The sequence below is a fragment of the Lathyrus oleraceus genome, chromosome 3 (assembly GCF_024323335.1).
Source record: "Lathyrus oleraceus cultivar Zhongwan6 chromosome 3, CAAS_Psat_ZW6_1.0, whole genome shotgun sequence".
NCBI classification, from domain to species: domain Eukaryota; kingdom Viridiplantae; phylum Streptophyta; class Magnoliopsida; order Fabales; family Fabaceae; genus Lathyrus; species Lathyrus oleraceus.
The window spans coordinates 248,775,806-248,847,894 of record NC_066581.1 but is presented as its reverse complement, the minus strand read 5'-3'; the positions used below and the strand labels follow the sequence as shown (position 1 = coordinate 248,847,894).

Sequence of the window (72,089 nt, the reverse complement as noted above, 5' to 3'; positions counted from 1 at the left end):
TCATGTGCCTCCCCATCGGGAATATTAGGAGGAAGTGGACCCAAAACACGTGGAGCATTAAGATCATAGGTCCAGTTCCTTTCATCACGTACATCAGTACGTCTACTGCATGGTAAAGCAACAGATGGGATAGCTACCCCATGAACCATCAACTCATAACCACCTTCTCTCCTTGCTCGGCACAATTTCATGTCTTTCAGAAATTTTAAATTAATTGTGCGAGGAGGTAGTGGTTCAAGTGTAGCTATCTCATCGTTCAGGCCAAGAGCCCGAGCAATATACGTAACAAGCCCTCCAAAAACAATCGGTCCTGTTTTGTTAGTAAATAAAGTCATATGAGCAAGCATAAACGGGACCGGATTGATGTGGGTTCTAGTGAGGCATCCTTGCAAAAATAGGAGTTCACGAGCATTTACCTTGTTTGGACTTTCCCGGCCAAAAATAGTACATGCCAAAAGAAGTCTAAAAACTCTTATGGCCGGGTTGTGAATGGTCGACGCAAGTATCCCTTCGAAAGAATTAATTGAAGAACTTGAAAGCCTTTGCCAGAAGGTAAATACCTCGGCCGACCACTCCGCATCCAAAGGTGCCTCACAAATTGCACCTTCCCTATGAGGGATTCCTAACAAACCTGCTAGATTGTCGGTACTGAATTCATACTCAATTCCGAACAGTCTAAAAATAACAGTACCAACAGTGCTAGCAGTGTTAGGACTGACAGTGTATATTAAAGAACTCAAAAACTCAGTTGTCAGTCGCTCATAGGTAGGTTCCTGATTAGTGAAAATATTATGCAAGCCTAGAAATTCTAATAAATTAAAAACACTATGATAAATACCCAAAGCATACAGACAGTTATCGTCGACGTACCTAGTCGAGAGAATTTCTCGACTTTGAAGCCTCTGAATAATTTTCCGTTGCCTTTCGCCCGGTCTTCCATCACGAAGAAGAAATCCGTTGGACTCCATTGTTGAATGCTCCTTAGGTAGTGAAAATGGTAGAAAAAGTGGTTTATGAGGGGATGATAAAGTTTTGATTTTTTTGGTTTTTTGATGGATGAAAATGGAAATGGATGTTGGATATGTTTTATGGATGGTGGGTATTTTGGAAATGAGGGAGCTTTAATGGGGTTCAAGGAGGATTTGGAAGGTTGGAAAAATGGGTTTTTGGTGAAGAAAGGGATGAAAATGGTGGAAATGGGGATTCAGCCCCGTACTTGTTGTTGGTACGGTGTGGCGCCCGCCACAGGGCCTATGGCGCCCGCCACAAGGCCAATTCCTGGGCCTTGTGGTTTTGGATCCTCCTTTTGGGCCTTCTTGCACCTTTGTCTTCCGGGGGGTCTGAATAGCGTTTTCTTCTTCTTTTCAAGGCTTGAGGCTTGCATATTTTTTGTAAAGACAAAAATGAAAATATTTTTGTCTTATATTTTTTTTTCTTTGCACGACAAAAAAATAAAATAATTAAAGAAACAAAAGAAAAAGAAAAAGTTAACATTAGTGCATAATATGTATATATATAAGAAATTCAGAGTGCATGAAAATATAAAAGCTGCAGTAAAGTAAAATATGTCTGGAAATGCGATAAATAAAATACTAGGGTAATGTTGTCAGGGTAGAATGAGTCATGTGGTAGGCGTCTTTTCCTGGCTTGATCCACGAAACTCAGCTATCTCCCTCCGAAGCTCTTCAATCTCCTGATGTAGAGCATCGGTCTCTGAGGCATGAGTGAGATCAGAAACCTGCATCTGTAACTCTAAGTCTGCCACTTCCTGCTTGAGCAGGGCAGTCTCCTTACGGAGCTCATAAATCTGTGTTTGTAGGTCAGGTGGCTGCAGAGACAAATTGTTAGACATAACAGTGATCTGGGGAGTAAGAGGTGTAGGAGTGTACTCAGCGGCGGGAGGCGATTTCGGCTCTTCGACAGTCTCTCCATAACCCTCTAGAGCATAACTCCAATTTTCAGGATCATGGACACTGGTCATCAGCTGATCTGGTAATGTGAAATAGTGTATCGCTTCGCCGTCGATCAGCAGTCTAAACATGTTGGGCTCAAAAGAAGCCCTCCTCATCAGTCCTCTATCAAGACAAAAATCAATATCCAGGGTGGTGTAGAAGCAGAAGGTCCTGAGGTGCAATAACTTGCGAGACAGACCCAATGCAGTAGCAATCTGTGTAACAATCCCACCGACATGGATGATGCCTACGGATGATCTGGCAACACTAGCCAAGCCTTTTAACAGAAAGTTGCCACAAGCAACAGGGCGAGACTGAGTCGCACAAAACAGTAGGAAAATCTCCTCTTCACTTAGCAGTGTCTCTGTATCTGGAAAACCTAGGAAAGAATGTGCTAGAATCATCTGGAAGTACCTCAATGCAGGGTTGTGGATTACCTGAGAAAACTGGGTAGAAGGATCTTGGCTCCCTCCGCCGGATATTTTAGTCCAAAACTTTTCCACTTCTCTGCTCATAAAATACCCCATCGGTGTATCTGGAATAGCATCAGGAGTAGTCTGGAAACCTAGCAGATCACCAAACTCCTTGTGAGAGAATGAGTAGTCAATCCCGAACAACCTGAAAACAGCGAGTCCATCGGGTCCAGCCCAGGGGTCATAATGAAACGAGCTGAGGAACTCAAGAGTCAAGTTCCTATAAGTGTTGTTCCTGTAGTCAAACTGTTCCCACTGGAGTTGATGGCATAAAAATCTGACGCTTGGCTCTATCCCCAAGGCATCCATGCAGTCATGGTCAGGGTACCTGGTAGGAGCCATAGGGCGTCTCATGTGAACATAGTAACGCTCTCTCTGTGCATCATCTCTAAAGGCCACGTGCATGTCATCAGGGTTCTGCATTCTGTACAAGGTTAGCAAACAAGTCCTGAAAGCACATAAAACATTCAATCGTTAGTCCTGACATAATAATAATAATATAAACAAAATAAAGTAAAAGTAAAAAAATAAAAAGTACAAAAAATAAGAAAAACCATGGGTTGCCTCCCATGCAGCGCTTGTTTAACGTCATTAGCTCGACGACCGATATTTAAACATCATTGGAAGGATATGGTGGATCACTCAGAGTATGGCAGGTGTATGTTGTCGGGATGTCACCTCCTTCGTAGGGCTTCAACCTCTGTCCATTGACGATGAACGGTTTACATGTCTGGTTCTTGATTTCAATAGCACCGGATCTCAGGATCTTAGATACTTCGAAAGGGCCAGTCCATCTCGAACGGAGTTTACCTGGAAAAAGTCGTAACCTAGAATCGAACAGGAGAACAGGATCGCCTATTTTGAAGTCTCTTCTTATGATTCTTTTGTCATGCTAAGCTTTTGTTCTTTCTTTGTATATGATGGCATTTTCGTAGGCAGATTGTCTGAGCTCTTCTAATTTGTGGATGTCAAGGATACGTTTCTCACCAGCTGTCAAGTAATCCAAATTCAAAGTTTTGATGGCCCAATAGGCCTTATGTTCCAATTCAAAAGGTAAGTGACATGATTTTCCATAGACCAGTTGATAAGGGGTTGTTCCTATAGGAGTTTTGAAAGCGGTTCTATAGGCCCATAATGCTTCTTGAAGTTTCTGTGACCAATCCTTTCTAGATATAGAGACAGTCTTCTCGAGGATTTGTTTTATCTCCCTATTAGATACTTCCACTTGTCCATTGGTCTGTGGGTGGTATGGTGTTGCTACTCTATGCTTAACTCCATACTTGCTTAAAAGTTTATCAAATATTCTCGATATGAAGTGCGATCCTCCATCGCTTATGACTAAACGGGGTGTTCCAAACCTGGGAAATATATAATTTTTGAATAATTTGATGACTACTCTGGTGTCGTTTGTGGGTGCGGCGATAGCTTCAATCCATTTAGACACGTAGTCAACAGCTACTAAGATGTACTGATTTCCAAAAGATGGTGGGAACGGTCCCATAAAGTCTATACCCCATACGTCGAAGAGTTCTACTTCTTGGATATTTCTTAACGGCATTTCATTACGTCTTGAAATATCTCCTGTGCGTTGGCATCTATCACACTTGACAATGAAAGCATGGACATCACGCCACATAGTAGGCCAGAATAGGCCAGCTTGAAGAATCTTGGCGTAGGTCTTAGATGTGCTTGCATGTCCACCATAGGGTGCAGAGTGACAATGCTCAATTATATTATTTACCTCTTCTTCTGGAACACAACGGCGGAAAATGCCATCTTTACCTCTCTTGAAAAGAAATGGTTCGTCCCAATAGAAGTTTCTCACATCACTATAGAACTTCTTCTTCCGGTGGTAGTTTAGATCAGGGGGCATGATGTCAGCGGCTAGATAATTAACAAAGTCTGCATACCAAGGTACATCACTTATGGCTAAGGATTTTTGAAAATACTCATGAGGGTCTGGGTTATCTTCTTCAATGGTTTCTAGTTGGGCTATCAGTCTATCATAGGCAAAATCGTCATTTATGGGAACTGGATCAGATTTCAGGTATTCTAGCCTAGATAGGTGATCAGCTACCACATTATCAGTGCCTTTCTTATCACGGATATCCAAATCAAACTCTTGCAGTAGTAGAATCCATCGAAGTAACCTAGGCTTGGCATCCTTTTTGCTTAGTAAGTAACGAATGGCAGCATGGTCGGTATAAACTATAATCTTGGCTCCTACTAGATAAGATCTAAATTTGTCTATTGCAAAAACTACAGCTAGGAGCTCTTTTTCGGTTGTTGCGTAATTGAGCTGTGCAGCGTCTAGGGTTCTACTGGCATAATAAATCACATGTAACTTCTTATCTTTTCTCTGACCTAGAACGGCTCCAACAGCGTAATCACTGGCGTCACACATTATCTCAAACGGTTCTGACCAATCAGGGGGTTTCATTATAGGTGCTGAAGTCAGAGCTTCCTTCAGAAGATTAAATGCTTCAGTACATTTTTCATCGAAGATAAATTCAGCATCTTTCATTAAAAGACCAGTTAAGGGCTTTGTTATTTTGGAGAAATCTTTGATGAAACGTCGGTAAAATCCGGCATGTCCAAGAAAACTTCTTATCTCCCTGATAGTCTTCGGCGGTTTTAGATTCTCTATGACTTCTATTTTTGCTTTATCTACCTCTATACCTTTTTCGGAAACTATATGTCCTAAAACAATCCCTTCGGTGACCATGAAATGACATTTTTCCCAATTTAGCACAAGGTTTACTTCCACACATCTCTCCAGGATTTTCTCAAGGTTGACAAGACAATTTTTGAAATCTGATCCACAAACTGAGAAATCGTCCATAAATACTTCCATAATTCCATCTAAATAATCAGCAAAGATAGACATCATGCAGCGTTGGAAAGTTGCAGGAGCATTACAAAGTCCAAAAGGCATTCTTCTATAGGCAAAAGTTCCAACTGGGCATGTAAAGGTAGTTTTTTCTTGATCTTCGGGGTGAATAGGTATTTGGAAGAATCCTGAATATCCATCTAAATAACAAAAGTAAGAGTGTCTGGCTAGGCGCTCCAACATTTGATCTATGAATGGTAATGGGAAATGGTCCTTCCTAGTTGCTTTATTTAATTTTCTATAATCTATGCACATACGCCAACCTCCATCGGTTCTTTTTGCTACAGGTTCGCCCTTCTCGTTTTGCACGACTGTGATGCCTCCCTTTTTGGGTACTACATGCACAGGACTTACCCATTTACTGTCCGAGATCTGATATATTATACCTGCCTCTAGTAACTTAAGAACTTCAGTCTTAACTACCGCACTCATTATAGGATTTATTCTACGTTGGTGTTCTCTGGAAGGTTTTGAATCTTCTTCAAGCAAAATCCGATGCATGCATACGGATGGGCTTATTCCTTTTAGATCAGAGATCTTATATCCTAAGGCTGAGGGGTACCTACGTAAAACTTCTAATAATTGATCGGTTTCTTTTTGGTTTAAGGTAGCACTGACTATAACTGGACGATTCATATCTTCATCCAGAAATTCATATCTCAGGTTTTTAGGCAGTTCCTTAAGTTTTACGGTCGGTTTCATAGGGCAAGGCATAGGATCTGGGGTAAGAGATAAACATTCGTGAAGGTTATCATCAATGTAGGGTGTTTTATAATTGTCATCTTCCAAAATAAGGGTTGATGGCAATTTTATAGATTTATTTTCTTCTTCTTGTTCTAATTCCCTAATGCATTCTTCGATGATATCTAAGGCATAACAAGAATCTCCTATCACAGGTGCCATAAGAAATTTTGACAATATAAATTCTATCTTCTCTTCACCTACCTCAAAAGTTAGTTTTCCTTTTTTAACATCTATTACGGCTCCAGCAGTCGATAAGAACGGTCTACCTAGGAGGATTGGTATGTCGTCATCTTCTTTAATGTCCATGACAACAAAATCAGTAGGTATAAACAACTGACCCACCCTAACAGGGACGTCTTCAAGTATGCCTATAGGGTATTTAACGGATCTATCGGCTAATTGAAGCGACATCTTAGTAGGTTGTAATTCTCCTAAGTTTAATCTCTCACAAACTGCTAAAGGCATTAAGCTCACACTAGCTCCTAAGTCTAGAAAAGCTTTTTCGATGACATGATTCCCTAAAATACAAGGAATGGAAAAATTTCCGGGATCTTTATCTTTCTTTGCTAACCTATCTTCGGAAATAGAATTACATTCCACGGGTTTCGGATCTTCAAGTCTACGTTTATTCGTAACTATGTCTTTGAGAAACTTAGCATAAGAAGGTATTTGGGTGATGGCTTCTGTAAAGGGGATTTCTACGTGAAGTTTTTCTATAACCTTAACGAATTTTTGATATTGATTATCGATTTGGGTTTTCTTTAATCTTTGAGGGTATGGTATTGGTGGTTTGTATGGCGGTGGTGGTACATAGGTTTTATTTTTAGGTTCTTCTCCTTTTTCTTGACTTTCCGGGGTTTCAGGCTTCTCTGGTTCCTTTTCCTCACTCCTCTTAGAAGTTTCAGGCTCACTTAATCTAGGGTTTAAAGGCTCCTTATAAGCGGTTCCACTTCGTAGAGTAATGGCATTAGCTTGCCCTTTCGGGTTTTGTTGAGGTTGTCCAGGGAACTGTCCTCCAGGGGTAGTCTGTGGGGCTTGGTTTAACGCTACCTGAGAGATCTGGGTTTCAAGCATCTTATTATGAGTAATGATTTGATCAACCTTGGTTCCTAACTGGGTAATTAGTTCGTTAACATGGACGCTTTGGTTCATGAACTCTTTGTTTTTCTGTTTTTGAGCAACGATGAAATCTTTTACAATTTCTTCAAAGCTCGGGTTTGGCGGTACAGGTTGCATAGGTTGATTTGTTCTAGGGGCTTGGTAACCTTGTTGTCTCGGAGGTGCGGTATTTTGAATAGGGTTATTATTTTTGTAGGAGAAGTTTGGGTGATTCCTCCATCCAGGGTTATATGTGTTAGAAAATGGGTTCCCTTGGGTATAGTTCACTTGCTCAGTGTTGGTTTCATTTAACAGATTGCATTCGGCGGATTGGTGTCCTTGCGTTCCACATATCTCACAATTCGGCGAAACTGCGGCTACAGTATTCGGAGTTGTACACATATGTTCGACTCTAAGGGCCAACGCGTCCATTTTAGCCTGCATCATGTCTATAGAGCTTAGCTCATGTATTCCTCCTTGGGCTTCCTTCTTTTCCACTGTCGCTCGTTCTACTCCCCATGATTGATGGTTTTGGGCCATATCCTCGATAAGGGCACTAGCTTCAGGGTAAGGTTTATTCATCAGTGCGCCACCAGCGGCAGCGTCGATGGTCATCTTAGTGTTATAATGAAGTCCATTATAGAAGGTTTGGATGATTAGCCAATTCTCTAAGCCATGGTGTGGGCATGCTCTTAATAGTTCTTTATATCTCTCCCAGGCTTCGAACAACGACTCTCCTTGGAGTTGGGTAAATCTAGTTATAAGGTTTCGAAGAAGAGCGGTCTTACTTGGGGGAAAATATCTAGCAAGAAAAACTTTCCTAAGGTCATCCCAAGTTGTTATTGAATTGGGTGGAAGGGAATCTAACCATGATAGAGCTTTATCTCTGAGGGAAAAGGGAAATAATCTTAAGCGTATCGCCTCAGGAGAAGCTCCATTGGTTTTAAAGGTGTCTGCTAACTGAAGAAAGTTTTTTAAATGTTGGTTTGGGTTATCAGTAGCGAGACCTGAGAATTGTCTCTGTTGCACTAATTGCAGCAGGGATGGTTTAAGTTCAAAATTATTGGCTGGGATAACGGGGTTTACTATACTGGAACTAGGTTCCTCGTTTGATGGTTGGGCGAAGTCCTTAAGAGGTCTTCGGTTTTGTTCTTCGGCCATAGCTATCCTATTCCTATGGAAAAATAAACGTGCGCGAGCGTAACGTTCAGGTTCAGCTAGAGGGTCTACTAAACTTCCGGCACTGCGAGTCTTTCGCATTGACCGGTGGGTAACAACCTTAGTCTAAACGGTATAACTACAAGGTAATGAAATTTGACGAAATTGGTCCCCGGCAACGGCGCCAAAAACTTGATGCGTGTTTTTCGCAAGTGTACGAATCACGTCAAAGTAATATAAAAGATTATCGAATCCACAGAGACCAAGTGTCAATCTATCAAACCTGTTGTTATGGTGTGTATCTAAGGCAACTATTTTTAAGGGTTTTAATAAGGGTGCAATGGTAAATAAAATTATAATTTTAAATAATAAATAAGGACAGGCTCGAATGTAATTCACGCAATCAATGATAATCCAGTACTTGTTAGTGGAACTACTTATGGGCAATGTTTTCTCCTTTGAAAAGAACTAATTTAACAGGAACTGTCGCTTTCGCGTATTCAGAACCGAGTTGTACTCTCTAATCAACCCCTCCTATTGTCACGGATAAAAAGGTGCGTACTGCGTTAGAGTAGTAAACCTATTTTTAAGAAATATAGTATCTTAACTAAGTTGAAAAGTATTTTAACCTGGACTTCTTAGCAAAAAGAGGTTCTTACGAACCAGAGTTTAAACTTCCTAACGCGTCCGAAAATCGTTTTAAAATCTCTTTTCTTTTTAATCTAAAATCTCCTAATAAACTAGACAAAGCGCTTTTGGCTGTTTTTGAAATAGTTAAAAACAATTACTTGAATTGAAAGATAAAATAGCCCTTAGGTGTTTCCACGAACAATTATACTGATTACTGGTTTAATTACGATCCTTACATTCTAACCTTTATAGAATTAGTTAGACATGATAAAGTAAATATTCTTTTTATAGTTTTTCATAAAAGTAATTTAAAGCGAGTGCGGATAATAAACAAAGTAAAGTGCGAGTGCAGGAAATAAACAACGTAAATGTGCGAGTGCAGGAAATAAACAACGTAAATGTGCGAGTGCAGGAAATAAACAACGTAAATGTGCGAGTGCAGGAAATAAACAACGTAAATGTGCGAGTGCAGGAAATAAATAAAAGTAAAATACGAACTTGAATTAAAATGGCGGCAGGATTAACTTCCTCCAGAGTGCTCCAAAAACTCGAACCACAGACAGATTACAGACTCGATCACTCGATTGCAGAGGCACCCCGATGTGGAATGGCAACTGCTTTATAACTGATATATGCCTAGAGAATTCTAATTCTGGATGAAGAAAAACGAAAATCTAAGGTCCTATTTATAGTAAAAACTGAAAGCATGAAATGACAGGGACGCCCCTCCACTAAAAAGTGGAGGTTACTGATTTTGGCCTTGTGGCACCCGCCACAGGCCTATGGCGCCCGCCATGGTCCCTACAGGGGATGATGGAGTGGGGATCGTGGGTCTTGACGGTTGAGGAGTGGTCTTGAGACGTGGCCACGTCATGGCTAACCCCATGGCGCCCGCCACGGTGGGTGCCGTAAGTGCAAAACGCTGAATTTCTAGGTTTTCGCCCGTTTTCACTCCTTTTTCGCTCCTTTTCCCGATTCAAGCTCCGATTATTATAAAAACCTGAAAACATAAGAAAACAAAGAAATAACAAAGCAAAACAACAATAAAAGCTAAGAATGCATGCGAAATCGGAGTCAGAAATACGGTGAATTTTAGTGTGATCAGAGTGGTCTCGCACGACCACCTGCCTACATACCTCGTCTGGCACGAGGATCAGGGCGATGTAGTTCCCCTGAAAGGGAAAGAAATAACATGCAAACTAGTAGGGAGTCGGGAACTCGAGCCTACAAGTCATCAAGCAAGCCGGAAGAGACGCTGAGACGTCAGAAGAAACGGCACTCGCAGACTAACAGGGAGTCGGGAACTCGAGCCTGATAGCTGCAAAACACACGCAAAAAAGAAAAAGGTTGCCCGGAGTGGTCTCGCACGACCACCTGCCTACATACCTTGTCTGGAACAAGGATCAGGGCGATGTAGTTCCCCTGAAAGGGACTGAATTGCTAACCAGAAACCGGGGAAAGACACACTACTAGGGAGCTGGACTCGAGCCTAGTGTTGTCATGCATCGTTACCCTAAGTTCGGTTTTCTATCCTACTTGCATAAGCCAACTATTCCTATCCAGGAAAGAAGCCAGCACACAAGCATACAAAATAATTCAAGCATACATCAAATGAGAACAAGCATCTCAAACAGATATCCACACAGCACGCACTATAACCAAACAAGTGGCTCGCACAATAGGTTTGACTGCCGAAGCGAGTCGTCTGTACGGGCTGGGTTTGCTCTTAACCTTGCCATTACGAGGCTAAGGTGAAGCAGATGAGAGGTGAAGTGAGGATCAGACCTCACAGCTCTTATCCCTGACCAGGGAGAGCTTCTGACAAATGAGCATGGGTCCAGAATGGGGGAACCCTTCTATACTCAGAGACTCTGACACAATGTGCACTGCACAAGATCTTGGGCTTGTGATCTCAATGCTACAACCATGTAATGGGAGCAAGGAGAAGACTCAACTGAATAGTGGGGGATAGATTGCTTATCCCTAACTTCCACCAATTGCCTTATTTAAAGGACTTTCACCTGCTTGGCACAAAATTAAACAATCACAATCATCGCCTCTTAAGGAGGACTTCAGACATTTATTTGCCCGGCCCGGTAACAGCCGGGTCTCCAGACTACATGAAGTTAGGAAGTTATACCTCAATGCAAGTTGCTTAAGCAAAGCAAAGCAAAAGTTCACAAGGAACTGAGCAACTAAAAGTACCTGGAAACAGTCAAACACAGTTAGTATTCAGACAGACAAAACTAAACAGCAAGTATCAACCAATTAATCTATACAGATCAATGCACAACAAAGCAAGCTCAAAGTTCAAGCCCAAACTTCACAACCTACAAAACAATGTTATGTTAGTGTACAAACATCAAACAACATCAATTGCATTTAACTTGATTCATTCTCCATGTGCATTATGCTTTTGATCCTGAAAAATCAAGCAAACATTAGCAACAAGACCACTAGGCTAAGCCTAGGGTCCAAAGGCAAGAAAAATTCCTAAACAGCAAGGTATTCACCAACCAAAGTCAAATTAATGTCAAACAAGAGCAAACACCATTGGTCTCATGTTTATATCATTCATCATGTTCATGTTATGCACAAAACAATCCAAACTAGTTCAAATGAAGCACCAAACATGCAAACAGAACTATTGCATTCAAATCCATATCAAAACAAATCTAAAAAATCTCAAATAAATTATACCTAAACAGGACCTAATCCAGGTATGGCACACCAAATTTCAGCTTAATTGGGCAAAGGGAACCATGTCAATGAAAATCAACAAAAACAGACACAATTATATGCTCCAAATCACAACATCAACACATGCTTCCACTTCAAAAATTCATAACTCAATGAAAACAGTAAAGAAATGAGTGAGACCAAAACAGGGATGTCACACAATGTGTCTATTACAAGCATATCAAATTTCATGACAATCCAATACCATATGAGCATTTCTCAATCAATCTACCAACCTATGTCATACAAGCTTGCACATTTGACTAACAGAAATGAAAAATCACAATCAATTTGAAAATGCAATGTAAAATTCCACAAAAATTCACCTAGCATCTTGACATGTTAATCAACATTCATGCAAAATTTCACATCATTTCAACAAGTATAGATCACTCAATTAAATCCAGTAAGTTGACACAATGAGGTGTGACACAAATTGTCACACCTAAGTTCCAAAATTCATAACTCAATGATCAGGTATCAAAAACTCATGAAATTTACATGGAAATAAACTTCATCCAGTCAACAATCATCACAAAAATTGTCAAGAATTTATTTTACATTATGAGCATTTCATGAACCAAATGATAAAATGTATCAAATGTGAACACATGTGAAACAAACCTAAGTCCATCCAAAAATATACCATGCACAACTTTGACCAATAGGTCAAACAAATTCTACACTCAACAACAAAGTCACCACAAAAATTTCCACATTTTTCTGAATTTCTGTGATTTTTTATGAATTTTTAATGTGTTTATAATTTTTTATGAATTATTTAAATTAAATGAAATTAGTAATGGCAGATTCGTAAATAAAAGGCGCGGGGGAGGGAAACACGATTTTCAAATATTCAAACAGAAAAATGGATCAAACCAAGCTTCTTCATCGTTTTCACTCAAATATTTTCCAGAAAATCCAGAATTCGAAGAACAACAAATCATCATGGAAATTGGCAAATGGATATCCGTTCTAACCGTCTAAGCAAGCACAATCCAAATATCATCTTGATTTTGCCTAAAAGTTCCTAAAACATGCGAATCGATCGATCTAGGGTTTTGGATCGAAACTTCAAACTTAGATTTCTCCTCCTATGGTTCATCATTCACAAATCTAAGAGTATCACTATAATCTACACAGCCTGAACTTCCAAACGCATATGAACTTGAAGCAAATCATGATGATCGAATTTCGAACATACCTGCTATGGCAGTAGTGAAACGGGACGAATTGGCACATGAAAGCTCCAAACAGATGTAGAATGATCTTCCAGAAGTTGAATGCAATGCTCCAATTCAATCGAAGTTGCTCCTAATGCGCAGAAATCAAATTCACCATTGGAGGAGCTTGAAGGTGCAGTCGCGTTTGGCAAGGCTTGGGAGGTTCTTGAGCACAAACAGATGAAGCTTAAGATGCTACAAGATCAATGCAAAAAGAATTTTGCAAATTGATCAAAGATTGGTGAAGTTTTATGGATTTTGGTTTTTGAGAGTTCTTGAGGGTTTGAGAGAATTTGGAAAGGTTTCAGATCTAGATTTTGGTGAAAATGAAATTCTGTTATGCTTAGAGAGTGATTAAGAATATATATGTGTGTTTAAACCAAGCTTAATCATCATCATTAGCCAAATTGGAATTGTTAAGTGAAAGTGTAATTTCCAAAGTGAGGGCAAAATGGGAATTTCCAATGCCAGCTCAATGCCACCTGTTTGACAGCTTACACACCTTCCAAATGCCATGTGTGAGCTGTCTCCACTTGTCTCATACTCATTGGATAAGCCAATCTCAATTTCACTATGTATTTGCATTTGTCCAATTTTGCAACTTCCATTTTTCAAGCCAATTCTCAAATTATGAAGCCTAGCCATGAAATGATGATTCCAACATATTTCAAATGCCATTCATGAGGTGTAGCAAAAATCCCCACTCAAAAAAATTCCAATTATTTTGAAAGTTGGACAATTTTGCCCTTGGTCCAATTTAACTGTCCAGTTGAAAATTGACTTTTTGCATTGACCATTTTTGGAAAAATCCAATTATGCACCATGAAAGTACATGTCAAATGGAGTTTGTGCATATAAAGAACTTGCAATTTGGACAAACCACGTGGAAGTTATGGCCTCCTGATTATGGGTCATTTCTGAAATTCACTGAGCCCTAATTTTCCAACCATACATGGGATTTTCAAGTTCTTGGACTTTTTGGAAAGGTGAGAACAAGATCTACAACTTTCATGTTGAACAATTTTTTATTTGAAGCTTCCTTGGACACGTGGCCTTGAGGTCCAAAACTTTCCATTTTTGGAAACTTCAATTACAAGTCACTTTCTATTTTTGGCAGTTTTTGTCCTGACTTGATTTTCTCCATTCTTAAGCTTTGAGATGTCAAATAACACTTGTTCCAACATGAATGAAGTGTATCCAACTCATTTCCACCTCCAAATTCATCAGATCATGTACAGTTGACCACAGTTGAATTTTCAACTGATAGATGAATCTGGCAATGCATAGATCAATCTGAGCCCCAATCTTCAACTGAAATGACTCAAGGGTGAAACCCTAGCCTCAATTAACACAATATAATCATATAATGAACCCCATAACCATCATAAACCCCATCTCCTGACTATGCCCTGACTGGCCCAATGCAACTGATTAGGGTTGACCAGTGGTCAAAACCCTAATCTCAAGGAATGAGCTTCAATCTTCTGATGACATCCAACCATGATGATGATGATATATCACTGCAATCAAGATGAAGACCAACCTCCATTGAGAATCACAAAACCCTAATTCACAGCCCAATCCTCAGATGGCCCATGATCAGTCAATAAACCCTAGGCTTGCACTTAGACTTCTCCATCTTCTGATCAATACTTGGGAGGAAGACTTGCACAATGTAACCACATGACATGCAATATGCAATGCCTAATGACCTAAAAATGCATGTATGTTAATGCTAGTCCCAAGAGAGGAGGGCAAATTTTGAGGTGTTACAGCTGCCCCTATTCAATCCACTGTGAACCTGTTGATACGAATAGCCTCGGCTTTCGGATGATCAGGATGAAGAGTGATTGAATACCAAGAACAGACGAACAATTTGCACTCTGATGGGATATAATTAACGCCTGTCAGCATTGGCGAAGAAACAACTCAAAACGTCGACCTGGATACCAAAATAAATGGTAACTCAGGGATAACCATGGTCTGAACACCACTCATCCACGCTGGATTATCATTTTCTTTTTCTGCTTTTCTTGAACCCCAAGGTTTTCTCTATTTTTTCATTTTCTTGAACCCCAAAAATTTTCTCTGCGCAAACGATCCTCAGATCTCTGCATTTGAACCCCAGAAAATGCCTCAGCACTCCTTTTTGCCAAAATAATGAACCCCAATCTCCAGTTTGAACCCCAATCGCCTGACGATGACTCGCAATCGTCAATATGAACCCCGTTCTCCAGAAAATGCCGCGACATCTCCTTTTCTCCATTTGAACCCCAGAACATGCCTCAGCATTTCTTTTCTCCATTTGAACCCCAGAACATGCCTCAGCATTTCTTTTCTCCATTTGAACCCCAGAACATGCCTCAGCATATCCTTTTCTCCAATCTCTCGTGATAATTCCGCTGGCAACGTCGGAAATAACACCAAACCACTCTGAGGGCGACATGTCAGAGGGTACACCTTCATAAAGAAGGTAACATGTGTAACTCTTCCTCAGAAGACACCTTTAACGACCTCCATTGGCCTCGGCCAGAGTCTAAGGTAACACATGAACAGAAGATAATCCTAAGGACCTCATCCCGGATATAATCTTCAACTCCATCTCCATTTGAACCCCAGAAAATGCCTCAGCATATACTCTTCTCTGATTGAACCCCGATCTCCAAAAAATGTCGCAACATCTCCTTTTCTCCATTTGAACGCCGGAATCGCGTTGATCGCGTAACGTCTTCTGATATCATTCCCATCTCTGTCCGACGGAAACATTTCCTCCAATATCGCACTACCGGGGAACACTGCTGATCTGACGTCATGGTACCCCACTCCTCAGAGTAACACTTTCAACCAGACATTGACTGATGACTGGGAGAAAACTCGACGTTTACTGGACATCGAACAATGATGTTGACAGGACATCGAACAATGATGTTGACAGACATCGAACAATGATGTTGACAGGACATCGAACAATGATGTTGACAGGACATCAAACAAGGATGTTGACAGGACATCAAACAATGATGTTGACAGGACATCAAACAAGGATGTTGACAGGACATCGAACAATGATGTTGACAGGACATCAAACAATGATGTTGACAGGACATCAAACAATGATGTTGACAGGACATCAAACAAGGATGTTGACAGGACATCAAACAAGGATGTTGACAGGACATCGAACAAAGATGTTGACAGGACATCAAACAAGGATGTTGACAGGACATCAAACAATGATGTTGACAGGACATCAAACAATGATGTTGACAGGACATCAAACAATGATGTTGACAGGACATCTAACAATGATGTTTACAGGCATCACACAATGATCGACCAGACATTAATAGATGACTGGGAAGAAACTCGACGTTTACTGGACATCGAATGATGATGTTTACTGACACCAAAGAAAGCTCGACCAGACACTTACTGATGACTGGGAAATACTGTTGTTCCAAACTCACAATGCTGAACTCCTCGGAGTATCGTCTTCATTGTCCGGCAAAACCAATCCTCAAGCGGTAACCACGGCTCGAATCGCGCTGATCGCGTAACATTCTCCAATCTTCATTCCCATCTCGGCCCGACGGAAAAGCTTCCTCCAGTATCGCACTACTGGGGTACATCTCTGATCCAATCATGAGGCTAAACTCTTCGGAGTAACATCTTCGCTTTCTGGCACAACCACCTCTCAAACGGTAACCACGGCTTGAGACTAGCTCTATGCTTGCAACAATGATGCATGATCTTTTTCTGCGTAATGCTCCATAATTATGGAAATGCTACGCGATTTATTTTTCTATGCAATATGCTATGCTTATTTACATGATGAATGCAAAAAAATATCCCCCTCAAGGGACTCTTCTGGGAAATACGAGACTCTCTGTTGAGGAACTCGTCAATACTCCGATCTCCACCCTGCTGGGGAATAGCACTGTTGCTGGGAATAAGGCAACCCTTGCTGGGGAAGAACCTCCTTTGCACCCAATCCGCTCGAGAAACTGCTGGGGATAAACACCACCAACACTCTATGGGGATACACCAATCTTGACTTGCTAGGGATATCAATCCTGACTCCGCTTCGGGAAAACCCTCACAGATACCTGCTGACTTCACTGGGGAAATGCTCACAGATACTCCGCTGGGGAAAATAGCAATCTCCAGACTCAACTGGGGATGCATCACTCTATCACCTGCTGGGCAACCATCCTGACCCTGCTAGGGAAACGAATACTACTCCGCTGGGGACAACCCACGCAACCCATAGGTAGAATCCGCTCAGCTGGGGATGCAAAAATCCATCCGTCCGCTACGGAAACTTGTCCCATCCACTGGTAGGATGAACACTGCTGGAGATATATTTCATTGAAACCCGCTCCACTCGGGGAACTGCTGGAGATATATTTCTTTGAACCCGCTCCACTCGGGGAACTGCTGGAGATATATATCATTGAAACCCGCTCCACTCGGGGAACAACAACCTTCAGACTTGGCTGGAGAAGTCCACAGACCTTGTATCTGCTGGGGAGCTAGTCCTATGACTCTGCTTGGGGACCTAGCCGGGAAATGAGAAAAGTTGGTACAAAACACCCGTCGACTCGTCGAACCATGGTATCCAACTCCCAATCTCGTATCAGCTTTCCACTTTTGAGAACTCCCAGACTCGTCTGGACTTTTTCTGCTCCATCATCTTGTATTCCAAGGTCGCGCCGCGATCGACAGAACGTACTCCTGGGATGTATACAGAATTTTCAATTTTTCGACTTTGAAGAGTCTTCTTGATTAATTCCAAAAATCGTCGGACGTCTCGTCGTCTCTCCGTCCTTTCTTCATGCACTCGTCCCTGATCGGACTCTGCGGGGAATTTCTACAGACTTTCCAATCTTCCGATTTTGAAGAGTCTTCTTGATTAACATCAAGGATCGTCGTACGTCTCAACGTCTCCGTCATTCTTTCATTCCTTCGTCCCTGAGCGAACTCTCTGGGGATCTGTTACAAAGCTTCCACATCACAACCTGCAAGTGAGTGAAAATATCTAACAGTACCTGCAAAACAGACCGTCAGATAAAACCGTGCCCCAGGCGTGTCAAGATTTCAACACTGGGGTCGCTCAACCTTCCAAATAAGATTTCAAGCTTTCAATCTTATAAACATGCATTGGAAGGGACCTGTATGTCTTAAAATGCAAAGATTCTTTATCAAAATATCTGGATGTTTTTGCAATCAAAGCAGTAATGAAAAACAAAAACAAAATTATTTGACTGAATGTGCATTTTATTGATTGGAAAAGTGTGGCTCAAATTGAGCAATACAAAAGGAAGCAATTCCTGAAAAGAGGTAACTGCGCTCAAAAGGAAAAATCTATCCTAATGGCAATGTGAAACCCGCGATCTCATCGAGTTCCAACTCGGTTACACCCCATATGTCCTCAGACTCTCCATGCATTCTGCCTTCTGAACAAGACGATTCCAACTGATCCCTACCGGGTATTATCCATGATGCCTTAACCAAAGCGCAAACGATCATGCTGGACGCAGTTGTTCGTTTCAATCCCTCTTTTGCCTGGACCGCCCTTTCGGGTTTTCAGTCCACCGGGATACCCTTTTTTGCCCAAGTCGCCCTTGTGGGGTTTTCGACTTGCCGGGTGTACATTTTTTCATTTTTATCCCCAATTTTTGCCCGAACCTTTCTTCTGTTTTTGGTTCGCCGGGATGCCCATTTTTGCCTGGACTATTTTGTTCTTTTCGTCCAGCGGGTCAATTATACGAAGTATTTTTTAACTGCGTCCGCATTCACAGGGGATGGAAAATCTTCGCCATCCATGGTCGTTAACAACAAGGCTCCGCCAGAGAAAACCTTCTTGACCACGAATGGACCTTCATAATTCGGCGTCCATTTGCCCCTTCGATCGTTTTGAGGAGGAAGGATCCTTTTTAACACCATATCACCTACGTGATATACCCGAGGTCGCACCTTCTTGTCAAAAGCATGCTTCATTCTCTGCTGGTATAACTGCCCATGACAAATGGCTGCTAGCCTCTTTTCCTCAATCAGGCTCAACTCTTCATACCGGGTCCTTACCCATTCAGCCTCTTGCAATTTCACGTCCATCAGGACTCTCAAAGAGGGAATCTGAACCTCAACGGGTAATACAGCCTCCATTCCATATACCAATGAGAAAGGAGTTGCCCCAGTAGACACACCGAAGATCAATACCCAGGACACCAGTTTCCTACTCAATCACACCGTCGTTGGTGTATTCAAACGTTATTCGGGCAACAAAATCTTATTCTCCTTAACCTCCCCATCAGACATCAGAATCCGTTCGGATTTGGGGTCAGGCCCCTCCTCCGGGATCGGTCACTCTCAATCTTTCGATTTGAGTACCTCGAGATGTCCTCATCAGGGAACTCAAACTTCCTCGGTTGATAACCCTCAATGGGTTGCGGAGCGACGTAATCAGACAATACCCCTTTTGCTTTCTGAGAGTATCCCAAATCAGTCAACATTCTTTTGCTCTTTCGCAACCCGTCCGGTTAATGCTGGCTTCTCAGATGTGTACTTGATCAGATCCATCTTGAAATCCACAAAGTGATATGAATCAGCATATACTGTCTCAGTCGGCGAGCAGCCTATGCCAAAGTACAACAAGTTTTCTCGAACAGTGAATGTATTGTTTCACAGTCGGTAAACTTTTTGCTTAGGTAAATTGCATGCTCTTTTCGACAAGACGCGTCATGCTGACCCAATACACCTCGTAGACCCCTCGAAGGCTGTCAAGTACCAGATTAACAATCGCTCCTTCCACAGGAGGTATCAGAATCAGAGGTTCCTGCAACTTTTCTTTTATCTTTTAATGCCCCTTGGCAATGATTATTTTACCTGACCGTTTGATCTCTTTTTTTTCAACATCTTGAATATAGGTTCGCACGTGGCTGTTAGATGAGATGTGAACCATGACAGGTAGTTCAATCTATCCAGGAGACCACGAACCTCTCTTTCCATTCTCGGTTCAGGCACTTTTTTTTTTTTTTTTTAAAGCAGGATGAACCTCGATTCCTCCCTTACAATGAACCCCAACATCTTACCGGACCGCACTCTGATAGTGCACTTACTCGAATTCAACCTCAGTTTGAATTGTCTCAACCAGTCAAACGACTTGCCCCGGTCTGCCAGATGCCCCTCTCTTGTTTGGGACTTTGCTATCATGTCATAGCATAGCATTCAACTTCATGATAAATCATATCATGAAACAAAGTCACCATGGCTCTCTGATAAGTAGCACTGGCGTTTCGCTTCTTTAGAGGACAATCTCCTTTCCATGGTAGCTTGTACACAACGACATTGGTATCCGCCCTGGCATATCCTGACACGACCAGGTGAAGGCATCCACATGCTCTTTCAACAAGGCTACCATCCTGCTCTCAACTCGCCTCTGAAGCGGCTCCAATTTTTTCTTCCTGACCTCGGCGGTGCTTGGAATAACAACCTCAATCCGCTCTGCATGCGGCTGAATCACCTTCTCCTCTTGTTTCAACAACCTGGCTAATCCCAGCAGATCACAATCTTCTTCGTCTTCTTCTTCAGCAAGATAGATTGGTTTGTCGAAGTCATATGAGGGGTAACCGAATCGTTATCAACGAGATCCGGAGAATATTTTTGAAGTTGGGACGAGACAAATCAAAAAGAAAAATGAAAATAAACATTGCCATTTTTATTTGTTTTTAAACTGCAAAAATAAATGAAAAACAGGGAACACCGCTTTTTGACTGAAAAACATCCATTTATTAATGATGCAGAAATGCAAATTATGAACATAAGGTGGCCCTTACAATGAACCATTACGCGTCGGGCAACACGTATGGCTTTCATGCAGATAAAATCAAAGCAGAAATCATTACTCTTCCGGACGAGTGACAGTGATGATCTTTTTTAAGCCTTCCAGCTTCCTGGTACGCACGGCTTTATCCAACCATCAAACTTGCAGTTACTGTCTTTCTCTTCACCCATTGCACAGGCGTGATCCGAATCTCTGGCAATTGCACTCACCATCGCCTGACCATGTGCCGGCATGGGATTGGCATTAACGTTGGGAGATGGAGCAAAGTTAATAGCCTTGGAATCCACCAGGTCTTGGACTACGTGCTTAAAAGCTTTACAGTCCTCTACACTGTGCCCGGGAGCACCCGAATGGAATTCACATTTGACATTTTCATCAAAATTGGCTGGCCTTTGATCAGGTCCCATAGGTGCCAAAGTCCTCAACTGTACCAGCCCCATATCTTTCAACTTTTTCAATAGGACAGAGTATGTCACAGGCGGCCTGTCAAAATGCCGATCACTCATCCTCCTCCTGACTGGATATCCTGCCCTCTGAGACCTCTGCTGAAATGGCTGACGCTGTTGTTGCTGTTGTGCAGGCTGATTGTCAGCAGGAATGGTTACCGCAGCGGTGTGCTGGAAGTAACGATCCCTACTGGGTCCTCTCTGAGCGTAGACCGCACTGGTATTACCCTCATTCTTGCGCTGACCGTTCCCGAATGGCTTCTTCGACCCTGATGACGAAGCATTACCTTGTATCTTCCCCATTCTTAGCCAACTTTCGATTCTCTCCCCAGCCACCACAATGTCTGCAAAGTTGGTTACCGGACAGCCCACCATTCTTTCGGCAAAAACCCCTTGCAGGGTACCCATGAAGAGATCAGACATCTCTCTGTCCACTAGAGGAGGTTGCACTCTGGCAGCCAACTCCCTCCATCTTTGGGCATATTCTTTAAACCCCTCGTTATTTTTCTGAGACATACCCTGCAGCTGGGTACGACTCGGGGCCATATCAGCATTGAACTGATATTGTTTAAAGAATGCATCTCCCAGATCCTGCCAGCTCTTGATGTCAGCAGATTTCAGCTTGGTATACCATTCCAGGGATCCTCCGGACAGACTGTCCTGGAAGAAGTACATCCATAGCTTCTGATCTGTCGTGTATGCAGAGATCTTGCGGACAAAGGCTTGAAGATGAGTTTCTGGACAGGAACTCCCATTGTATTTGTCAAATGCATGCGCTTTGAATTTCTGTGGGATCACAATCCCCTCAACCAACCCCATATTCGACATGTTGACAAACCCCGGAGTAGCATGGCTTTCCAGCACTTTAATCTTCTCAGCCAGCAACTGGATCTCCTTGTTCTGAGGTGGAGCACTATAGGGAACAAACGGTTCATTCTGCATTGAAAACTGGTCAGCCTCCCTGTCTTCCTCCTGGTCTTCATCAAACCCATAGAATGGAGGCACAAAATTATCCTTCAGATTCTGCCCCGGTTGGCCACCAGCACCAGCATTATTCACCACACTAATGGTTGTCCTCTTTCCGCCGTCTCTGGATCCGCCCAGCCCCTGGTTGGAGACACCATCCAGATTAACCCCACTGTTCGCTGCTGAAGCCCGCTCTTTTCAACTTTGTCAGCCAAAGCTTTCTGATCAACTGCAAAACCCTGCATGATGTTGATCAGCTCAGTCATCTTGTCCTTCAGCTCGAGGATATCTGTGTTTGGGAGATCCATCAGTCGAGGAGTATTGCGTCTGGTGAAGTATCTGTGAGGACGGGTTGAGTGCAAAGGGATGACTCTACGAGCGCGAGCAATGATTCCTGCAAAACAGCAAACAGGTTAATATGCATGAATGCAACGTCTATCCATATGAGGAAGCTTCTGTCCTTCGATCCTGGTTTCATCGAGACAGATAACGTTTTGACATCCACATTCTGAAATTCATGATGTCTCTCAACCAGAATCTCAATCCATAGTACTCCTCATATGACTAGACGTGGGTTTGGTGCAGATGAATGCAAAATGAGAATGATGCAGATGTATGCAATGCATTGTGCCATCCTCCAAGTCATCTGATCCTCTGTTGCTCTGAACTACAGATCGGATCTCTGGACTGATCACAACCATCTGAGGAATGTACAATCATCAATCAGACCCACGGGTTCCGAAATAAACGGAAGACAGATACATCATCATCACCACTGAATCGTCTCTGAGCAGATACCACAATCATCTGAATCGGCCCGAGGAATCCTGAAATAAACGGATCCCCACTGATAAATATCTCGGCCCGGGGAATCCTGAAATAAACGGATCCCCACTGATAAACAACTCGGACAGCATTCCGGCGTCTCGGAAATAAACGGCCATAAATCCGACTTATAAATAGGACCCACGGAACAAATAATCACCATCTGAGTCACCATCTGAAAATGCATCTGAATAAATCACCCTCCCCTCACAGGTAAATTCTAAACAGGTCATCCTAAGGCGGACAATAGTCTCGACAATCGGGCAGAGATACTCAATGGGTTTGCCCTCTTGGGTGTGCCATTGTAGCTCTCCTGAGATCGTCTAAACCAAAGATCCGGGAAATGATCGGTCACCAGAGTCAACAGCTCAGATGAAGTGACTAAGCCAAAGTGGATACTCCACAGAGGAAAGCACTATCAAATGAACCTCGTCCGGCTTGTGGTACATCACGCCGCCAGGCACATGTTAACCTAACACGAAAGAGGCGACATGAGACCACACTAGTCCTAGGTGTATACTCGGGCCTGGGTTTTAGCCCCACTCAGAACACCCACCCCAAACAGAGGAACCACCTGCACAGAGGACGGCAACAGCATGATAGTATGATGCATGCAGACATTAATGCAAATATATACAATGGTTAGAATAATAAATGCAATAAATAAAACAAAACAAGCAACCGAAACTAATCCTAGAACGCTAGGAAAGACTCGCTTAGGGACGATGGACCAGCACAGGTCTACATCTCAGTGACTTCCCCAGCAGAGTCGCCAGTTGTCGCATCCGCGAAAAATCAACCGGCGAGGCTCGAAAACAAAACACACAGAGCCGCCACTGCGCGTTATTTATCCCAAGATAGGGAAAGGAAACGCTCAGAGAAACCTGGAAAGACATGGTCTCGCGACCAGAGAGAAAAGGTTCGGGAGTCGGTTACGCGAGGGGAAGGTATTAGCACCCCTCACGTCCGTCGTACTCGACGGGATCCACGTCCTAGAATAAAGAAAAGGTTGCTAAACATCACACACACACACGGGGAACGCAGGTGGGGTTAAGAGGAACGAGCTCGATAAGGTATCGCACCTTATGCCTACATATCTTGTCTGGAACAAGAATCAGAGCCACTGTAGTTCGGCTTACACACGCCAAACAACACAAAACAAATAAACAGATGGCAAACATGGAGCCCGACAACCACTGGATGGAATTACGTCGGCATCCGAACCAAAACACACTCAAAAGGGCAAACGTGGAGCCCGACAGCCAATCACTGGGCTTACGTCGGCATCCGAACCAAAACACACTCAAAAGGGCAAACGTGGAGCCCGACAGCCAATCACTGGGCTTACGTCGGCATCCGAACCCAAACATACATAATCAGATAACATGCAAACACACGCAAAAAACAAAAGGTTGCCCGGAGTGGTCTCGCACGACCACCTGCCTACATACCTCGTCTGGCACGAGGATCAGGGCGATGTAGTTCCCCTGAAAGGGAAAGAAATAACATGCAAACTAGTAGGGAGTCGGGAACTCGAGCCTACAAGTCATCAAGCAAGCCGGAAGAGACGCTGAGACGTCAGAAGAAACGGCACTCGCAGACTAACAGGGAGTCGGGAACTCGAGCCTGATAGCTGCAAAACACACGCAAAAAAGAAAAAGGTTGCCCGGAGTGGTCTCGCACGACCACCTGCCTACATACCTTGTCTGGAACAAGGATCAGGGCGATGTAGTTCCCCTGAAAGGGACTGAATTGCTAACCAGAAACCGGGGAAAGACACACTACTAGGGAGCTGGACTCGAGCCTAGTGTTGTCATGCATCGTTACCCTAAGTTCGGTTTTCTATCCTACTTGCATAAGCCAACTATTCCTATCCAGGAAAGAAGCCAGCACACAAGCATACAAAATAATTCAAGCATACATCAAATGAGAACAAGCATCTCAAACAGATATCCACACAGCACGCACTATAACCAAACAAGTGGCTCGCACAATAGGTTTGACTGCCGAAGCGAGTCGTCTGTACGGGCTGGGTTTGCTCTTAACCTTGCCATTACGAGGCTAAGGTGAAGCAGATGAGAGGTGAAGTGAGGATCAGACCTCACAGCTCTTATCCCTGACCAGGGAGAGCTTCTGACAAATGAGCATGGGTCCAGAATGGGGGAACCCTTCTATACTCAGAGACTCTGACACAATGTGCACTGCACAAGATCTTGGGCTTGTGATCTCAATGCTACAACCATGTAATGGGAGCAAGGAGAAGACTCAACTGAATAGTGGGGGATAGATTGCTTATCCCTAACTTCCACCAATTGCCTTATTTAAAGGACTTTCACCTGCTTGGCACAAAATTAAACAATCACAATCATCGCCTCTTAAGGAGGACTTCAGACATTTATTTGCCCGGCCCGGTAACAGCCGGGTCTCCAGACTACATGAAGTTAGGAAGTTATACCTCAATGCAAGTTGCTTAAGCAAAGCAAAGCAAAAGTTCACAAGGAACTGAGCAACTAAAAGTACCTGGAAACAGTCAAACACAGTTAGTATTCAGACAGACAAAACTAAACAGCAAGTATCAACCAATTAATCTATACAGATCAATGCACAACAAAGCAAGCTCAAAGTTCAAGCCCAAACTTCACAACCTACAAAACAATGTTATGTTAGTGTACAAACATCAAACAACATCAATTGCATTTAACTTGATTCATTCTCCATGTGCATTATGCTTTTGATCCTGAAAAATCAAGCAAACATTAGCAACAAGACCACTAGGCTAAGCCTAGGGTCCAAAGGCAAGAAAAATTCCTAAACAGCAAGGTATTCACCAACCAAAGTCAAATTAATGTCAAACAAGAGCAAACACCATTGGTCTCATGTTTATATCATTCATCATGTTCATGTTATGCACAAAACAATCCAAACTAGTTCAAATGAAGCACCAAACATGCAAACAGAACTATTGCATTCAAATCCATATCAAAACAAATCTAAAAAATCTCAAATAAATTATACCTAAACAGGACCTAATCCAGGTATGGCACACCAAATTTCAGCTTAATTGGGCAAAGGGAACCATGTCAATGAAAATCAACAAAAACAGACACAATTATATGCTCCAAATCACAACATCAACACATGCTTCCACTTCAAAAATTCATAACTCAATGAAAACAGTAAAGAAATGAGTGAGACCAAAACAGGGATGTCACACAATGTGTCTATTACAAGCATATCAAATTTCATGACAATCCAATACCATATGAGCATTTCTCAATCAATCTACCAACCTATGTCATACAAGCTTGCACATTTGACTAACAGAAATGAAAAATCACAATCAATTTGAAAATGCAATGTAAAATTCCACAAAAATTCACCTAGCATCTTGACATGTTAATCAACATTCATGCAAAATTTCACATCATTTCAACAAGTATAGATCACTCAATTAAATCCAGTAAGTTGACACAATGAGGTGTGACACAAATTGTCACACCTAAGTTCCAAAATTCATAACTCAATGATCAGGTATCAAAAACTCATGAAATTTACATGGAAATAAACCTCATCCAGTCAACAATCATCACAAAAATTGTCAAGAATTTATTTTACATTATGAGCATTTCATGAACCAAATGATAAAATGTATCAAATGTGAACACATGTGAAACAAACCTAAGTCCATCCAAAAATATACCATGCACAACTTTGACCAATAGGTCAAACAAATTCTACACTCAACAACAAAGTCACCACAAAAATTTCCATATTTTTCTGAATTTCTGTGATTTTTTATGAATTTTTAATGTGTTTATAATTTTTTATGAATTATTTAAATTAAATGAAATTAGTAATGGCAGATTCGTAAATAAAAGGCGCGGGGGAGGGAAACACGATTTTCAAATATTCAAACAGAAAAATGGATCAAACCAAGCTTCTTCATCGTTTTCACTCAAATATTTTCCAGAAAATCCAGAATTCGAAGAACAACAAATCATCATGGAAATTGGCAAATGGATATCCGTTCTAACCGTCTAAGCAAGCACAATCCAAATATCATCTTGATTTTGCCTAAAAGTTCCTAAAACATGCGAATCGATCGATCTAGGGTTTTGGATCGAAACTTCAAACTTAGATTTCTCCTCCTATGGTTCATCATTCACAAATCTAAGAGTATCACTATAATCTACACAGCCTGAACTTCCAAACGCATATGAACTTGAAGCAAATCATGATGATCGAATTTCGAACATACCTGCTATGGCAGTAGTGAAACGGGACGAATTGGCACATGAAAGCTCCAAACAGATGTAGAATGATCTTCCAGAAGTTGAATGCAATGCTCCAATTCAATCGAAGTTGCCCCTAATGCGCAGAAATCAAATTCACCATTGGAGGAGCTTGAAGGTGCAGTCGCGTTTGGCAAGGCTTGGGAGGTTCTTGAGCACAAACAGATGAAGCTTAAGATGCTACAAGATCAATGCAAAAAGAATTTTGCAAATTGATCAAAGATTGGTGAAGTTTTATGGATTTTGGTTTTTGAGAGTTCTTGAGGGTTTGAGAGAATTTGGAAAGGTTTCAGATCTAGATTTTGGTGAAAATGAAATTCTGTTATGCTTAGAGAGTGATTAAGAATATATATGTGTGTTTAAACCAAGCTTAATCATCATCATTAGCCAAATTGGAATTGTTAAGTGAAAGTGTAATTTCCAAAGTGAGGGCAAAATGGGAATTTCCAATGCCAGCTCAATGCCACCTGTTTGACAGCTCACACACCTTCCAAATGCCATGTGTGAGCTGTCTCCACTTGTCTCATACTCATTGGATAAGCCAATCTCAATTTCACTATGTATTTGCATTTGTCCAATTTTGCAACTTCCATTTTTCAAGCCAATTCTCAAATTATGAAGCCTAGCCATGAAATGATGATTCCAACATATTTCAAATGCCATTCATGAGGTGTAGCAAAAATCCCCACTCAAAAAAATTCCAATTATTTTGAAAGTTGGACAATTTTGCCCTTGGTCCAATTTAACTGTCCAGTTGAAAATTGACTTTTTGCATTGACCATTTTTGGAAAAATCCAATTATGCACCATGAAAGTACATGTCAAATGGAGTTTGTGCATATAAAGAACTTGCAATTTGGACAAACCACGTGGAAGTTATGGCCTCCTGATTATGGGTCATTTCTGAAATTCACTGAGCCCTAATTTTCCAACCATACATGGGATTTTCAAGTTCTTGGACTTTTTGGAAAGGTGAGAACAAGATCTACAACTTTCATGTTGAACAATTTTTTATTTGAAGCTTCCTTGGACACGTGGCCTTGAGGTCCAAAACTTTCCATTTTTGGAAACTTCAATTACAAGTCACTTTCTATTTTTGGCAGTTTTTGTCCTGACTTGATTTTCTCCATTCTTAAGCTTTGAGATGTCAAATAACACTTGTTCCAACATGAATGAAGTGTATCCAACTCATTTCCACCTCCAAATTCATCAGATCATGTACAGTTGACCACAGTTGAATTTTCAACTGATAGATGAATCTGGCAATGCATAGATCAATCTGAGCCCCAATCTTCAACTGAAATGACTCAAGGGTGAAACCCTAGCCTCAATTAACACAATATAATCATATAATGAACCCCATAACCATCATAAACCCCATCTCCTGACTATGCCCTGACTGGCCCAATGCAACTGATTAGGGTTGACCAGTGGTCAAAACCCTAATCTCAAGGAATGAGCTTCAATCTTCTGATGACATCCAACCATGATGATGATGATATATCACTGCAATCAAGATGAATACCAACCTCCATTGAGAATCACAAAACCCTAATTCACAGCCCAATCCTCAGATGGCCCATGATCAGTCAATAAACCCTAGGCTTGCACTTAGACTTCTCCATCTTCTGATCAATACTTGGGAGGAAGACTTGCACAATGTAACCACATGACATGCAATATGCAATGCCTAATGACCTAAAAATGCATGTATGTTAATGCTAGTCCCAAGAGAGGAGGGCAAATTTTGAGGTGTTACAATACCATCAATGGGTTGATATCTTTACAAAACCCTAATCTGAAGATAGATTTATCTTCATTCTGAAAATTTTAAATATGGAAGATTTCCCATAATGACTCTAAACCTGTGCTTCTCATCTATGATGTAAAATTAGACTATGACTCAAGCATATGATGTTTATCTAATTCCGATTATGATACTTCTACAAGTTAGAAGATATCTTTATCAGAAACCTCTCTAGTCATAAACCTTTTGGTATTCTTGACTCCGGATACATCAACACGTGATCCCTCAAACGTGTGGCTCTGGCTCTTCTAGACACCTGTCTAGCTCAGAACTCAAGGGCCAAACTGTTGAGATCCCCTCTAGTAGTGTGAAAAGCTTGAGATTAGACTCCCATCATTAGTTGCATTTAATTTTTCCCATGATTGTCAAAACTCGGTTTTAGCAACAATAGATTTTGTGTTCCTTCTCAATTACCGCTATCGTTTTTGAAATATGCTAATTGTGTTTATATACTCCCACGACTCCCACATTCACACTTTCACTCCTCACTACTTACACAAACCTAAAACCTCCAACCTTCTCTGCAACTTCTTTTTATTTCCTTCACAACAACTTCATCATGAATGCTCAAGAACAACAAGTCTTCAAGTTCTCTCAACAGATGAACGCCACTAAACAACGGGTTGAATCCCCACAACAAGTCACATCCACTAATGCTACTCAAATAAAAACCTCCTATCAAGAACCCCATGTTCTTGATCGTTCAGCACACATTAACCTTTCAACTCCTATTGAACAACTTGAAGTTCTTTGTGAGTTTCCAGTGGACTTTGACAACCTCAAAGAAAATGGTATGGATCTAACACCAGAATTGCAGAATCAAGGTTGGCTCACATACTTCAACCTTATTTATGGACACATTTACACAAACCTGGTGAAAGAGTTCTGGAGATTTGCTGACTGCGATGATCACTACATAATTTCTCACAATCTGGGTATCAAGATGGTAATCACTGAAAAATCCATTGTTACACTTCTAAATATGGAGAAGGATTTGGGAAGAAGAATTTACAACATAAACTATAGGGCTAAGTACATGTCCCAGGAAATCATCCCCACCATCTTCTCTCAGAACCCTGAAGAACGAACATCCTCCAAGAATCAAGAGCTTCACAAGGATCTGAGGGTGTGGATCAAGATAATTCTCGGATGCATCCACCATCGTCCATCATCCATCTCTTTTGACTACGTCAATACAGATTAGAAGTGCATCATCTACTGTTTGCACAAGGGTCTGAAGCTCAACCTCTTTTCTCTCCTCTTCAAATACCTAAGGGATTCTGTCAGAGACACCAGGAAAAATATGAAGCCAAGGAACTACATCCCTCTGGGAAGATTGATCTCAGATATTCTGATTGAGAGTGGTCTAGTGGATCATCTAATCTCTCTGAATCTGATGGAAGTCGTCACAGTAGACGTTGGGAAGCCTCTCAAGAGGAGGAATCTGAAGAGAATGGGACTAATTGACAAGGTCTGTGTCAAACCCACCAGAAACACCTCCTGGGAAGCTCTAAAGGACCAAAGAGAGAAAGCAAATGAGATATATCTCTTCTCAAAGATTGATCCTCCAGAAGTCATAGCATGCTATTGATCAGTCTCCAATTCTCCTTATTTTTTGCCACTCATTCGGCACCTTTGTAAGAAGTAGGTAACACATTATTTCACTTATTTCATTGTTTTGTTTAGTTATTTATATGTTTGGTATTGTGTCTCTATTTATTGAGTACATGTTATATGCATCATCATACTCCATTTTATGTCCTTTTGTAGTAGTTCTTTTGGTTTCAGGAATAAACAAGTGCGCCGAAGGGATAGACAAGCAAAATAGGCGTTTCGGACCCGTCGGAAGAAGAAAAAATGGACTTACAGTAGCCCTGACACGACCACCCGTGTTGGCCAACACGGGCCGTGTTAGGAGAAGAGGCATGGAAATGGAAAATAGGGAGCTGACACGGCCCGTGTCAGCCTCCCTGAAGGGGCGTGTCAAGGGCATTATATCCCAGAAGCCAACACGGCCTGGCGTGTTGCCTGACACGGCCAGTGTTGGCTTGGGCACTTGATTTTCCAGCTTTGTGTTGTTTTTGGCACAACTTATCCCGGAGGGCATTTTGGACTTTTACACAAGGAAAATTGTCATCAGGAACTATTTACAGTGGATTTGAATATGGAGAGGGGGACTTTTTACACGATAGAAAATTGGAGACGATCAAGATTGAAGTAGTGAAAAGCGAAGAAGAACGGAGATCCTTCAAGAGCGGACGTGATTGAAGATCAACGGAATTCCGACCTTTTTGTAATGTCTCAATTTTACTTTGTATCTGATTTGAATAATATGATAGGCTAAACCCCCCAATGCCAGGGGGTGTCCCTGAATTGATCATGTAATGACTCTGATGTTTGATTTCCCTTAATACATGTTATTTGATTTCAATTTCTCTGTATGATTTGCGTAATACTTTCTTTTTGGCAAAAATTCAGATTGATGTATGGTTAACGATTAGCAGGACTGCAATGGTATAAGTTTTCATACAGTGAAACCATAGTAGAGATCACCTAGGACTAGGGATACCCTATGGTTATCGGATTATTCTTATTAATTTAAAATGATTGGTTTCATTATAATCACCTAAGGACTTAGAGGTTAGATTGAATACCAAAGGTTTCCCTCCGATCTCTTAGGGGGGAATAATCGTAAGATCCGGTAATTGAAACGATGTTGAGTATTAAGGAGATATACACTCAAGGGTCATTACAGGATATTTTTATACACCTTCCTTGGCATATCATATTAATCTATGAAAATATTTATTTGCTCTATTTTTACTTACAGTGAATTTTACCAAACTAAAACTCTTACTTTTGTTCAATTGAGTGACTGTTACTCCTATATTGATGCGCAATCCTCGAGATCGATCTTTGAGAAACACCCCTCTTATTACTACATCGGCGAAAATAGTACAATTGCTATTTTTCCGATCAAGTTTTTGGTGTCGTTGTCGGGGATTGTCAAATATAAGTTTAAAATTCTCTCAAATGAAACTTTTTTGCTCTGCAACTAAAATTTATTTACTGTATTTTGAATATTTTATTTCGGTTATATCAACTAATCTGTGTCTGGTATTTATATGTGAGGTAAGACCTCAGCTGATTTTCCTTTTGACGTAGAAATCGAGAGAACCTTGCAGGCAAGACTCAGACAAGCTCGACTAGCCATATTGGAATCAGACGAAGAAAAATTTTCCATCCATTCAAGCTCAGATTCAGGTTCTGATAGAGAGATCAAAATTATGGTTGATGTTCCACCGCCAGCAGAAAGACTGTTGGGAGACTACGAAGGTGTCAATGCACAAACCGGCAGATCAACTATTGTCAACCAACCAGTGAATGTGGCTAATTTCCAGCTGCACCCGAGTACCATTAATCAGCATGAAAGGAAGCATTTTACGGGAAAAGTGAATGAAGATGCAAACAAGCATTTGCAGAGGTTTCTGACCATGAAAAACATTATGAAAATTGATGGTCACACTGAAGAAGCCAAGAAATTAAGAATGTTCTTGTTTACCTTAGCAGAAGAAGCTGAAGAATGGTTTTATTCTTTACCTGCCGGTAGCATCACAACTTGGGAAGAAATAGGAAAGGCATTCCTGAATGAGTATTTTCCAGCGTCGGTATTTCTGCGGAAGAGGTATGGAATTCTGAATTTTAAGCAGAAGGGCGAGGAAACTTTGGGAGACACCTATAAGAGATTCAAGAGAGTCCTGGTAGCCTACCCAACCCATAATATGGATGCAACTGAACAAATGCAGATGTTTGTGAGCGGTCTTAAAATAAAGACCAAACAGTTGATTGATACCACAGTTGGTGGTTCCACAAATTTTTCAACAGCCCTCGGTATCAAGAAGATCATTTAAGCTATTGTTGCTAATGAGAACATGGAGTTATATGATAGGTTTCAAAGCAAACCAGAAGGGGTTATAGATTTAAAGCTAGAAACTAATAAAATTCATATTGAAGATACTATAGTTGCTGAAGTTGATAAGAAGTTGAAGGCAATGAATATAGGCACCCAACCGGTGGCACAGATCCAACCGCTCCCTACTGTATGCTGTGAAATTTGTAGTGGTCTGCACCGAACTCGTTATTATTTTGCAACTCCTCAACAAGTGGAGGAAATCAATTTTTTTTGAAGCAGAATAATCCTTATTCCAACACGTACAATCCGGGTTGGAAAAATCATCCCAACTTCTCATGGAAAGATCAAAAAGGAATCGCACCTCAACATGGTCAGTACCAAACTCAATATCAACAACAACAACAGCAACAGGCCCCTAAGAAAGTTGATTGGGAAATTGCAATTGAAAGAATGGTTGCCCATAATGTTCAATTTCAAGAAGAAACCCGGAACAATCAGAAAAACACCACGGCATCTACAAAGAATCTTGAAGTCTAAATGGGGCAAATCGCTCAGCAACTAGCTTCGAGTTCTCAAGCACAAGGTGCTCTACCTAGGGCAAACGTGACAAATCCTAGAGAGCATAATAATGTGAGTGCAGTGACAACACGAAGTGGTAAAGCTGAGGAAGTTGTTGAGGAAGTGGATGAAGAGGAAGACCAATTGATCGGAGTGGACCTTGAGATCAAAGAAAATGAAGTTGTTAGAGAAGAAGTGGCAGCACCAAAACCAGTTGTGAAAGAAACACATTGAGTCCAAGTTGGTTGTTAAGCTCCCATTCCCCACTAGAAACAAGAAAAAAGGGTAACATGAGAAAATTTTGAAAAATTCTTAGAGTTGTTCAAGAAGCTGGAAATTAACATTCCTTTGTTGGAGGCACTTTAACAAATGCCTACATATGCTAAGTTCATGAAGGATATCATTTCAAAGAGGCATACCACCGACACTAACCCAATTATTCTAACTGAAACTTGTAGTGCTATTTTGCAGGGTATGAAGATTTCGATAAAGAATAAGGATCGAGGAGTTGTCACTATCCCATGTACTATTGAAGATAGGTCGTTCAACAAAGCTCTGGTTGATCTGGGAGCTAGTGTGAGTCTCATGTCGTTATCTATTTACAAGAAGCTTGGTATATGCGATGTGCAAGATACCAGAATGACACTCCAATTCACTGATCATTCGGTAAAGAAACCGTATGGCATCATTGAAGAGGTTCTGGTGAAAATTGATAAGTTTGTATTTTCGGTGGATTTTGTAATTCTTGAAATGCCGGAAGATGAAGAGATCTCTCTCATTCTGGGGAGACCCCTTTTTGGATACGGGATGGTGCTTGATAAACATAGAAGAAGAAAAATGACACTGAAGGTTTATGATGAAGAATTGAAAATTGATGTTCAAAACACCATGAGGTACAAGGATGATATTTGTACCATTCATACTATAGAGGTTTTGGATCAGGTGACGACATATGATAACCCTTTGCCTACACCCCAGTCACCTTTGGAACGAGTGTTGAGTTTGTCCATTTTCGAGTCGGATAAAGAGGTGGACAATGGGGAATATGAAGTGCTTGCCTTGTTGGATGCACAAACCCCGTGGAAAGGATCTTGACCACGTCGGTGGGAGGATTTACACCTACCTCAATCTAGTGAGGAGAATGAAGAACCTAAGAAGGAAAACAACTTCCTGACAATCTCAAATATGTCTTTCTCGAACCTGAAGGAAAATGTCCTGCTATCATAAACTCAAGCCTTCAGGATATCCAAGAAGAAAAGCTCATCGAAGTCTTGAAAAAGTACAAAAATGCTATTGGATGGGCAATTAAGGATTTGAAGGCTATTAGCCCTACTGTGTGCATGCATAAAATTTTAATGGAAGACGACCATAAGGCGGTAGTCCAACCACAGAGGAGACTCAATCCAGCAATGAAGAAAGTGGTCCGGAAAGAAGTGGTAAAGTTGTTAGATGCATGTCTTATATATCCCATTTCTGATAGTCTGTGGGTGAGCTCGGTGCACGTTGTCTCTAAAAAAGGGGGGACCACCGTGATAAGGAATGAAAAAAATGAGCTAATTCCCATGCAGACAATAACCGGGTGGAATGTTTGCATTGATTACAGAAGATTGAACACAGCAACTAGGAAGGACCATTTCCCTTTTCCATTTATTGACCTGATGTTGGAGAGGTTAGTCGGGCATGACTACTATTGTTTTCTATATGGATACTCCGGGTATAATCAGATTGATGTAGCACCAGAATACCAAGAAAAGACAGCATTCACATGCCCGTATGGTGTTTTTGCTTACCGAAGAATGTCATTCGGGTTGTGTAATGCTCTTGCCACCTTTCAACGGTGCATGACTTCCATTTTGGCGGACATGCTCGAAAAGCATATGGAAGTCTTCATGGATGACTTCTCAGTTTTTGGATCCTCATTTGATAACTATTTGACTAATCTCTCTCTTGTTTTAGACAGGTGCCAGAAAACGAACCTAATTCTGAATTTGGAGAAATGTCACTTCATGGTGCACGAGGGGGTAGTTTTGGGTCACAAAATTTTGTATAAGGGAATTGAAATTGACCAAGCAAAAGTGGAAGTGATCTCTAAACTCCCACCCCTGGTGAATGAGAAGGGTATCAGGAGTTTCTTAGGACACACAGGTTTTTACCGCAGGTTCATAAGAGATTTCTCAAAAATTGCTAAACCACTAACCACTCTGTTGGTTAAAGATAAGGCGTTTATGTTCAACAAAGAATGCACCATGGCCTTTGAGACATTGAAAAGCAAGCTGATTTCTGCACCTATTGTTATTGCCCCAAATTGGTCTCTACCATTTGAGATCATGTGTCATGCCAGTGATATTGCTGTAGGGGTAGTCTTAGGACAGCGAAGAGAGAAATTATTACATGTCATTTACTATGCGAGTCATGTGTTGAACCCATCACAGATGAACTATGCAACCACGGAAAAAGAGTTGTTGGTTGTGGTTTACGCTTTTGACAAGTTCAGGAAGTATTTGTTGGGATCAAAGGTTGTAGTGTATACGGATCATGCCACTTTGAAATATATATTTTCTAAGCAAGACTCTAAGCCGAGACTCCTCAGGTGGATCTTACTCCTCCAAGAATTTGATGTTGAGATCCGAGACAAAAAAGGATGTGAGAACACAGTGGCGGATCATATATCCCGCATGTCACCTATTGAAGAAATAAAAGAAAAGAGACCGATAAAGGATGAGTTCGCTGATGAACACCTCCTAGTTGTTATTGGTATCCCGTGGTTCGCAGACTACACGAATTATTTGGTGGGGGGTGTAATCCCCAACAATTTTGATTCTAATAAAAAGAAAAAGTTTGTTCATGATTGCAGGTTTTACTTGTGGGGTGACCCATTCCTATACAAAAGAGAAGTGGATGGGTTGGTCAGAAGATGTGTCCCGGAGGAGGAGAAAAGGGATGTAATTAGAGCTTGTCATGATTCAGAGTATGGAGGACATTTCAGTGGAGACCGAACAGCAGCCAGAGTTCTTAACTCAGGTCTATATTGGCCTACTTTATTCAAAGATGCTCAGGACATAATCAAAGAATGCGACAGATGTCAAAGAACGGGGAACATTTCAAAGAGAAATCAAATGCCGCAAAATGCTACGTTGGAGGTTGAATTGTTTGATGTCTGGGGAATAGACTTCATGGGGCCATTTCCACCATTATGTGGGAAAAATTACATCTTGGTAGCAGTTGACTATGTATCCAAGTGGGTGGAAGTTGTGGCATTACCCACCAATGACGCTAAAGTGGTGGTGACATTTCTGAAGAACAATATCTTTTCGAGATTTTGGGTGCCAAGAGCACTTATCAGTGATGAAGGCACTCACTTTTTGAACAAACTGATGGAAAACCTGCCGAAGAAGTATAATGTTAAACACAAGATCGCCACTCCGTATCACCCTCAAACGAGTGGCCAGGTCGAAGTGTCTAACAGGCAGATTAAGCAAATATTGGAAAAGACTGTGTGCGCATCTAGAAAGGATTGGGCACTAAAGTTAGAAGATGCACTATGGGCGTACAAAACAGCTTTCAAAACGCCCATAGGTATGTCCCCGTATCAGTTGGTTTATGGTAAAGCTTATCACTTGCCACTAGAGTTGGAGCACAAAGCATTTTGGGCATCCAAATTCTTGAATTATGATCTGGCTAAAGCAAGTGAGTCCCGCATCCTTAAGCTCCATGAGTTAGAGGAATTTCAGAATCAAGCGTATGAAAACGCTAAGCTACACAAAGAAAGAACAAAGAAATGGCACGATCGGAAGCTGCAGAGAAAGGAGTTTGTCGAGGGACACCTAGTGCTCTTGTTCAACTCCAAATTAAAGCTTTTTCCAGAAAAGTTGAAATCCAGGTGGTCGGGTCCATTTTTGGTTCACAAAGTGTTTCCCCATGGAGCTATCATACTGAAAAACCCAAATAATGGGGACACCTTCAAGGTAAATGGACAACGATTGAAGCACTACTATCAGGGATAGAAAAGTGGTCTGATTGAGAATGTTCGTCTCCAAGGATGAGGGAGACGACCGTTGAGCCATGCGACGATAAACGCAACGCTTCGTGGAAGGCAACCCACGCAGTTTTAATCTAACTATTTCCATGTTTGGTGTGTTTACAGGTTCATTCTATGTTCACGATTACATCGCGTAGTTCAGAAGAGAAGGATTGATTAAGATTATCGGACACCGGAAGAATAGGGATAAATCCGAAAACAGTGAAAAAAGTCGAAATTTTTTGAAAAAACAGGGCACTAACACGGGCGCCCGTGTCAGGAAAGGAAGCCAAAACCAGATTTTATAGTAGGCTGACACGGCCTCTCGTGTCAACTAACACGGCCCGTGTCAGCCCTACTGGGAGACGCCCCCAATTACAGTGGCCTGACACGGCCCGTGTCAGGCCCAATGGCCATATTTTTCAAATTTTGTCTTTTTGTGTTTTTGTGGAGCCCACCCGAAATTTTCACCACTTAAACACATTTTACCCACAATCTACCAATAAAATCTTATTTTTCTTGAACTCTCTCTCTCATTTTCACATTATCCTTCTCCTTCCTCTCACTTTCCCTACATTCCTCCATTACCAAACTCACATAAAGCTCCCAACTTTACCGTTATTCCCCGTCCAAATTGTTGGCACCCTTCACGAAAGTTGTTCTACTCGCCATCCTTTACAAAGCTACGGTAATCTTTTTTCGTTTTCCTTAAAAAAAATAGGTGATAAATTGTATTTCAGGAAACAAAAATGTCGCCAAAAAGAATCTCCAAAGGGAAGCAAGCAGATGCGGAATCATCTCGTCCATGAAAACGGACAATCCGTCATCCAAATTCACATGACATAATTTTTGACAACCCGGAGTATGAATGGAGGTACGCATCTCATGTCAAACGGAAAATCACTCCGACAAGGTATCTTTGCTCCGATACTCTATTTCAATTAGGTATATTTGAAGAATTGGATAAGATGTTCCATGTGTTTGGAATGCTTGAGTTTGTCCATTGTGAAGTGCCAACCTATGTGCGCATCACATTAGAATTTCTGAGCATAATTGAGTTCAATCTTAAAAAGGGTTGGACGGGTACAACTATGTACTTTGGAGGAACCATGTATTTCAGGTTGCTGCAGATTATCTGGGTCGCGTGGGGAGAGCAGCCCAAGGGGGAATCTCCATAGGAGGCATCATCACTCAGATTGCCCACCATTTCGGATATGACCCGGCTGCACTTAATGAGACACCGGTAGCAGGTAAGAGCAAATGGACATGAACGCATTGGTCCAGTAAGGTATGATTTCACAAGTTTCTGATTATTATGCCTTAATGAGTTCGGGTCAGTTTATTATGGCTCTTCCTGACTCTGCACGAATTAGCATCTCAAACACGGCCAATTAGCTATATGAAAGTATCGTCCAAGATGATATGGACGAGCACAATGTTGATACATTTGCTTCAGGTGACCACCAAGAGGAAGAAGTACAGGAAGAGATGCAGGACCAGGAGCAATTTGCTGCTCCACTAGAGGACTCCATGCACCCCGATGTTGGTTCGTCATATGTGACGTCGGACCAATGGTCATGGATGCAAACAGAAATTGGCGTTCTCCGAGCGGAGCAAATACGCCAAGGGGCAGAGCAAGTCCGTCAAGGGACTCTGATGGATGAGATGCACGCGATGATGCAACGTCTGATGTTGCAATTTCCGCCACCATGGTGAGTTGGTGTGAGTCCCTCTCTATCTTGGATCAAAATATTACAGACAATGTTTAGTTCAAGTGTGTGTATGGGGGGGGTTATTTATTGTTTTTGTTGTTTATTTTGTTCTTAATATTTTTGTTTTAATTAGTTGTGTGGTACTCTATGTGGTACAGATAAAGGAAATTTGTGTCGGATGAACGATGAAGCTTGGAGCGATTGGATGGAAGACACATCCCTCTACTTGCTCTTCTAGAAACCCCCGAAGGTTGATGCTACTGACACGAAAAATCAGAAGCGACTCTCTGTCACTGGATTTTGCAGGGACACTCTGCAACCAAAGAGAAGACGAAGCTACATCACACTAAGAGACATCTTGGAAGCCTGAAAGCTAGACAAAACATGGTGAGAACTACAGAAAGCCAAACACTTGTCATCGTGAGAGATGTTCAGGTATGTCTTTGTCTCTCTGGGTTTGCATTAGAGATACTGATATTGCATAACACACTATACATACTGAGGCATTGTTTTTGTATTTTAACCCTGAGCCTTTCCAGCCAACCCGTCATTATTACCCTTCGTTCACCAATTTTGAGCCATATTTCCTTTTGTTTGTTATTTTACCATTGTATATAGCCATAAGCCCATACACTACCACACCTTGCTTAGATAAGCGTTGTTTACCCCGAAGATGCCGAAAAGCCTAAGTTTGGGGTTTCATCAAAATTTGGGGACACCGGCAAACCTTAGATAAGTGCACAAAGATGAGAAAATTAAAAGAAAAAGAAGAGAAAGAAAAAAAAGAAATCATGAAGCACTTATCTAGAAATATTATGGTTGGCAAAAAGCATGCTCAAAAGAGCAATCAAAGAAAATATATGCGCCATTGAACCTCAACAAACGGTGTCCAAAAGAAATACCCCCGAATTTTAAATTTGAACAACAGTACAAGGGTAACAACACGAAATCTGAGCCTAACCCCTAATATTCCCTTTCTTTTGTTTTAATTCCCCACCTTACACCTTAGCCCCGCTACAATCGAAAAAATCCTCGAATAGTTTGTGTTTTGTGTTGTTTGTATGAAGGTATCTGTATTTCAAACCTAAGAGTTGACTTTGCATTCTCTATTTTCTTGAGTGTAAACACTTTGACCCCGAGAGATGTGGTGATAGTGTGAAAATCTACAGGCCAAAAGATGTGTCAAAGTTAAAGTGTGGCTAAAGTCGGAAATCGGTAAAGAGTAAAACTGTGATTGAAAAGTGAACAGGAGAACGTGAAAGATCTCAGTAGCATTGTGGATGCAAAATTTAGGGGCAACCGTCCTGATGTCTCGAGAATTACTTGAGGACAAGCAATGAGATAAGTCTGGGGTTGTGATTAGTCTCCAATTCTCCTTGTTTTCTGACACTCATTCGGCACCTTTGTAAGAAGTAGGTAAGACATTAGTTCACTTATTTTATTGTTTTGTTTAGTTATTTATATGTTTGGTATTGTGTCTCTATTTGTTGAGTACATGTTATATGCATCATCATACTCCATTTTATGTCCTTTTGTTGTAGTTCTTTTGGTTTCAAGAATAAACAATTGCACCTGAGTGATAGACAAGCAAAACAGGCATTCCGGACCCGTTGGGAGAAGAAAAAAGGGACTTATAGTAGCCCTGACACGGCCACCCGTGTTGGCCAACACGGGTCGTGTCAGGAGAAGAGGCATGGAAATGGAAAATAGGGAGCTGACACGGGTGCCCGTGTCAGATGACACGGCCCGTGTCAGCCTCTCTGAAGGGGCGTGTCAAGGGCATTGTATCCCAGAAGCCAACACGGCCTGGCATGTTGCCTGATGTAGCGGGGTTTTCGTTACCTTTAGGTTTATTGACTAAACCAAAAGTAAACATACAATTCGAGTCGCCACCGCACTTTTATTTGTCCAAAGGAAAGGCTAAAAAGCGAACAAAAGCCAAGTAAGAAGTTTTATCAAATCAAAAACTAATAGAAATGTCAGAGATCTGGGTAAGGGGGTTAGTTATGAAATGGGAAGGTTTTACGCACCCAAAACATCCTTAGTACTCTAAGGGAACCCTTTTTGCAAATATGTGTTGTAGGTTGGTATTTGTGAAAATATGTGCAAAAGATTGGAGGGATGAGAAGAGAATAGATTATGTTTACAAATTTTGTTGTTTGAATGGATGAACCCATTGCCTACGTACCATCACAAAGGAGGATCAAAACCTCGTAGTTCGGGGTAAAAATCTCAAAGATTGGTAAATTGATTTGATCAAAAGCCTTAAGGTCTTTTGTTATCAAAGGGAGAAAACTCAACCTAAACCAACAATCCACCATGTGAAGAAGGCTTCAACATACTAGTGAGGGGTTAACCCTATAATAAGTATGGAAGACTTATAATCCAGTCACTAAGGATAAGGTGAGATTTACATCAACCATTATGATAACTCAAACCTATGACTAATGTTTATGAAAAGGTTTTAACAAGGTGACCATTGGAACCACAAAAACAACTTGAAGTGAGTTGTATTTACAAGTTAGATTTATTTACAAAATGAAGTCAAAGTTGGATTAAGATTTATTCACAAATGAGTATTAATGAAAAGAGTTTTGAAAAGTCAAAGGCATAAGGCCTAGGTTTCTAATTTGAAATAAAGTCAAAGTTTTTTAAAATGATTTTTGGCTTGGGCTAGAGTGGATAGAAGAATAGAATGGCTAGTCCTAAAGCATACAAAGATAAGGGAGAAGATAAAACCCTTGGAGTTCCTTTTCTTGAAATCATAGAGATGATTCAAGATGCTCTTTTCCTTTGGACTTAGCACACAATCAAGCAATCAAACAAATTAGATTCAAGATCCTAGGATCTTCATTTGGCATGTCTCTCTTAACTTGGCTACTCATGACAATGGTCCTCTTTACTATCTCAAGATGGAATCCCTATCACACAAGAGCAAACATCAAAAAGTTCACAACACAATAAGAGGAATGGACCAAGAATAAGTTTTGGAAAGGAAGTCCTTTAAAGTCAACTTTGAAATTTAGCATTCTAAAGGCATGAGGGCTAGTTGCTCTTCAACAAGTTTAGCATTCTAAAGGCATGAGGCCTAGTTTCTCTTGAACTCCTTTAAGCATGGGTATGTCCTAATTCTAAGTCCTTTCTCCTTTTTGAATTAGGTTCACACAAAACAAAGACAAAACAATCACAAGGCAACAATATATTTATATACAATAATGGGCTCAAATGAGCAAAAGAAAAAAATGACATAAACATAAAATATGTGCTTAAGTGAGCAAAGTCAAAAAACAATATGAATAAATGAGCAAGAAATAAATGACATTAAAGTAAATTGCAAGAAATTAAATGCTCAAATTAAAGTTAGTAATTAGTATGGTTATGTTAGTTTGTCATAAGACAATGTAGCGTTATGTTAAGCAATCGTAAGTGGACTAATGTAGTAGTCACACCTATCTGAGGTCGGTCAATAAAACTATAGGCAAATAAACACAAGTTAGAGATCATGACTAGTAAGCCAAGCTCCACAAACTTGCCATGCCAAAACAAAAGGGAAAATGCCTTGTATGGGCTTTAGGTTTTTTGTTTGACTAAGAAGCAACCTATCTTGGACACAAAACAACTCACTTGATCTTGGATCAAGTTGAGTTTGGTTTGGATCAAAGAAGGTTAAACCTCTCATTTGTCAAGACCAACCATAAGACATTAACTCATTGGCCAAATGATGAAAAGAATGGGATGAAGATGAAAGGGAGGGAAAGAGAAATCAAGTATCAAGCTCAATTGGTCAAGAGTGAACTAAATCATCATCAATCAATGGTAAACAGAAAAGAAATGAAGATTACAAGTCAACAAGTCAATCATATTTTTTTTTGTATTTTTTGAATTAAAATTAAATGCAAAATAAAATAAACAAAATATGGTCAAACCTCAAATTTAATTCAAATCAACTTCAACAAGTCCAATTAAACTCTCATAGGTCTAACATGGTCAAACAAACTTTCACAAATTTTCTCAATAATTTTTTAAATCAGAAACTATTTAAAAACAATTAAAAACAATGAAAAATAATACAATATAAGTTAAAATCTCAAATAAATCTCAAATCAAATAATAAATTGATGAAACTATTTTTCATTAACTTATCATGATCCATAGGTGTTAGTAAAATGTTTTTGGATTTTTCAAATATCAGAAAGTATTTAAAAATGAATTAAAACTATTGAAAATCCAATAATTCACAAAAAATATTAAATGAAGTCACAAAAATAATTAAAAATCAAAATATGAAACTAGATTTTTCAAGAAAATTTTTGGCATCGGTCTCATATTTTTGTGACTTCAAATAAAATATTTATGAATTTTTGAAAATAAAAGGAATTAACTTAAATTAAAAGAAAATAGGAAAAAAAGGAAAAAAAGCGCAGCCATCAGATCAATTCATTAATTGACGTGGCAAGGGATCAAAGGCTCAGAGGCGCGGATGCATTGTACACTTGAGTCAAACGCGCAGCACAATGATTTAAAATAAGTAAGCACAAGAAATGGTCAGGATTATAACGTGGAAGCATGATCCAATGGTTCTGAAGATGCACACGTGGTGCAGGTGGTGGAAAACACCTTCTTCTCCGGCGATCCAACAATCTCCGGCCACCACGCGTAGGAAAATAAATTGTAATGAAAATGAAATGTAAGGACATCAAAATGAAGCTTAGGTGATTTACATCACCACTGTAACCATGGATCATCCTCACCCTTCTTATTTAGAGAGAAATGTGAGCTTGAAAATCATGGTGTGTCAACTGGAATGGCATGATTTGAACAATTAAGACCAGCACTGGCCTGCCTCAAGCATGAGGACTTCAGAAAACCTCATAAACCAAAGAAAATCACATTGAATTGCAAGATCTAGATCAAAAAAGTTTGAGGTTCTACCTCTGAAATGAAGCTTCAAATGCCACGAATTCTCCAAGATCTTGATCTGCTTTTGCTCTGGATGTGTGATGGAGATGATAGGTTAAGGAATTGAGCTTTGAAAATCAACTAATGATGTTGAATTTCAAGCTTGAAAGAGAAAGAGAAAACTGAAAATTCCTTTAGTGAGGTTTGGGATTTCAATTCAGCAGCACTTCAGATCTCCACTTGGTTGCTAAATGAATGAAAATGCAGCTCTATTTATAGTTGAAGAGGGTTGCAAGGCATGGTTCCCTCGTGTGCATGGGATTTGAATTCTCCTTGCATGGGCTTGTACAGGAGCATGTAAGGCCCAATGATGGGTGATACACAATGCTGAAATCAACTGGAAATGAATTGGACGTGCATAATAAACCACACAATCTTGCACATCAAGTTATATCATGAAATGCCAAAATGGACATAAAATGAAAGCTCTTCGAAACTCCCACATGGAAAGTCCAAAAAAGTAATGTGAGTAATGGTTGGAAAGCTCTTGAAATAAGGAACAAAAGTCATGTTGGGAAAATTTTCATTTGGCATTTGGAGATTAGTGAAAACTGGTTGTGAAAGTTTGGGCACAAAACATGTTTAAGTCACCCTTTGAAAATTTCCACCAAAAGTAAGCATCTTCAAGCCCCTCTGTCTCCATGATGTAAGCTTCAAATGAAACAACCTCCAACAACAAAGTTGTAGATATTTTCAAGATGATCAATTTAGACTCAAATTTTACATCATTTGGATTTTTCATGAGAAAGTTATGGGCATTTTAAGTTGGGCATTTTTCAAATTCAATGACTTAGGTCCAAAGTGACCTATAATGTTTTGTATTATCACATGTATTTATTTTGGGATTATGAAAATTTTTCCAACATAAAATTTGAATTAGACATCTTAATATTTCCAATTCATTTGTTCTCACCTCAAAATCATAAAAATTAAGGAAGTTAGGTCCTTAGGAAGTTGACCCAAAATTAGGGTTTTAGTCAAAATGACCTATAATGTTTTGAAATGAATGATGACCTTCCAAGTTTCAAATGTATTTTTTATGAACATTAAAGTTGTTCATATGGTTCTTAAGAATATATTTTCTCTTGGGGTCATCTTCTTTTGACAAACAAATCAAAAGTTGTATCTCAGTGATCCTCAGTTTAGTCAGATGACTTGACTGGTCAACTTTTCAAGGCCAAACTTCCAATCTTAATGAATAAATGATTGAGGGGCCCCAAATGGGCTCATATATGCATAAAATAAAGAATGAAAGAACTTACCTTTATTAAATTTTATCATAGGTTGAGGTTGCTTCATGAGCAAGGCATAGTCAAAGCACAGTTGAATTAGGGTTTCCTTGGGAAACAATCCTCAAGCCCTTTAGGTTATCTTGATCAAATTGGAAAATTGAGATACTTGGGAGACATATATGATGATTAGGAACTTTGTGAACCATTGTCATGCTTTTTCTCATCTTCATCTAGCCATTTTATTGAGCTTAGGAGCCTCCTAGGAGCATGGGAGCACATGATCACTTGAGCTTCAAAACAAAAAGAGTTAGTGACATATTTTTGTGCTTTTGGTTAGTAATAAAAATAAGAAAACCAATAATATACAATACAAGCATGCTTGGTGGTCTCAAACCACTCACACAAGTCCCAACCCTAGGGTTAAGGAACCAAACATGCTATGATCCTTGAGGCAATGCACTGAGCAATGATATGATGCCATGAGGGATCTTAGGGTCAAAATTAGGGTCTTACACCTGACACCGCCAGTGTTGGCTTGGGCACTTGATTTTCCAGTTTTATGTTGTTTTTGGCACAGCTTATCTCGGAGGGTATTTTGGACTTTTACGCAAGGAAAATTATCATCAGGAACTATTTATAGTGGATTTAAATATGGAGAGGGAGACTTTTTACACGATAGAAAATTGGAGACGATCAAGATTGAAGCAGTGAAAAGCGAAGAAGAACAGAGATCCTTCAAGAGCGGACGCGATTGAAGATCAACAGAATTCCGACCTTTTTGTAATGTCTCAATTTTACTTCGTATCTGATTTGAATAATATGATAGGCTAAACCCCCCAATGCCAAGGGGTGCCCCTAAATTGATCATGTAATGACTCTGATGTTTGATTTCCCTTAATACATGTTATTTGATTTCAATTTCGCTGTATGATTTGCGTAATGCTTTTTTTTGGCAAAAATTAAGATTGATGTATGGTTAACGATTAGCAGGACTGCAATGGTTAAGGTTTTCATCTAGTGAAACCATAGTAGAGATCACCTAGGACTAGGGATACCCTATGGTTACCGGATTATTCTTGTTAATTTAAAATGCTTGGTTTCATTATAATCACCTAAGGACTTAGAGGTTAGATTGAATACCAAAGGTTTCCCTCCGAGGTCTTAGGGGGGAATAATCTTAAGATCCGGTAATTGAAACAATGTTGAGTATTAAGGAGATATACACTCAAGGGTCATTACAGGATATTTTTATACACCTTCCTTGGCATATCATATTAATCTGTGAAAATATTTATTTGCTCTATTTTTCCTTACAGTGAATTTTACCAAACCAAAACTCTTACTTTTGTTCAATTTAGTGACTGTTACTCCTATATTGTTGCGTAATCCCCAAGATCGATCTTAGGGAAACACCCCTCTACATCGGTGAAAATAGTACACTTGCTATTTTTTCGATCAGCTATCTAAAAGATCTGGAAGCTCAAGGTTACGATATCTCTAGCTTCAGCTTGGATTAGATCCCAGATCAGCCTCCCAACTTCTTGAAGAAAAAGAGGGAACCTTCACAGAAGACGCTGGTTCAGAAGATGAAGATCCTCAAGCTGGGAGAGTCTTCAACAACCAAGAAGAAGCCAATGCCTTTGACCTCTTCTTCAACACCTTCTGGTAAGTCATCTATCTCAAAAGCTCCATATACCTTTGTCTCTAGATAACTTGCATCATCACTCCCTTTACCACCCCCCACACTCTCAACCACAATTAAAACATCCTCCACCCCACCTACCACAAACATTATAGCTCCCAAAGAAAAACCTAAATCTCAACAACCAACAACCTCACTCCCTACCTCATCTGAACCAACACCTTCTGTACCAATCCTTTATGAACCAAACCCATCAGAACCTACTACCTCTGACCCCATCCCTCTAAGAACCATCACATCTTCTCTTATATTACCTTTCTCTAACCTCCAAACAACCTCCCTCTCACACTCTGAAGCACTCATACTCAATGAACCCTTATCACCATCCATCTCCACCGCCCCCGGCTCCCCTCCTTATTATGACCTCACTTCTAACTCTGAACACTGTGGTTCAGATAACCCTGACCCACCTTCCCCAAACCTTGAAGACCTTCAAGCCACAACTGATTCTGAAAGAACTTAGTCTGTACCAGAACCCTCTGAACGAATTCCAGAACCCTCTAAACCCAAACTGACATTACCCACCTTTGATGAGGCATTAGCCAAATTCTTAGAGAGTTCGGCTTCTAGGTTCAAGAAGCTTTATGTCGAATCCAACACATGTGATAATCCTTCTGAAGTAAGGACTAACTGGAACGCATTCATCAGATGGATGACTTCTGAGATCTTCAAGCTGAAGGGTCTCTCTGAACAAGTCAGAAATGAATTCATTAGAGATGTTAAGGAGAGGCTAGAGGCTCAGATGGCGAAGGAAGCAGCTGAGAAGGTTGAAAGGGAAGCTATTGAGAAAGCAGCTGCAGAAGCTACTGCCAGGGAGGCTGCTGAGAAAGCAGCTGCAGAAGCTGCATCCAGAGAGAAAGCTGAAGCAGAAACAGCAATGGTCGCTGAAGCTTCTCGGAAAGCCGCTGAAGATGCTGAGAAGACCACCAAGGTTTCTCTAACTCAATGAGAGTCATCAACAACTGACCTTGCTCCTCTAGTCATCAAGACTCAGGAAGAGTTACAGAAGGAACAACAATTGGTCAGAGTCAGACTCGACAAATAGGACCAGGTCAACTCTAGCATTTATAGACTGTTAGCTGAGCTACTTCATAGGATGCCTCCTCCACCTAACCCTTAGACACTCTAGGATTTTTATGTATTTTTTTCTCTAAGTGTTTTTGGCTCTAAGGCTTTTTCTTTTGCTTCTTTTCTCGCTGTACTATGTGAAGTTTTTCTTCTTATCAATGGAATTTGATTTAATTACTTTTTAAGTCTGACAAAAAGGGGGAGAATTAAATAGAAGTCTTTTGGTGAGGTAATTTATCTAAATCTCAGAAATGCACTGCTTACATTCTGATATAAAATTATTGCATAGTCTAAATCATTTTTTCAGGATCCATATGAACCAGGGGAAACTAAATCCTTATCTAAGAAACTAATAAATCAAGTCAAGCAACCTAAGAAAATCTGGTACGAAATTCTCTACCCCAGAAACCTATATCTGATACTAGATATCTTTAAAAAAAATTCAAGTATCAGACTTAGGGGGAGATTGCTAATCTCAGAGGGAGTCACTTTTCTATCTAAATCTGATTACTTTCAGTTTAGTATCTCTAAAATTACTTATTGTTTTATCAAAATTCCAAGTTTTTTCATCATCAAAAAGGGGGAGATTGTTAGAAAAAGATTTTGATTTTGCAATATATCTCTAAGTTTTTATGATAACAAAGAATGAAACAATTTGGTACCCTGACAGTTTTTCTTAAGTGTGCAGGATTCTAAGTTAAAATGACTCTGATAAGTCACCCTCTGATCATCAAGAAATGAATATCTGGCATTTGAGTTAGTCCAGAAGCGTTGATCCAGCACAAAGAGAAATCAGATCTGACTCTAAACAGAATACATCTGAGGAACAATCACCAGAAGAATCTGACTTTTAAGTTCAAGCTCTGATTCTAAAGACTTTGTAAGAGACATCTGAAGACTCTGCAAGAGATATCTGAAGACTTTGATCATGCTCATCTCACTCTGACAGATGCTCAAAAACACGCCATCAGATATCACCTGATCGGAAACTTAAGTTGGAAGCATTCAAATTGTAGTACAATTCTTTTTAAGGAAACAATAGATTATAATCCAAGACTGTTATGGAAAGGACAAGAAATTTACTACCTTTAACTCCCACATCTGGCACAAAATCTCTATTGGTTTCCCCCCAATGTTATCATCTCAAGTGTTATATAAAGGCCTTTTTACAACTTGCTGAAGACACAGCTTTCATACAACAACATTCTTATACTCTAAATATTCTTCACCATTATTGTTGTAATAAATAGTTTCCATATAAGAGTCGTTGCTCAATATTGTGTGGTTGTTCTTAAAGTGTGTTTATACTGCTTATCTAGAAGCATCTAGCCAAACACTTGCAATTCTTGAAATTGTTTATGATTCCTCAAGTGACTTGTTTAGGTCTGTAGACTTGAGAGGGCTAAGAGGGTGTTAAACTCTTAGATGAATTTTGTAATCTGTTGAGATTAGTGGATTAAGTCCTTATTGAAGGAGAAATCACCTTGGTTGGGTGGACTGGAATGGCTTTGAATTTCAAGCGAACCAGGATAAATCATTTGTGTTGTTATTATTTGTTATGTGTGTTATTGCAAAAAAAAGTACTGTGAAAACAATTCAAACCCCCCTTTCTTGTTTTTCTCTACCTTCATAAACCTATCATGTTTGCCTTAGAAGCATGCAACGTAGGGATGTTGTGGAGGCAGAGAACCTCGCGCCAGATCTACTTGCATCGAGTATTAATAGGCGTGAAGTTCTCTGTCGTTTTACCTACCCTTTTGAATATGGTCTTGTCCTTTATGGGTAAGGTGTAATTGATATTCCTCTAATGATACGAGCCATCGATGTAAGGAACGTGCTCGCCCTTTATGTAGCACTCTGCTCTGCTGAACACTTTTGCCAATGAGAGCGTCAGCTTCTATGTGAGGGACTCGTTGAAATGTCTCACCTTAAGTCCATTTTGGAATGCCCCGAAAAACATTTCTTAGTTGGTGGGAACAACCTAATGATGGCCTCATTAAATCAAGTGAGGTAATCCCTCAGTGATTCTGACGGTATTTTGGATATATTAAATAGGCTTATGGTAGACATCTTCTTGTGGCGACTGGCAATGAACTGGTGTACTAGCTTCTTTACCATCTTCTGATAGTTGTTAATGGAGGAATGTGATAAAACCATATACCATCGAAGGGTCATATCCTTGAAAGTTCTAGATAGTAGTTTCCACTTCATGGAGTCAAGCGCTTCAATGATGGTCATTTGTGTAATGATGGAGGCGACGTGCTCAAAGGGATCATGACGCCTATCAAACTTAGCAAATGAGGGAGGTTTAAAGCCCTCATGGATAGGCTCCCCCCATATCTCATCTGAGAGTGGATAGGGGTCCAATAGTTCCATCTCCTCTAGGGGGATTAGACTCATGTTGGTGTTGTCTGATGTTGTAGACGTCATCCTCCAATGTTAGGTTATGGCGGTGTAACTCGTCCATGGCATCACGCATCTCCGCCATGGCTTCACAATATAATCATAATATTTCATTAAGCATTATGAGATACATGCATGATTTACTTCTCAATAGACAGAGTATTGCATTATCTTTCCAACACATTTGACCTAGCGTCAATAGGAGTTACAGTCTTCGTTTTATGGTGGAAATAGGAACACTAAACATTTTATCAAGTATCAGAACCCTGGATCAGCGAGTTCGAGGCGAGCTCCAAGCGAGGCAAGGCAGAAAGCTCAGGCCTCTAGATCTTAACTTATCTCGCTTAGCGAGACCTAACTAGGCCTCCAAGTGAGCTCCAAGCGAAGCTCACATTTCCTCAATTTCACTTATCTCGCTTAATGAGACTCGCCCTCGCCTAGCGAGCTTAGTATAAAATCTTTTGCTGCCAAGTTCTTATATGCTCACTTATGAGCTATTCTCTCGCCTATCAAGGCTGGCAGAACTCAGCTAGTGAGAAAATGTAACAGGATGAAGGGAAATGAGTAATAATAACACCACAAAACACTATGTTACATAAATGAATATCTAAAGATCATAGGATGACACAAATAAGCATGTAAAACATCAAAGACATCATGTATTAGCAACAACTTCTTGATCAAAGTAAACATACAAGCACTAATCCCCATTTCCATGAAAACTTCCCCAAAAGCTAATACTACCTAGAACACATCTTAGATAGATGAAGATGATGAAATACTTGAGATGAGGTTTGTTGATCCAAGATCTTGGTTCCCACTTCCAAGCTTTCTTTTTCCTCTTCTTTCTTTCTCTTCTCTTCTCTTTTATCTCTTGTTACTGACAAGTAAGGATTTTGGAAAGGAAAGAGAGATAAGAAAATATCTTAAATGAGATATTTCTTCTCGAGAGTAATTGACCATTCATTAATGTTACCAAAATGTTCATTTCTTTTATTAATTAACAAATGTCAATTGAGTTTAATAAGAATTAAGCTCATATGAGTTCACTAATTACTCCATTTGTTTCAACTGATAAGAAATAGATCATATAGGAACGCAGTTGGTCTCAACTGACAACAAATAAAGTATTTACAGAGATATGGAATATTACAGTGTTCATAGGATAAGAAAGCATTTATGCTCTTGTCTCCCACTACTTTTTCAACTTGTCTAACGTTTCAATTTCATTCCACACTGGACCATGCCTTGGAGGCTGACCAGCATTATTTAAGGCTTCCTCCGACTCCTTCAGTGCCTGGTAAAGTCGTGGGGACAATTATTCTGAACCGGCCAAAGTCTCAACCGACTAAGATCTAATTCATCTCAAATCCACTACATTTGACTCAAAGTATAACAACATATCACATACGAAGAACAGGGTACAATCTATGATCTCCATTTTTCATTATACACATTTTAAATATTGGACTAACTTGAACGTTAGAGTGTTAACCATGTAGATTCATCATGCACCACCATCATAAAAAAAATCAGAACAATATCTGATACGAACACCGATATTAATAAGTAACTTTACTATTTTAAAAGTACTCGTACCGTTATTCCATTATATGTTTAGTCGAAACCACTATACTCTTGGTTTATAAATTTAAGGGATTGAATTCAATCCTAACATGGACACGAAAAATCAGATTTACTTCCATAGAAAAAGAATTGTTCAAACAAATGGAAAGAAAATGGTAGTCAACTAGCTATTGAGTTCATCCTAGAAAAAAAAAGAACATCGTACTAAAAAAACCAACTACTAATGGTTAGACAACGCACAAAAAAAACAAACCGAAGAACATGTTGACGATTTGATGTTTCAAAAAGCAAAAGCATAACTAAAGTAACAAAATTTATATATATATATATATTTACAGGTGTAGGAACAATAAGCAAACTGCCAAGACCAAACGAGGTACGGTTGAATCACAGATCTATCTATCAAGAAGAATATCATGCCTAGGAATATGGTCGATCCTCATGTTGTAAGGAGTGTGATAGACGATGTTTTGAACCCTTTTACAAACTCTGTATCTTTGAGTGTTGTCATCAATAACAAAGAAATTAGCAATGGCTGTCTTTTGAAACCCTCTCAGTTGGTTAACCGTCCAAGGGTTAGTGTTGGTGGTGAAGATCTAAGGACTTTCTACACATTGGTTAGTTAGTAGTAGTAGTAGTTATCACTTTTTTTTTCATACTACTAAATCATGTTTAGCATTTTCATGTTATGTGTATTAAGTTTTGTTTGGTTGAGTTTTATTATAGGCTATGGTGGACGCAGATGCACCTAGCCCTAGTAACGCTTTTTTGAGGGAATACTTGCATTGGTGAGTTATATATGTTCTTTCTTTTGTTAAACAAATTGTGTAATTAAAAATAAATGGAGGAGCAAATTGTTAGACTTATATATTTTTGTTAATATTCTTCCTTTTAAACGGAATTGCAGGATGGTGACTGATATTCCAGCCACAACAAGCGCAAGCTTTGGTATGTGCAAATACTTTTAAGTGAATCATTGAATTGGAAAAGAAAAATAACTATTTTGATATATAAGTCTAACAATTTATACTGATTTAGTTCAACTTTTATCATATAAGTGATGGTTATTACAATGATCGCATTTAAATTATTTTTATAAATAGAAAAAAATTCTTAATAAATATTAATGTATTTTTTATCTTTCTTTTTTTTTTTTTTTGGTTGTATAAAAAAGTACAAATTATGAATAAAATGGCTTAAATAAAAATAAATAAAATAATAAAATAGTTTAATTGAAGGATAAAATGGAACAACTTTTTATCAAAAATTTAGTATTTTATTTATAAATATAGTGTCAAGATAGGCACTCTCATTTGTATGTTTTTTCAATGAAAATAAAAATGATATTTTTTTATTTAATTTTAATTTTAAATTTAATTTTTAGAAAATGGTAGGTGGTAGTAAAATGCAAGAGATACATAATTGTCAATATAAAGTGAAAAGTTAATTTTTAAAAAAAAAAATATTTTATACTAAAACTGTGTTTCGTCTTTATAAATTATATTATTATCGGTGAAAACACTCACGTGTATGTGTATGTGTGTATGTGTTATCCGTACTTTTTAATACACATACATATAAAATAATAAAATATTGTTTTTTAAAATTTAATTTTGGTTTTAAAATGTAAAAAGAATTGCAATATAAAAAATTATTAATTGTGTGACTATAGATAACAGTTATTTTTTATGTTAAAATAAAATAATTAACTTCCCATTACAGCCTTTAATTTTTTTTTGAAATATTTATAATAAATGAAGAGTAAAATAAATAAATAAATTACACTAAAAAGAGAGTTTTGCCTTTTTATATACATTGTTATAAATATATTGTTATAGATATAGATATATTGTTATTGATAATAACACAATATTAATAGATGTTAATACATAGGATAGTTCATAAAAAATTATGTTAATATGTTTAATTTATTATTATTACTTTCTTATTTCTTATGCATGTAAAAATCATCTAAAGATGAAGACGCGGTCATATTTTGATTTGAAATATTTTATTATTTATTTGAAAGCTTGTAAAGAAAAGTATTAATATATGATATATTTCTATGAATATTTAACTTGAAGCAAAGATTGCATTACTTCACATTTTTCTGAATGATGAGAGTAAATTTGTGCAGGGAAAGAGGCAGTGTTTTATGAGAGCCCAAAACCTTCGGCAGGGATTCATCGATTTGTGATTGTGTTATTCAAACAACTGGGCAGAGACACAGTTTTTGCTCCAGAGTGGCGTCATAATTTCAACACTAGAAACTTTGCTGAAATTAACAATCTTGTGATTGTTGGATCAGTTTATTTCAACTGTCAAAGAGAGCGCGGCTGCGGTGGAAGGAGATGCTAAAAGAAACCAAGTGGGCGGGGGTTAGTTCATTGCATGCAACCTAACAAAAAAAACTATGTGAATTCTAGATGTGAGGGGTTCACATTTAGTATTCTAGTCTAGATGTTATCCTCTCTAAAGCCTTTATCTTCATCCAACCTTGGAGCATAGTTTTTCTTTTTTCTGATACATTTCTACAAAAAGAGAATTCTGATTGCTCTTAGGATACAAAATTTGAAATGAATCAAAAAGTTTTGCGCACTTGATGAAAATAGGAACTCTGAACCTTAAAATTGTTATTTTGTTTGGTTGATCGATTACTTTATCAAAATCACACCACACACATTACAAGCATAGCTTTTTGGCTTCCCAAGATCGTACGTGTTTGGTTGGGTGATTACTTTATCAAAATCATCACATCATGTTATATTAGAAGCTTAGTTTTTTGGCTTCCCAAAATCACATTACAAAGTACATTGGGATGTTAAAATGGTGGTTAAAATGGTGGCTTCCCAAACATGCTTCCTCGTTCGTATTCATCATCTTGCAACTCTTTCCCAGATGGTTGGTTATTTATGAGAAGTCAATGACTCGGTCTTTAGAATTACTTTTATAAACATTCAACACGAGGTCTTTCCCAGAGGTTTTACAGCCAAGGAAATCAATGGATCAAATTAGCTTCTTACAAAAACATAAAAGCTCAAATAGCAACCGAAAATCTCAATATTGATAATTGGGAAGGATATCTTCAAACCAAATGAATAACAAATGACTATTATGATTAATCTATAATGACCCATTTATTCCTCGTGTAAGAGAGAGACTGCCAATTAAAATGATACAAAATACAGGACTTTTGGAGAAGAAGATCTAAGGGAAGAAACTCCCTTTCTATGGTACCATTGAAAATCAATAGAAACTCTTTATTGTACTAAAAAACAAGCAAATAACCATCATAAAACTGAAGTCAGCTTCTTCAGTATCAGTTAAAACAATTAAAATCACATTGGTCGACCTAAGAAAACCGAATAAAATATAAATGACTAAAGTTATGCAGTTCCAGTTTAACAACAACCTAGAAATAGCGAAATAAAATGCTAACATAACAGAGCTAGATCAACTGGTCTTGGGATCTGGCATTGGAAAGAGACCAGCACCTGCACCCCTTGGCGGTGCAAAACCCAAGAACTTCTGCAAATTTGTTCTGATACTAATGGAACACAGGAAGTATAGAAATGCCATGGAACAATCAGTGGGATCATTACCTTGCAACCCACGATGGCTCATCTTCATAACAAGCCCAAAAGGCTGGAATGGCAATTTGGCAACTACCTTGCCTTCAAAGAGTGAATTTAGCAATCCAAATACCACAAATAGAACAAGAGCAACCACGCCCCCTGATTTGAACTTGAAGAGAGACAAGTCACGACTAGATTCTTTGAGGCTTGTCTCAACACGGTCAATTTTTTTGGTCTTGGACTTCTTAATGGTAATTTTGTTGCTGTCGGTCTTCATAGTCTCGAGTTTCTTGGATGCTTTGTCGATGGAGGATCGAAGGTTCTTGTAAGAATTGGTACGGTAAATAAGAATCCATGAGATGGCCTCACAGACAATAGCTGTGCAGAAGGAGATACCCACTACAGTGAGGCCGTCAGAGTACTTGAAATCTGAGAAGGGATATGCCATGGAGAGTAAAGAAAAATCTAGGAGAAACAGAGATAGCAAACTTGAATCCTGTGTAATACACAAGCATCGTCATTAATTATATAACTCCCGTTTATAGAACATTAAAAAGTGATGTAGGCTTTGAAAGTTTGAATACAAAATTAAAAATAGGCAACAATTTAGAATCAGAAAGAACTAAACCATAATCATATTTTGCTACTTTTTATGAATTTCAACTTTCTCAACGTTATGCTAGACAAAATGCATACATCACAACTGAAGAATATATAATGTGCGAAAAGAACAAACAGAAAACTGGGAGTTGTACTTACTGTATTGCTGTGAAACATATAATACTCAACAATTTGGTTATAAGACAGAAAAAAAACAAGGGAAACTGTTCCCAGATTGAGTTTTCTAAGATGCATACTAAACAAATTCATTAAAATATCCTAATCAAGTAAAAGTTCACTGCTCTTAATTCTAATACAAAAATAGTAGGAATATTTTACCAAACATTATATATACAAAAACAGGGTAGCAACCAACATTATATATTATATAATTTATAATGTATAACAGAGATGAATATGACTAGATACTGCGCATAACCAAATTACTGAATACTCCATGTAACCAGAATCCATTTAACATGTTGTTTGCTGTCATTTCATACTAATCTGTTCATAAAGTATAGTTGTAAATAATCAACATTCAATTATGCAATGTGGTCAAAGTACTCCCTCCATAACAAAATATAAGCAAAATTTGGCACATCTAAGTTATAAAAAAATATAAGCAAGGAACTGACTTTTTTTTCATCCTAGTGACACTTTTTTTTCATCTAAGTTATACCAAAACTGAGATTCATAATTAGTGACACTTTTTATATGCAATTAAATGAGATGAGGGATGATTCAGGTTTTACGTAATGAAGTTGAAGTTTTAAACAAGATAACAAAAGTGAGTGTGAATAACTAATTATCTTATAAGTTGTGAGTGGTTAATTTTGCTTATCTTTTATTAGGAAGGAGTATTTTCTTGGTGGACGATCTATGTTAATAGACATTAACAGAGGTAAGATTGTCAGTATGCCATTGTATCTAGCAAGTCAACGGAATTGCTTATTACTCTTTTAAGAGTAAACCAACCAATAATAGCATACATTCAGAGTCTAAAACATTTAGAATTTTTTGTCTTTCTGATTGCGCTAAATATTATTAGCATTTGACAAACTGGCAACATGCCAATAATTGTGACACCATCATGTATATTTCAAAACAATTTAAACTCAACAACATCAGCTAAGCATTCTTATGGGTTTCCTTTATACAAGAAATTCAAATCATAAAACTACCATCTTCAGCCTCTTCAGAATTTACTTTTATAAGTTCTACCAAATCGACATTAAATATTTGCTCATTATATAGTGTAAACTAACTGAATTTTTACTGAGACTACAGCACAAGTTTTGCTTCCATTCCAACCGTATATGGTGAGTTATATACATATCAGCTATAATCAAATTTGCTTCAAGAGAAATGTTATCTTTAGATTTACTAGAAGCCCTAATGCTATAATTGGAACCAGAACTATAAAATGAAATACTGGAAAGCAAAAACCTTAGGAGGAGAATTCTGAAAAGCAGAGTTAACATGCTAGAAACAGAGATAATGGTCATCAGAATAGGTGATACTTTAAAAAGTATATGCACTGATTAACATTGAATCTCAAATAGAAAACTAAGGGTATGTTTGAATATGTGGTATAGGAAGGAATAGAGTGAAATGAAATGATACAAAATAACATCCATTTATTAAAATCTAACTAGCCTATTCAATTTGACACTATACCAATGGAAAGAGAAAAAAAACTCTATCAAGTACTCCCTCCATCTCATAAAAAGTATCGCATTTACACTATTTTTATGTCTCAAAATAAATGTTCTTTTAAAATACCAATACAACATTTATTATTTTTTTCCACTACTATTCCCCTGTTTATTAATTTTCCCTCTTTTCAACAACTCCACTAACTATACTAAATAAGAGTACTTTAGTAGATGATATTAATTTTATCATAAAAATCAACACATCTAATCATTTTCTTAAGAACCGGACAGAGCTCAAATAAGACACTTATTATGAGACGGATGGAGTATCTCACACCATGAACTTTAAATTAAAGCTCATGGAATATACACCAGTGATCCGTCTGCCTCAAAAGTGAGGCTATTGTGTACTAGGCAAGGCAAATAAGTACTATAGGCACATCACATCATGATCATGGCATAAGGAAAAAAAACAGCATCTAGTTTTTAAATATTACAACAACAAACAACCTCCACCAAAACCTTTTATCAATAGAAGGCATTTGAGCAGACTTCGAAATGAAGCACTTGTGCCATTCAAATTTATAAGTGCTTATACATGATATTTCTATTTCTATAAACAAAGAGGAAATAAGAGTAAAGTATGTATAACAGCTTCTAAAGCTATCTTGGAGAATTTGTGAAAATATGCAGAAAATATCTTATAAACATATCTTAACCTAATTTTATAAACTCTTCAAAATACAAAAGTGTTTGGGTTTAGCCTTTTTTTTCATATTAGAACTATGAAGCACGGACACCAGAAACACGACATTGACACGTCGATACCGGTAATAAATTGAGAAAATGAATAAATTAAACGAAATTGCAAGTGTTTGTGTCACTTTCAGACGCCGACGCTGACAACCTTTTTTAAGAGGTATCAGTGCTGCTGAGTATTTGAACAATTATATTACTTCACTTTATGCTTATTAAGTTGCTTAATCGTTTGACTTATGAATGTTTTCCTACTAGGAATCCCCATCTTAGTTTAAACCTCACTCCACCATTCAAATCTCACCTCTCTAATCATCCATGACACTTTCCTCGGGTCAAAACGTAAACCTAAGAATCACCAATTTCACCAGCTTCACTTCAACACACCATAAACACGCATTCGATTCACACATATTGACATAAACAAATCCTAAAGTAATCAGTGACAGCAGAGAAATTGAGCAGTAATAGATCTTAAAGTAATATAAGTAATTCAAAGTTTCAAACCTTCAAAATCAGATCAACAGAAACAGCACTTAAACCAAATCCGCTGATATTTGCACAATCTACAGGATTGATTAGATCTGAGAAGAGTGAATACCTTGAGGAATCGCAGAGACAAATGAAGCGCGTTCACAGCTCAGCGATTCGCGAAGTTCGGAGGTGCGATTTGAGAGGATCGCGACGGCAACGAAGGAAGGAACTGGAATTGAGATTTGAAGAGTTGACGAAGACAGAGTGAGTTTTGAATATTTAAAACTCTGATTAGGGTTGCACTGACGAGAGTGAAGGAGAAAAGAGGTTTACGATTAGGATCAAGTTTGTTTATCCTTAGTTTTTTTTTTTAAGAAAGAAAAAAACAGAATTTCTTTTTTAGTAGATTAAATGTTAGTAAGTAAGGCTAATTCATTTGAATTACATTAGAGTGTGATATTCAAATTTCACTTAAATCCCAGTTTTAAAATCGCTGGTGATTAAGGTTTTTTACACGAAATTAATAAGATATTATATTCTTATTAAATTAATTTTATTGAATTTTTTTTAAATAACCATTTTTTTTAAAAAAAAAATCGAAAATAACCAATAATTTAAAAAAATTATCAAAATAATCAGATTTTGTAGAGGATGCGCCAGATGAATTGGCGCACCACCAATACAGTAAGAGGAGGCACCAATAGCATTGGCGCATGCATTGGGCTCCTCGTGAGGAGGCGCCAATGCTAGTGACGCCTGCATTGGGCCTCATGAAGAGACGTCAATGCTAGTGGCGCCTGTGTGTGTTTGGTTGGTGTATGCGTCAATTCATCTGGCGCATACACCCCCTGCTATTTTTTTTTTTAATTTTTTAATTTTTTTAATTATTAATTATTAATTTTCATTATTTAATAAATAAAAAATAATAATGAAAAAAAATCATCGATGATGTAATAATTGGCTACATTGGACTGACAATAAACTAATGACCGACCCGATTATAACGTCCCCCTGTTCCACATCCCGGTGCGTTAGTTTGTCTCTGAGGTCTCCCACGATTTTCTTGAGGTGTTTGGGGTCTTTGTGTGCTGATTTGATCGAGCGATGACTGGTTGGAAGGTCTGACGGAAGTTTCAACGGTATTTGACAGATGTGTCATCATTTGCTCCCAATATCCAGAGGGGCTCTGGCCAACGGCGCTTCTTTAATGGAGTTCGATGCCCATGTCATCGTAGTTAGATCGTTGGGGTTGGGTGAATTGGGGACGGTATAGTTGCCCAAATTGGGTCATTAAGTCATTTTGGAAACGAAGCAATGGTTCCTGGGGCGTACTATAGTTAAACAATGGTTGGGTGTTATGTTGATGAGATGTTTGGGTGGCCATTGGTGGGGGGCTACGATGAAGTGACCCATATGAATCATTTGGGCTATAGACGGTCGTGGTTACGGGGTTTGATTCTTGGTTTTGTGTTTGGGTGGGTGGTATGAATGGATTGCGACGTTGGATGGTTGGTTATTGGGTGGTTGGCATGAACGGGTTGCGATGTTGGGTGTTTGGTTATTGTGTGTATGTGGTTGGTTGGTTGTTGGGTTTGGGTGGGTTCACATTGATGTTGAATGGTGAATTGTTGTGGGGCGTACGATGACGAAGTAAGTTGGCGTGGATCCATCAAATACCGCGGCTTAGATACAAATTGTTGAGTTGTTATCGACCTAAATCATGCCATATATTTTTGAGTCGGTCTTGCACCATGGATGACTGATTCGTTCAAGATGTGTTGTCTTCGATTCCTCCATTGACGACACATCTCTTTTGCAAAGTCTCTCCAGTCAGAATAATCTCATTGTGCATCAACCCTTTTTTGATGTCAATTCCCCAAACACGTGGGAGATTCTGGAATCTGTTGTAGCATTCCGAACTGCGGTTTGACCCGGTCACTCTGGTGCATTTCCACCGTAGTGAATCGGATAATCAGTGTCTTCGTTGTCCAAACTGCAGCATCGTCATGGTTCACATCATGATCCAGACCCAGATATGGCCTCCAGACAAACTGTAAAACAATACGGAACGATTAGATGGAAAATAGTTTGAGAAGTATTTTTAAATTAAAATATAGTTGGGTAGGATTATTACATTATCATGTCCAATATGGTCCAATAGATTGTGATAGACTACAATAGCGTGTTTCAGACACCTGTTGTAGTTCATTCCCCTTACTGACCACCTAAGATAAAAAAAGAAGTGAAAAATATTATTTACTGTTAATTATAATATAAAATATAATTAACTAAATCGTAAATAGTAAAGTGTTAGACTTACTTGGTTGCAAACGGGAACACGAATGGACGCTCATTTGTCGGGGCGAGCGACGACATTCTTGACCAACCCCAAGCTTGAAGCAAATACGCACGTGAAAAAAAAAGTACAGGTATTTTTTTTTGCAGTTCTACACATTGTACTGTATAGATGGGCCAACACAGTTGAACCCTAACTATAAGTGTTTATCTTACTAATGTTGCATAATAAAGGTAAATACATTATATTTACAGAATTACCTGTACTTTCTGGAAACAAAAAATTATCAAATAAAATCATAATATAACACCGACCTTTTATTATTTTCTCATACTCGGTTGAATCGTCGGACAATACTATATTGGCATAATATTGTTTAAGGTATTTTAAATTTATACCTTGCCCCCTTGTTTGACCGGATGTGTCTCCCTCAGTTTCGTCGTCTAACAAATGGGAACCCAATAATTCATTGCAGATATTGTTGTCTTGGTTAACTTTACCATTCACTGCCTTTCCATCTATGCGAAGACCCAACAACATGTACACGTCCTCAAGTGTGACGGTACACTCACCAATCGGAAGGTGAAATGTGTGGGTCTCGGGTCTCCACCTCTCCAACAAAGCCAGAATGAACTTGTAGTCCACCGAGTACGAAACAATGTTGAGTAGATTTCCAAATCCACATCCTCTAATATATGGTTCTATTAAAGGATCGTAGGGTACATATTCATGTACACAGAATCTAAACCGTTTCGGATCCTAATAACAAAAAAGTAAGAAAATACAATTAGAAGAAGAAATACATAATCAACAAACACAACTCTATAAGAAGTAAGAAAAACATAGATAACAAATGTATAAGACTAAAAACAGAAAAAGTAAAAAGAGAGAGATAACATACAAATGCCGAGATATTCTCGAGTGTGCCTCTGTGTTCATCGTCCATAGTCAACAAAGACATGATTTGATTTTGCAAAGCTTGAGTGTGGTAGAGGAAACAAGTGTGGTAGAAGAATATAATTAAGTATTGATGAAGATGATTTGATATTGTTGATATGAGAGGATATTTATAGATGAATGAGTGAGTAGGTTTGCAACCTAAGAAGAATGGGATTGGTTGCATGCAATGGCAAGAGAAGACAAGGGAATGACAAAATTCAGAAAGCATGTGAGGAATCTCTCTTCTAGGCGCATGTGAAGAATCCATATGCAAAGGAAAGAGGTGCCCTTCCTCTTGGCGCCTGCATGTGATTCTTCACATGCAAGGAAGAGGCGCCTTTTCTCTTGGCGCCTTAGTGTAGGGCAATGGGAATGGGTGCCCTTCCTAGTGGCGCCTAAGTCCAAATTTTGTGAAGGGGCGCCCTTCCTTTTGGCGTCCTAGTTACTTTATGGCGCCTAGGGAATGGGCACCTAGGTGGGAATATTAGGGCTCAGGATTCAAAGATTCCTTGATTCCCTGGCGCATGTGTGTTCTTGACACTCTTTTCTCTGCATGTTTGATTCTCTGCATGCATGGTCAAGTCTGTACAGACAATGACCAAGTTATCAATGCAACGACCAAGTTAGCAATGAAACACTATTTATGTTGTGCAGATGAACAACTTAGCAATGCATTCAATTCCATTAAAGCTATTTACATATTTAATATTTGAACAAAATGTCTTCCACACAACATTACATGATCAATGCCCATGTCAAAGGTGAAATATTTGATCATTAGTTGTTCGGTTTTTGTTTTCGAAACACAAAGGTAACTCAGTTTACAATAAAATCGACGATCAAATTTTTCACATCTGAAACAAAGAATAGAAAAGAAATTGCAGTGCAGTAATGTGGGTCAAATCATCTATAAAAATTTGGTTTGGTTTGCAGAAAACCAGGTAAAATTTTATTAGAAGAAGATTCAAGATGATGACGATATTCAGCATATGTTTGTCAGTCACGAACAATCAGGTTACAACGATATAGAGTTGTATATATTACCACATCAACAATAGGTGTCTCAGTTCATTGATCAGTCATAAGTGTTTTGTGAGACTGATGACGAACAAGCTGAGGTGAATGTTCCAGATGACGAAGAAGAAGAAGTTGAGATCATGGTTGATTCGATGGTGAACGTTGAAGAGGAAGAGGAGCCAATACCAGCAACTCATGTATACTGCCCACCCCAACACATGACAAGGTTGAATTTGGGTTCAAATGAACCTTCAGCAGATGTATGGTACAATCCTTACATGCAGATGCAAGGATCTTTGAAACAAGGAGACACATTTCGCACAAAAGAGGAATATGTAAAAGCCATTAAGAAATTCCACATGCAACTATCAACTGATTTCAAAGTTGACAGAACTGACGCATCGAGGTATAAAGTTTATTGTCCGAATGAGCATTGCCTTTTTAGGTTTTCAGCTTCGTATCGGAAGAGGAGCGAGTCTTGGGAGATTAGATCAATGGGTCCAAATCACACATGCATGCTGACAAACCCAATGCAGGATCATTGTAAATTAAGCTCTCAGCTAAGATGCGATGAAATATTGTCTGTCATTGGAGACTGTCATACCCCAAAATTTGCCCGTTAATATTTCAAGACATTTTTCAGGGCACTCCGACTCATTTTTATGACACTGATCTTAAAGGAACAAAGGCCCAGCTCACGAATGGCCCAATCCAGAAAATGACCCAAACTGGCCTGTTCGCTACACGCTCGCCTAGCGAACGTTCGCTACACGCTCGCCTAGCGAACGTTCGCTACGCGTTCGCTACCAGCTCGCCTAGCGAAGCTGACAGACAACAGAAAATTTCGGGCTTCATTCTGAGCCCATTAGGTCACAAAAAAGAGCATTATAAATACCAGCACTTCAGTAATGAAAAGGGAGAACGAAAAAGGACGAAAGTAGAACCCTAGCAAGCAAACCCTCGCGCTCACAGACGGAAAACCCTGGAGGCTAACCCTAAGAATTCCGAGAAACCCTGAAGGAAAAGCCGGCGGCAGCAAGGTCACTTCCGCTCAATTCGATTCGGTCGGCCAATTCAAGGTTACAATTCGATTACAAACAGGTTGGCATTGCTATTACTACCTTATGTTCTTAATTTGCATATGGCATTATGATTAAATTTATGAAAATATCTTAAGTTTGTCATGTGAATTGTAGTGTGCACTTGAATACCTTAAATGATTAACCATATAATTGTTGTAATGAAAGCCATAAGGCATAAAATTGGTTGAAATTGTACTGATATCAAAACCAGAATCCGCAGTCGCTCGCTAGCACGTCGCTAAGCGAGCATGCAGCGAGTATTCGCTAAGCCTTCGCTAGGCGAGGCAGGCGCGAACCTGACAGTAGCCGACTTTTCTATTCTGATTTTTCATTCATGTTTTATCATAGCCAGGCATTGTTTATTTGATCATATTACTGTTGTGATTTCTTTTGCGGTGTAATCCTCGATTGCACCCTGATTTGGTATTCTAACCCGTTTGCTGAATGTTGCAAAGATTCACACATCCCAGGAAAAGATTGTTGTTTAGGTCTTCCACTTTATTTGTGGGATACCCTTGAGAAGAGCTGCCCTAAATTGCTTAATTAATTTTAATGTATTAATTTTAATGTATTATTTTTAATGTATTGATTTTAATGTGGAGATTCACCCTAATTACCTAATTAACTTTAAAACATGGCCTCTAAATATGTGATCTTGGACCTCTCTTTTGCCTTACGATATTACGGTACCACGGTCATGTCCCGCGAATGTGGGGATACACTTAGCAATGGCCCTTCGATTAAATCATCATAAAATAAATCATAGTCCCTCGGGTGTTGCCTTCGAAAATACGATTTTGTCCCTCGATGACCCTTCGGTGTAGCCTACGGTTAAATGATGATCGTCCCTTCGAATGCTAAGGTATCCTTACAACTGTTGCCTTCAATGACCTATCGATGACCCTACGATGACCCTTAAACATCCAAAGGGTAAAATTACTTACTTCTCAATAGTAAGGACAGTTTTACCCTCATAAGGATAGGAAACGTTCATAACGACCTTAGGAAGGTATAACTCTCAATTACTGGATCATAACCTAAAATATTTTCAACACCTCACACCTTTCAAAACCTCTTTTGGAAAATCACCACTGGGTATACATTCATACTAGAATCATTACCGAGTTATATTTTTTTCAAACAACTTTCAAAACTAAACGAGATAACCACTTTGTATACATTCATACGAGAATCATTACAAAGTTAAACTCTCTTTTCAAAACCTTTTCTAAGCCGTTCACAAGCACTTTTTCAGACAAGAAAAATAATATAAGTGATCCAGCAATTAAGAGCCCATGGATAACCATGGATACAAAGGGTGCTAATACCTTCCCTTTGTATAATGTACCTCCCGAACCCAAAATCTATTGAGGTCTTTCCTGTTCTTTTCCACCTTTCCTTATTGGATAAAAGAAAAGTCGGTGGCGACTCTTGCTATCCGCGACATTGCGATAAAAAGCAAAACACCCCAAGTCAGTTCACCGTATGACAGAGACAATCCATCGTTAAAGGTGAGTATAATAATCTCACATATTATGGCAGAGTACGAGTACACTCCATCATATAGGAAGGCATGGATAGCTAGGAAAAAAGCTGTTGAAAAAGTGTTTGGCAATTGGGAGGAGTCTTACAAACAACTTCCAAAATACATGTTGGCTCTAAAACAATATGCTCTTGGGACAATTGTCAAGATGAAAATATTGCCCGCCTATACACCAGATGGTACGTGTGCTATTGGAAATAGAATATTTCGCCATCTATTCTGGGCGTATCAACCATGCATCATAGGTTTTTCTTTCTGTAAACCAATTATACAAATTGATGGTACATGGTGTCGCATCGCGCGAAAAACCGGCGGGAAAGGAAAGAAACAACAGAGCCGCCACCGTGCGTTATTTATCCCAAAAGAGGGAAAGGAAACGCTCGAAGTAAACCTAGGAAAGAACATGGTCTCGCGACCAAAGAGGATGGGTTCGGGAGTCGGTTATGCGAAGGGAAGGTGTTAGGCACCCTACGCATCCGTAGTACTCTACGGGATCCACGCACACTAGAAAGGAAATATGGTTGCTATAACACTGCTCAAAACTCACACACACTGGCCGAAAGAGACGAAAGAAACTGACTGAAACTCACTCGGCAGGATGTCGCATCCTGGGCCTACTTAGTCTATCAAGCATAGACATCAGAGTCGAAGTAGTTCGGACTGGGGAACGACACATGCTCGCTAGGATATCGTATCCTATGCATACGTATCTTCTCGGACGAGAGAAGAATCAGAGCATTCGTAGCTCGGCTGACACGCACGCAAACAAGACAAAACACAGGCAAACGTGGAGCCCGACTGCCAATCACTGGACTTATGTCAGCATCCGAACCTAAACACACGCAAAGAGGCAAACGTGGAGCCCAAATGCCAATCACTGGACTTACATTGACATCCGAACCTAAACAACGCAACAGATAGATAGGGAGTCTGGGACTCAGCCTACAACTGTCAAACACAAACAAACAGACAGACAGCAAATGCTAAGGAGTCAGGGACTCGAGCCTAGCAAAGGTCAGACAACACACACAAAAAGAAAAAGGGCGCCCGGAGAGATCAGCTCAATCTCCTGCCTACATACTTCATCTGGTGTGAAGATCAGGGCGATGTAGTTCCCCTACGCAGGGACAAGGATCTAGCCTAACCAGATAACAGAGGGAGACACAACTCTAGGGAGACTACGACTCGAGCCTAGATGTTGTCATGCAAAGTCAACCCTAAGTTATGGTTTCTAGCTAAATGGCACAAGGGCCAACCTATCCTGAACAGACACAGGAAAAAGCAAAGTCTCGATTGCAACTAGGGCAAGAGAAGGGGGATATCTCAATCACAACAGGGGTGAGAGAAGAGAATTAGACGTTAATGGTTAGTCAAACTCGGCAAGACATCGCGTCTCGTGCCTACGTATCTCACCTGAACGTGAGAATCAGAGTTGCCGTAGTTCGGCCGAACAACTCTAAACGTGGCTCACACAAGGGTTAAGCCACACAGACTTGACTTGCACAAGAAGCAAGTCAAGCACAACCTACCTTGCACAAGGGCAAGTCTAAGCTACACCTAAAGAGGCAAAGCAAACATGCAACCACAATCACAAGAAGCACACTCTATATGCATACAAGAGGCTCACACAAGGGTTAGGCACTAGGGCCAACTGGAATAGGGTAAGTGTGCTCTTAACCTTGCCATTGAGAGGCTAAGGTGAAGCAGATGAAAGGATGAAGTGAGGATGAGACCTCACAGCTCTTATCCCTGGCCAGGGAGAGCTAATAGACAAATGAGCATGGGTTCAGAAAGTGGGAACCCTTCTATACTCGAAGACTCTGACACTGTACACTTTGTACAAGATCTTGGGTTTGTATCCCAATGCATCAACACACAGCAGTGTGAGCAGAGGGATGACACAACAAGAGTAGTGGGGGATAGATTGCATATCCCTACCTTCCACCAATTGCCTTACTTGAAGGACTTTTCCTGCTTGGGGACAAAATTTAAACATACACAAGCATTGCCTCTTAAGGAGGACTTCAGACAGTTTGCCCGGTCAAATAACAGACCGGGTCTCCAGACTACATGAAGAAGAAGTAATTATACCTCAAAGCAAATGCTAAATAGCAAAGCAAGCAACTAAAGCAACTAAAAGGCACCTGAGAAAAACCAAACAAATCAGTATGCAATTAAACAGTTAAAAGCAAAAAGAAAGGATAAACAGCCAACCACGGAAGGTCAACTGTGCAAAGCAAAACTCAAACACATGAGTCAAACCATCTACAAAACAAAGGTTAGTTCATATGTAAACAAATCCAATCACATTTGTATGATCTCAATGGCAATGGTGCTTAACCTGAAACAGGAACTCAATAGTAAGCACAAAAGACCACTAGGGCTAGCCTAGGGTCAAGGATGAAAGAAAAAAAGTCAAAGCAGCAAGGAAAAGTCAACCAAAACCAAAGTCAAACATTTAAGAAGCTATCACAATTGGGCCCACACTCAAATCATGCATTATGACCATCTCATGAGCTTTTGAAGTCAAAGTAAGGCAAAGGAAGGCACACAAAAGTCAACAGAATGACTTGCATCAAAAGTCAACCCAAGCATTTTCAAAAATCATCAAATAAATCACACTCAATCCTAACATATAACATGGTAGACATGTAAAATTTCATGGCATTTGGATGAGAGGAAGGCAATCAATTAAAATCATGAAGTCAAACCAAATTCAAGTAAGCACAATGAAAGTCAACAAACATGGGTCAACTTCAAAAAATCATATCAAATTGAAAACAGATGAGAAATGAATGAGATTGACACCAATGCAAATCTCAAAGAGTCTAGTTATCACATATGAAATTTCATGGACATACAATATGATGTGAGAATTTCCCAAAGGATATGGCAATGTGTAGCACAAAAAGTCAACAAATGACTAAGCATGGAAGAAAATTCTCAAATAAATTGGAAACAGAACAATTAATTCCAGGAAAATTCATACACAAACTAGACATGTGATAGATGATTCATGCAAAATTTGGAGTCATTTGGAGGCCAGGAAGTGTGTGAACAAAAATTGGGAAGATGCATATCATTCATGTAGCACCAAATGCAACACATAACTTCAAAAATTTGTAACTCACAAACCACAAATGATAAATGCACAAACTTTATATGGAAATGAAGGTGAGCATGTCTAGTTTCACCACAAAAAATTTCAAGCTCATTGGATACATCATGACAATTTCACAATTGGAATGGCAAAGTGTATCATTTATGCATACATGTTGGGAAAACAATTATTAATAAAAATCCAGCCAATGAAAAATTTATTAAAAATTATCATTAAAAACTAGACTCAATCATGGACATGATGCAAAAAAAATCAGAATTTTTGGAGTTGAAATGAATTAAAAATAAATTTGGCAAGTTGAGGAATAAATTGAGTGCAACATGAACAAAAGGCATGGCAATGAGTCAAACATTAGTCAACAGAATGGCAAATGTGTAAATAAGCTTTTCATTTAATAAAACGCTGCGCATCAGAGGGACACGGGAAATGTTGTGGTTGGCCCAATCTCAATGAAACAGTACCACGAAGAACAACAGCCAATCAACAATGTTTCTGGGCAAAGTTCCAAGCAACTAGGGTTTTGACATTTACAGCAACATTCAGCATTCAACATTCATAGTTCATCATTTAAATCATCAACACATGAACAAACATCATCAACCAATACTCGTGGCCATGAAGTATCACTATCATGCAATATTAATCAACAATAAAGCACACATAATCGAGGGAAATTCTGGGCAGGGTTATGTTCAAACAACAGCACAGCATCATGTTCATCATGCAATCAAAGAAAATCGAAATGCCCAGAAATTAAAATCAACTAAACCAAAAGCTTCATTCAAACATGGTGATGACAAAACCAAGCATAGTTTTCAGTATAAAACATCCTGGAATGAGATTCGAGCAAAAGAACATATGTGCATGAAACTTAAATCACAGATTTCTTAAAAATTAAGCAACCAATTCATGTGAGACAAAGTGCATAGGCTTCAGCATGTTAAGACCTACATTAAACATGTGATGGTTTGGCAAAATGAGGGATTCGAAAAAATACCAAGTTGAAGAGCAGAAGAAGATGCAGTGGTGTATTGATGGTATCGTGTTGAAACAGATGGCCTTGATGCTCTACAATGATGGAATCTTGAGGTGGTTTGGCTCAAAGGTGCATGGAGCTCTTCAAATCGCCTTTCACCATTGTTGGTAGCTTGAAGATGCAGAACCAGGACAGGCTTTACAGCAAGGAATTGATGATGAAATTGGGCTCAGTATGCTGTCTAGCTAGTGAAGGAAGCAAGAGGAGCTTGTGTGCTTTGATGATTTTCCCAATTCGAGCCAAAACGCCAATTTGCAAGAGACGAGAGAGTGCAGTTTTTCTGTGGTTTTCCAGTTGTGGCTAGGGTTCCATTCAGCAGAAAAATGCACTTATATGTGCTGTTTAACATCTACTAACCAAATGGTAAGTTGGTTTAGTGTTAATAAGATGATTTGCAATTTTGCTAATGTTTGGTCAAGTGGAATTTGGAGGTGTAAACTGTACACGAAAATGGGCTTGGCAAGGCTGCAAAAGACCAACAATTTGCTGTTTGTGGTCTGCTTGTGAAATGCTAGCTTGCCTTGCTTGTTTGAAGTCATTTTGCACATTTGGTCAATTTTGCAATTTGGTCCATAATGGTGATGTAATGGTGAAATGAACATGGTTTAAGGCTTGGAACAAGTCACAAATATGATTTAACACATTTCCCAATTGGCCAAATTAAGAAAAGTCAAAGAAACAAGAAAGTCAACTTTGGGTCAAACCTTGATTTTTAAAGGAATAGGTCCAAAAATGCCATTTTGATTGGCAAGGTTTTAGGACATGAAATTTATATTTTTGGAAAGAGGATGAAAAATGTGGTTTGTAGGAAAAAACCCCACCAAATTTGGCCTTATGGTTTGAGAGATATGCCTCTTTGAAGTTCACAAATTGATGAAAATGAATTGATCATATCTTGACAACCACACATAGGATTTGAGAGTTCTTGGACTTTTTGAAAATGGGAGAACAAGATCTTCAACTTTCATGTTGGGCAAAAATTCATTTGAAGCTTGTATCATGATGCAAGTTGAGGATCAAGAAGTTTCTATTTTTGGCAGTTGAAATTACAGGTCCACTTTCTATTTCTGGAAATTTTCTGATTGGCTTCAAATTCTTCAATGATGTTGATTGCCATGACACATGAGGCCTATTAGGACATGAATAAGCTCCTTCAAACCATTTCCATCCATCAGAACCAAAGAATCAACCACAGTTGACCAACTTTGACTTTTCTAGGGTTTTGGACTGACTGTGCACTTCTGATGAATTCCAAACCCTAATTCCTTGAGACCTTGACTTCAAATGATGTCCCAAGTTGTATGGATTCTTGATTGTTGACCATGGTGCCCAAATTCCACAAGAATGGCCACCATCCACTGCTTTGACTGACTGTTGACTTTCTAGGGTTTTTGCCTGGCTATGCATTGACTGATGACCTCTGAGCCTTCAACCCTTGACTTGAACACTTCAAATGAACCTCCAAGTCATGTGAACTTGTTGGACAAACCCTAGGGCTTTGATTCCTTGAGAAACACCCTTGCTTGATTGGTTGACTGATCTCCTGATCAATTTGACCTAATTCTTGCTTGCTTGCTCTTGAGGCAACTGGGGGACAATGCAAATGCTATGCAATGGATCATGATATGCTATGACTTAATATGAAATGATATGTACAATGATAGGTGCAAATTTGAGGTGCTACAGCTGCCCCTATTCAATCAGCTGGGAACCCGAATGGATGAGAGCAACGGCTATCAGACTTTCAGGGTAAAC

General features: G+C 39.4%; 2 protein-coding genes and 1 non-coding gene across 4 annotated transcripts; 2 read left to right on the top strand and 1 right to left on the bottom strand.

The window, feature by feature from the left end:
• Positions 1-7,827: 7,827 nt before the first annotated feature.
• LOC127134200 (small nucleolar RNA R71) lies at positions 7,828-7,934 on the top strand. Its single transcript, XR_007807955.1, has one exon. It is a non-coding gene; the product is annotated as a small nucleolar RNA R71 (small nucleolar RNA).
• Positions 7,935-52,608: 44,674 nt separating this feature from the next.
• LOC127126686 (protein FLOWERING LOCUS T) lies at positions 52,609-54,721 on the top strand. Its single transcript, XM_051055643.1, has 4 exons — positions 52,609-52,854; positions 52,964-53,025; positions 53,145-53,185; positions 54,375-54,721. The coding sequence occupies exons 1-4, from the start codon at positions 52,654-52,656 to the stop codon at positions 54,593-54,595; spliced, it is 525 nt and encodes a 174-aa protein (XP_050911600.1). The 5' UTR covers positions 52,609-52,653; the 3' UTR covers positions 54,596-54,721.
• A 755-nt stretch (positions 54,722-55,476) lies between these two features.
• On the bottom strand, positions 55,477-59,707 carry LOC127126685 (uncharacterized). 2 transcript variants are annotated; one of them, XM_051055642.1, is made up of 2 exons: positions 59,334-59,707; positions 55,477-56,308 (listed from the first exon to the last, which is right to left on the bottom strand). In XM_051055642.1, exon 2 carries the CDS (start codon positions 56,258-56,260, stop codon positions 55,691-55,693), a length of 570 nt encoding a protein of 189 aa, XP_050911599.1. In that variant the 5' UTR covers positions 56,261-56,308; positions 59,334-59,707; the 3' UTR covers positions 55,477-55,690. The 2 variants fall into 2 exon arrangements, with proteins under 2 accessions (XP_050911599.1, XP_050911598.1); XM_051055641.1 differs by having other exon boundaries at positions 59,428-59,698.
• Between the last annotated feature and the right edge of the window lie 12,382 nt (positions 59,708-72,089).

Excerpts from the sequence above, each read along its gene's own strand:
- LOC127126686 (XM_051055643.1), top strand. The coding sequence starts at position 52,654 with ATGCCTAGGAATATGGTCGATCCTCATGTTGTAAGGAGTGTGATAGAC. Across the intron at positions 52,855-52,963 it reads TAAGGACTTTCTACACATTG|GCTATGGTGGACGCAGATGC; the intron begins GTTAGTTAGTAG and ends GTTTTATTATAG. Across the intron at positions 53,026-53,144 it reads TTGAGGGAATACTTGCATTG|GATGGTGACTGATATTCCAG; the intron begins GTGAGTTATATA and ends ACGGAATTGCAG.
- LOC127126685 (XM_051055642.1), bottom strand. The coding sequence starts at position 56,260 with ATGGCATATCCCTTCTCAGATTTCAAGTACTCTGACGGCCTCACTGTA.